Source organism: Bidens hawaiensis, unplaced genomic scaffold (assembly GCF_021521415.1).
Source record: "Bidens hawaiensis isolate Kalapana, Puna unplaced genomic scaffold, B.hawaiensis_p1.1 tig00021554_1, whole genome shotgun sequence".
Classification (NCBI taxonomy): domain Eukaryota; kingdom Viridiplantae; phylum Streptophyta; class Magnoliopsida; order Asterales; family Asteraceae; genus Bidens; species Bidens hawaiensis.
In genome coordinates this window covers 238,254-310,342 of record NW_027493358.1, presented here as the reverse complement: position 1 = coordinate 310,342, position 72,089 = coordinate 238,254, and the positions used below count along the sequence as shown (strand labels likewise).

The following is a 72,089-nucleotide window of genomic DNA, read 5'->3' as shown; positions in this document are numbered from 1 at the left end:
GATTTTTCGGGCGCGTGGCCGCGAAATTAATGGTACGCGTCCTTTCAACAGCTGTTGCCAGCTTGCTTTTTGCCACGTGTCATAGTTTCATTGCACCTTCGATTTCTCTCTCTTACGCATTAAATTCATCGCATTAATTGCGATTAGTATATAAAGGGGGAGAGGGTTCTTTGTAATCCACACTTTCACTTTTCTCTTCATCTTCAAAACGATTTCCGGCGAATACTCACCTTTTCAGGCAAGCATTCTCTTGAAATCGTTTTCTTCTTTCATATCTGCAAGATGTCGTCTCACGATCTTGAGTCTACATCCCAGGAGGCTGGGGTGTACGCCGATGACAAGAGTACTGCTGGCGAGTGCCAGTGTGCTCTGCCTGTCGATTTATATCAGTACATCGTCAGGAAGTTCATGCTCGAGTCTCTCGAGCCTGAGTTTCCTGAACCCCATCAGACGGTGTATGATGCCCCCAGAGGCAAGATCGGGGTATATGCTGCATTATTTGTCTATGGGAATCTTAGGTTCCCGTTGACAAAGTTTGTGTACCGTGTCCTGGAGAGGCACGGTGTGCACCTGACCGAGGTGCACCCGATGGCGATCGTGAAGATTCGCCACTTCGAGTGGGTGTGCCGGATTCTGGGCATTGAGCCCTTTGTCGACCGCCTGATGACCTTCTACACTTGGAGGTGCATCCAGGGGTGGTATACCCTGATAACCCGGATCAAGGGTTTGAAGATTAGCGCAACCGAGCGCAGTCTTCGCTCATGGAAGCGGGAGTTCTTCTTCATCTCCGCTCGCGCCATCCCCCTTGCCATGAAGTTCAAGAATGGGCAAGCACTTCCCAGCCTTCACGCCTCCAACTACCAGGAGGCGGAATGGTTCTCGAAGATATCCCGAGTCCAATATCCGGTTTACCGGTTTGCGGAGTCCGGGATGGTGATGCTCGGGATGAGCCGGGTGTGGAAGGATGCGGATGCGCGAAAGATCCCGATCGTCCTCGAATACGGTTTGAACTCTGTTCCTTACGGTATGCTCTGTTTCTTTTTGTTGATTTAGAATCTCTTCTAACTTCTTTCCTGTTTATTTCAGAGGGGAACGACTTGCAGTCGCTCCTGTATCCGCGGGAGGCTGACAGTCCCGCTCGGATGGGTACTCGCGCTCTAGACGAGAACGAGTTGCCCATCCTAGAACAAACGGCAGATCGGTTCGTGGAGGTCTACCCGCTAGGCCACGAGATCCTGAGCGCCAGGCGGCCAGGTAAGGCGCTATTCAACCCTCGACCCCTCAATGTTGAAACCTCTGCTGGAATTCTTCTAATCTTATGTTCTGATGAGGAATCCGCAGATGGTCCTCCGTTGGTGCGGAAGAAGAAGGCTGCCGGCGGGAAGGGGAAGGAGAAGGTGGCCTCCACTGCCGATCCGGTGCCTCGGTCTGACTCAGAGGCCGAGAGCGAGGAGGTGGCGGGGAACCCCGGTGGTGATAAGACCACCGCTCCGGAGGCTGCGACGACTGTCACCTCCGGAGAGCCCAGGATGACAATGGTGAGCGGCGTGAAGAGGCCGGCTCCATCGGGTTCATCCCCGCCTGTCCGCACTTTTAGGCTCAAGAAAACCCGTAAGTACAAACTTTATTTTTAACTTCATAGCTTTCCATCATTAATACTTATCTTCTTTGTGCAGGCGTGGATGTTGACGCATTCCAGGGTGGAGCGCAGAGGAGTACCCCTCCGCCCATGACGGTAGGCTTGGTCAGCCTACCTGAGGCGACGACCCAGGCGGCTGCGCCTGCGCCTGCTTCCGCTGGTTCAGTTGCTCATTCCGTTGAGCCGACTGTTCCAGCTGTGATGACATCACCGCCGGCTGTCAGTGCCATTTTTACCGCATCTTTCACTGAGCCGGCGGTTACTTTTGCTGCGGATTCCGCAGCGGCGACCGCGGCGGCTGTTACCATGCCTCCTCCGTCATCGGCAACGACGGTCGATCCTTCAGGTATGCATGGGGCTTATCGCCAACCTCTGCCTCCTTCCCATCTGCCTGACCTCTTGGATGGATTTCCCTTGGGTTCAGGTGATGGGTTTGGCGGCTATCGGCCTGTTGTTGACCCTACAGGTGCGTAGGGTTCTTTTGGCCCTTTTCATATTTTTATCATCTTTTCCTAACTGCTTTATGTTTTTTGCAGTGTCGGATTCCAATGAAGTGTATGTTCCACGATGGAACATCCGCCGAGGAACAACCCTTCGCACACCTGTGGAGTGCGTGGAGTGGGCTCATCACGCAGCTCCCAGTGGTGCGTTGGGGGAAGCCATGGCTAGCTACCAGGAGGGTAGGCTAACCAATGAGCTTCGGGTTCTCCTGGCCCGGATGCAGCCGCGCGTCGAGCTGCTTTGTCGTGAAAACGACAAGTTAAAAGCAGCTCGCATTAAAGAAGTAGCTCAGGCGCGGGCTGTCCGGGAGGAGAATAGGAGGCTCTCCGCGGCTGCTGCGGAGAAGGAGAAGGCGTTCAAGGCCCTTGAAGTTGAAGTTCAGGCCCGTCTCGAGGCCCGTTCCAAGGCTGCCCAAGCTGTTAACGAACAGCTTCGGCTGGCTAAGGAAACTGCTAGGAACGCAACTGAAAGGGCCACCAAGGCTGAAGCTGTTGCGGAGCCTCTACGCGTGGAGAATGAGGAGCTTAAAGCCAAATTAGAGGCTCTCCAGCAGGCTCATGATGCCTTGGCGATGGAAGACGCCAAAAAGCTCCAAGAGATCTTGGACCAGAGGGGGGTGCTTGACCACACTGAGCGGAAGCTAAAGGGCGTCGAAGAGGCTGCGGCTAAAGAAGTGTTGCTTGCCAACCTCAACAAAAGTGAAGCCGAACGCGCCCGTAACGAAGCTCAAGCTGCCCTCCAGGAGGCTCTGGTTGCCAAGGAATGGCTTCTTCGAGAAGCGTTATCTCAGGTATGCTTTTCATGTCTTTACGCTTTTCTTTGTAAATAGAAAAGGTTCTGATACTTGTATATTTTCTTTTTTGTAGGTTGTGCATCGAGTCTTCACGGAGACGTCTTATGACGATGCTATGAGCGCAGCCCTCAACGCTTCTCATGAGGATGGGGAAAAGGCCGGTTTCCTGCTTGGTCTAGGGTTCGTTGAGAAAGGCATCCCGCCTTCCAACTTCCCTTTATTTGATGTAGATACTGAAGCTGTATACGACCAAGCAGTGAATCAGTATGCCGCATTCCCGCATCCGGTGGTGGAGAAGGTAAACGAAGTTGCTGCTGCTGATGATGGGCTAGCTATCCTTAAAGCTTTCCTTGAACTGCCACGCTCTACTGATGGTGCTGGTCCAAGTGGAAGTGGCCCTGAAGCTTGATCCTGAAGATCCCTTCCCACTGCTAGGATAGATTTAGCTTGTATAGATTTATATTCTTGTAGGCGGGTAGTTACCCGGCCATTCTTGTAATGAATATTATGAAATATAAATCTTTGTGCGGGTAAGACCGCTACTTTCACTGGATTCCTTGCTTTATAAACGTTATGACTTGCATACTTTAGTTTAAATTAGCAATTTTCCAAGTGTTTAGAATAAGTTAACCTTTGAACGTGGTAGATAATAGGTTGAAGTTTTGCTTCCTCTTTCGTGATTGTGCGGGTAGGACCGTCACTTGCACTTAGTAGGATGGCTAAACTTTACCTACATCTGACCTGCGTGGAGGTTTTCCTCATCTTTTTTGAAATTTCTAAGTGTTTAGAATAAGTTAACCTTTGAACGTGGTAGATAATAGGTTGAAGTTTTGCTTCCTCTTTCGTGATTGTGCGGGTAGGACCGTCACTTGCACTTAGTAGGATGGCTAAACTTTACCTACATCTAACCTGCGTGTAGGTTTTCCTCATCCTTTTGTTAGAAATTCTATGTTTTGAATAAGTTAACCGTTCGACGCGCGGTTGTCAATAGGTTCGGTTTCCTCTCATGATTTGTGCGGTTAGGACCGGCACTTTCATTTAGTTGACCAAAGTTTACCTATGACTGACCTGCGTGAAGGTTTGCCGTTTTTTGGGTTTATGCGGGTTTTGCCGCCTTCCCCACGCAACGACTTTCCACGTAATTATGCGGTGAAAACCGGCATATCCGTGTTGAATAAATTAACCGTTCGACGCGCGGTTGTTAATAGGTTAGTGTTCAGTTTCCTCTTATCATGATTCATGCGGATAGACCGGCACTTTCATTTAGTGGGATGACTGAACTTTACCCTTCAACTGACCTGCGTGAAGGTTTGCCGTTTTTTGGGTTTATGCGGGTTTTGCCGCCTTCCCCACGCAACGACTTTCCACGTAATTATGCGGTGAAAACCGGCATATCCGTGTTGAATAAATTAACCGTTCGACGCGCGGTTGTTAATAGGTTAGTGTTCAGTTTCCTCTTATCATGATTCATGCGGATAGACCGGCACTTTCATTTAGTGGGATGACTGAACTTTACCCTTCAACTGACCTGCGTGAAGGTTTGCCGTTTTTTTGGGTTTATGCGGGTTTTGCCGCCTTCCCCACGCAACGACTTTCACACTTATGTATGCGGTGAAAACCGGCATCAGTGTTGAAAGTTCATAAAAGTATAAATGTGAAATCATCAGCGTCGATGTTCTAAGGAGAATCATTTCCATTAGAAGTGGCTCTGGGCCTTTTCTTTACAAATTTGGAATTGATTTACATGCAAACTGTGTAATTGAGCTCCCTTCCATGTTGTTGGGATGGGAGTGCCATCGAGCCGATATGCACCTGGTTCGGGATCTCGTTCTTTACGCAGCATGTAGTCTCCACATTGAAGCTACAATTTTATTCGTGTTTTCCCCAGCTGGGGTTCTACACGCATCAGCCTGCTCAGCGTTCATTGCGCCACTAGGTGCGCGAGCGTCCCATCTCTGACAAATGCTTCGACCATGTCCTTTACGTCTGTGCATTCTTCAGTGTTGTGGCCTTTTGTCCTGTGAAAGTCACAGTATTTGCTCCGATCAGCATTGGGACGATGTCGGATTATTGGAGCCTTTGGCCATGGGAGCTCCTCAGTGGCGAATATCTCGGTGACGCTTTTGGTGAGTGGCGTCCATCTGGAGTTCTGGTTCGACCGTACGTTATCCCTTCCGCCTAACCGATGTTGCAAGCCGGATGAGGTGTCAAAGTTTACCCTTGACTGCCAAATGCCTAGCTTCCGCTTTTTGTTTAATCGGGCGGTAAGGACGTTGTCTTCTCTTGTTTTCTGGGTGTAGAGGTTTGTGCTCTGTGGGAGATCTCTACCCAGTTGCCTCTCAGTTTCCGCAAAGCGTTTAGCTGCTGTCATGATGGCATCCCATGTGGATGGCATGCCATCTTTACCCGTTAAGGTGCGGATGAGCTCTGGGTCGTTCGCGCCCTGAATAAAAGCAGCGCGAACAAGATCTTCGCTAATGTTACCCAGACTTAGCTTCTTTGAGTTGAAGCGAGTGATGAAGTCTGGCAAAGATTCATCTTCCTCTCGAATGCATTTGAGGATTGTCCATTGCTCTTCGGTATACTTTCGTTGTTGGCTGAAGTGTTGGCTAAACTTCTGTTGGAAGTCTGCCCAGTCGTAGATGTGGTTGACCGGTAGACGATCGAACCACGCTCTAGCTGGCCCAACAAGCGTCATTTGGAACATGTAACACCACGTAGGTTCCGTCCAATTGCTGACGGTTGCCCCTGCTATGAATCTGTTCAAATGATCGTCTGGGTCAGATATACCATCATATGTGCCTATGTTGGACATTTGTTTGGCACTTTTTGGGGCAATTGCTTCCGCAATGTCCCTTGCAAATTTGGACGTTCCCGCATTTGCAACAGTTGGTCTAAATGTTTTGGAGAAGTCCCGTGGGCTTCCACCTGGGTTTTTTGGTTTGAAGGCTTCCCCAAAACGCCTTCTCGGTTGGAAGTCCGTTTCCTTACGCTTCCCTTTTGCCCTATGGCGAGGGTTCGCGTCGGTGTCGGATTCCTCTGAGTATTCGCACTCACTACTCATGTTGAGTTGAATGCTTCCAAATTCGTCAGCCTGTTGGACGGAACGCAAGCGTTCGTCCAACTCAGCTTGGAATTCCTTCTGACGTGCCTCCGCCCATGCCTTAACTTCGTCGAGTGTTTGGCGGGGGAGCCTTGTTCGTTGTCTCTCTAACTGGGTATCGGTGAATCCCAGTGAGCGATTATTTACTGCACTTGCCCCAGCTTGGGTAACTGGGGTAGTGTTCGTAAAATTTACTGCACTTGCCCCGGCTTGGGTAACCGGGGTAGTGTTTGTAAAAACTGTGTAGTCGCCGGTATTCCCCCCAGTAGCTGGGGTTGTGGTTACCGGAGTTTCTTTAACCATCTTTCCAGAAGTTTGAAAAAACTGAAAAGAAATGAAGTTCTAGCTTTTATGCACGGATGGCGCCAATGAAGCTTTTAGAAAGCAACAAAGAGCTTGGCTTCTTTATGACTATGAAGCATGGATGCCTTCTATAAAAGGATTACACCCTATTTGGTTATTGGCTTTTCGAATCGTTTCCTTTCGTTTGCTTCTAGCAGCTGCTGTTGCTGATGTTACCACTCACGGAACCGATTTGTTCTTTTATTATACTCAGTAAGTCTATTTTTTGTCATCTTTATTGATACTATGAGTGGCAATTTTGACCCGTTTTACAAAAAGAATTTACGGGTCAAATCAAAAGGTTTATATTTATATTAAAAGGAGAAACTGGGAAACATTTTATGCAAAGATTGGATATTATTGTAAAAATATTGTTTTTCTAACCATATTTAGTGTACTAATCAAGTATATTTTTGTTTTGAAAATGAACAAAACGAATTTACGGTTCAAATCAAAAGGTTCAGCTAAAAAGGAGAAAAGGTGAAGCATTTTATGCATATATTATATATAGTTGTAAATTTTTTTAATCGTATTTAGTGTATTAATAAAGTGTATATATTTTTATGAAAAATGAACAAAAAGAATTTACGGGTCCAACTCAACCCGACCCAAATTACGTCTTGGTTTCTACTTATTTACCAGTGCAATGAAGTCGCGACTTGTATATTTACCTGATATGTTGTTATAATCATATGCAGGTTGTTTATCTATCAAATATATATATTGCAGGATCATAGTTTCCCACCTATAACTAATAATTGTGGTTGTGTTAACCATTAGTGCTTGATTTTGGTATAGGTGGACTTTGTGTTTGGTTACTTTCTATTTCGCGGTATGTTCCTTTTATTACCCAAATCTTCATTTTCATTTGCATTGACTAGAGGTGGAAAATGGCAATATGTGTAAATTAAACAGGTCAGCCTGGGCCGATCTATGTACATTTTTTTAGCTTCTACTAACATGTGCTAAATAAGATGACAAAATAAAAATATTATTCATTTCAAAATTATCTTAACATTTACTAATAAAGCGCGCCCTTTAAGAGTCAGATGACTTTCAACCTGTTTGACGCGTTGAAGAATAAACAAACGCAAATCGACCCACTTAAGTAAACGGGTCAAAATTGCCACATATAGCATCGGCTTTGTGACTGAATTCACGTTGCATTATAGGACAAATGTTTTTTTTTTCTCAATGATTTTAATACATTTCTTATAATAAAATCTTGAAGCTCGTTTGCAGTTTGGATCGTTGCTCTCGGCTTACGGATGCTATAGACAACACAAGACATGTGATGTAGGCCTGGATCAAGAATATTATTTGCCTCTCACCAATGAGAACAATACAGCGAGCCAACAAGCGAAAAATCATTTCTTGCTAACAGCTGCATTTTGGGGCTATGTCTTCCAAATTATTTTCCAAGTAAGTTATTTTATTTGTGTGCTTACATATATCATGTTTAATATCTTCAAATTTGACATACTTATAAAAGGTCCTTAACTTTTACAAATTCCATTTTATGTTGATTATGATGTTTGTTGGATATAGATGACGGCTGGGGCGGTTATGTTGACAGATTCCGTTTATTGGATTGTGATCTTTCCGTTTTATACGATTGTAGGCTATGAATTGGGCTTTGTGAGTACCCGCACTTATCTTTTATTACTAGGGGTCGGTTTTGAGCTCACACCAGACCAAAGTAATGAGCTTGGGCCTAAACATTTTTGTTAATTAATGACTAATTGATTATTATACATTTAAGCTAAGATATATGGCATACGCTATTTATTAAGTTCTTAAAATTTACTTAAAATTCAAAATTAAAAATGAAAATTCATAAATTCGGTTTGGTTTGGTTCGGTTCGGTTTGGGTTTTTTTTGTTTAAATTACACGCAAAACTGAAACCGAACTGAAAATTTGGCTTTGGCAAAAACATATACCAAACCGTCGGTTTTTGTTTGCATTTGGTTACGGGTCGATTTTTTAAGTTTCATGCTCATTATTTGTTGAAGATTTTTCGGTTTCCTATATCATGTGAATTTTTTCTTTATATATTCGTTGATAGAGTTGGCAAATTGGGTTCAGATGGGTTGGATAACGAGGTATAGAACGGGTACTTTATATTGGTCAAAGACTCAAAATGGGCCAGGATGACCCGAAACAATTTTTGTGCAGAAATTTATTATTTCTAAAAATAAATGGTTTGCCAAATGTGATTACAAAGATTATTCCATTTTAACATTAATTTTTTTTTTGGATTAATAGTTTTTATGCACTAAAAATGCACTTCAACAACATTCGACCCGTTTGACCCATTTTCTTCTAAGCGTTTTATTTTATTATCCGTGTTTGACCCGTTAGAGATAAAATATAGTTTAATCGACCCAATCATTAGTAAACTGTTCGAAACTGTCACTTTTTAACTTATTTATTTTAGAGATTTTGAACGGTTTTCATACTTCTCTTTTTCTTGTGTGCCAGTTGACGGTTGTTGTACATTCTCTTAATCTGGTTTTGCTCCTTGGTGACACATCGTTAAATAGCTTGGTAACTTTTCTTATTTGAAAGTCATTATTTATTTATTTTTTTAAAAATTTCTGTTTTGTTTTGTAATCTTTTATATGTTTGGAAATCCCGTTTCAGCGCTTCCCTTGGTTCCGCATTTCATACTTTTTTTTATTTACTGCTTTCTATGTGCTCTTTGAGTGGATTCTTCATGCCTTTGTTGCAACTTGGTATGCTATTTTCACCTTTTCTTTATTCACATTTTAAGCATACGTGTGCGCACACACACATATATATGTATGGTTAACTTTTCAATAACTTCTATATATTGTAGGTGGCCATACCCGTTTCTTGACTTATCTGTAGAATACGCTCCACTATGGTACGTATTTTCAAACATCTAAGCATCAGTACAATGTTAAAAGAATGTTGTGGGGGCCGTCCAAGTTTTCTTTATATCAAATAAACGCGACTCGGTTGAATGGTTAACCGGGTTGAACTGGTCAAAGGGTGTTTAAAGCATATTCAAGTGTTGACCTCTATATAGTCAAAATTTGGGGGATCGTTATATTAGTAACAGATTTTGTGGTCATTTTTAATATATTATTTATAGTCCAAAGGGGATTGTTGGGTCAAACCCGACCCTGCTCATTTTGACATGACAATATAATAACCCGTTTTAGCCTATTTATACGAAACCGGGTCAATTTTAGTAATATATTATTTTTTGATTAAAATCTTCTAAATCAGACAAAAAAAAGGTTTGACACATCAACATAATCCAACTCGTTTCAACCTGCCCTAAAATTCCCCTTTAACTCAAACTTGTCTTGACCCGTTACCCAACTTGCCACCTATTTTCTCCTAAAGTTAAAAATCTAATCTCCCTTTCTGGTTAATCTAATGCGGTTTTGTTGTCTCTGTCTGTAAAACATTATGCAGGTACTTGGTTGTTGCAGTATTGCATGTTCCATGCTACACCTTGTTTATGTTGATTGTGAAATTTAAGTATCACATTTTGGCGCGATGGTTTCCTCAATTGTCGAGATGACATTGTTTTGTTTGTACCTCATTCTATTATTCTATTTATTTGAATCATATAGAACTATTAAAGAAAGCAGTTGCCTAAATCCTCATGGGGATTATAGTTTTCATAAATTTAATTTCAAATAAAGTTGAGCTTAGTGCTTGCTTCTTATGCAAGGCGTTAGTTATCTATATCTGTTTAGAACTTGTAAAATGATAAAGATGGTTCAATAATAAAATACATATGCGTAACTATATTTTTCAAAAACTGATAAAAGGTTTAACTATTTGGTTCGTTGTATATATATAGCCGGTTCTAACTCATTGACCGGACAGTCAAACCGCATTACTTGCTTTAGTTTGGATGGCTATTTCGGCTTCAACAGTTTTGTGTTTTTACATATCTATCTAAATATGTAATTAGTAAGCCTAAATATACTTATATTTAGACACTTCTACCTTTAAATTGTTTTTCATAATTACGAATGTGTATAAACATGGAAATCTTAACAAGAATTTTCACAGTTGTTTTGAGTTTTAACAAAATTTTAGAGCAAAACCAAAAGGGGTGAGTATGTTACTCTTAAATACTCTATTGATTTTTAAACGAGTTTATCACATGAAAATCTTCGTTACATAATAATATGCAAGTAGGTAAATTCAAAGGGAAGAGAAGGAAAAATATAGTGATTCATGTTAATGTTAATTAGGGGTGTTCTTTGGGTTTGTTTTCGGTTTTCGGGTTTTTAGGGTCGGATTTTTTGGGTTTCAAAGTTTTAACTCTTGACTCGAAACCCAACCCAAATCTCTCACGGGTTTTTCGGGTTCAGGTAATTCAGGTTCGGGTTTTTTCGGGTTGGGTTAACCGGGTTTCGAGTATCCTAGAAAAAAAACACAAACCCAATTTAAAAAAAAAAAAAAACTACAATGCTAAAGTTAAAACAACATATTATTCTTTCCTTACAACACAAATAATCAAATAAAAAATACCTAACTTGATAAAACAATTCAATAGAAGAGTAAACCTAACTCGAACCATAATCGTATTCAATCAGCGTGATTTTGTTGTTCGATTACGGTTGTTATTAGTAATAAACGGAAAACATAAATTAATAATAAGCAATCCATAATAGTGAGAATGACAACAGTCGATTAGACTCAGATTTTGATAACTTTAATGGCTGAGACTTAACCTATTATACATAAAAATATATTTAATTTCAAAACTAGAAGTTTATTCGCGTTTTTCGGGTTGACCCAAATCTTATAAATCAAACCCGAGAACCAACCCGAATTACTTCGATTCGGGTTCGGGTTTTTCGAGTCGGGTTAGTTCGGGTTCGGGTACGGGTTTTTTCGGGTTGGGTTTCGGGTAAAGGTGACAGTCCTAATGTTAATTGTTAATAAATCCACTTTATATCCCCTTCTCTGTCTTTCATAGATACTTTGCTTCCACTAAAATCTTCTCTTTAATTCCTAGGGATCACTATTACAAACGTCAGTAGTGTCACCCGTTCAACTGCTTACTAAACCGTTAGTAAGCACTCCTTTAGACGTCTTAATAGAAAGGCAGTGTTCGTATTTTTTCCTCACTAATTTGGGTCGTGATCATCCTTACAACTCTATTATGCTCTTAGTATGCTTATGTGTCACTTTATATGAGTAAACGAATAAGATTCTACAATAAAGTTTTATCAAACACACCTTATCATGATCTTTTGCTCTCTTGACAAAATTGGGTTAAAATGGAACAGGAATTTCCCAACGGGCTAACGAAATTTTGACAGAGCATCCCTTATTTTCGTCTGTTTTCTTGTAGTGTGCCTAAATCATAAAAATACTGCACACAACCAACAAACATCCAAAGCATAATAATACTGAAAATTATTATTATTATTATTATTATTATTATTAAAAAAACTGCACACAACCAACAAACATCCAAAGTATAATAATACTGAAAATTATTATTATTATTATTATTATTATTATTATTATTATTATTTTACTTTTAAACTAATCTATTTACAATACCTAGTTTAATCAGGGTCTTGGTCAGACCCTACTTCCAATATGTTCATCGGTTCTAGTGGAGGATTAGTACCTCCGAGACGGTCTTGAATGGTCCATCGATATATGGTTTTAATCGATGTCCATTAACTTTGAACTTGTGACCGTCAAAATTTGAGATCTCGACTGTCCCATATTTAAAAACTGATTCAACTATATGTGGGCCAGTCCAACGAGATTTCAACTTTCCTGGGAAAAGACGTAAACGTTTGTTATATAACAGTACACGATCGTCAACTTGAAATTTTTTGTTTCCTTTTAAATGTACGTCGTGTTATATAACAGTCACAAATAATACCCGAAAACGATTATGCATTTTTGCGTGACTTAATGTAGGGATGGAAATGGGTCGGGTTTGGGTCGAGTTTAGGTATTCCCAAACCCATACCCGGTTATGAAAGTCCATCCCAAACATGTCCCAAACCCATCGGGTTTTAATTGGGTAATTACCCGTTAGGTTTCGGGTTTTCCCATCGGGTTTCGGGTTTCCAATCGGGTTTTGTCAAAAGACCCGTTGGGTGTACTCGGCCTAAAACTCATCGGGTTTCTATCGGTTTTTGACAAAATATAACTAATCGATCACAAATAATGATTACCATAAAAATAAAATGTCTCAAATAATTGTTATAAACAAGTTTCAACTTATGATATATTTAAAATATAGAGTATAATATATGTAAACATAAAAAAGTTATGTTGGGTTTGTCGGGCATATAATCGGGTAAATGGGTTAATGTTATCGGGTAATCGGGTATATTACAAATCCCAAACCCGTCCCAAGCCCACGAAAATTTTCAAAATTAATCCCAAACCTGTCCCAGACCCTAATGGGTCGGGTATTACTCGTCCCAATTATGTCAGGTTTCGGGTTTTCTCGTCAGGTTCGGGTTTCATTGCGATCCCTAAGTTAATGTAATAAAATTAAAAAATTGGTTGTAAATTGTAACAAGCATTTATTTAGTGGACTAGAACAGAGGTGACAACAATGTTTATACTTAAAATAAACGGTTGGATATTTCCACTATTATTATTTATATATTTATTTAGCGCTCATCTTCTTGAGTGGCGCTAGCTAACCCTCCACTGTGTCCTGTCCTCCGCCGACCCAGTATCCAATTCAACTTATTAATTTCCATTATTCACATACATACATACATTCATACCATCAGGTAGCCGTATATTCCATCTCTGATAACCTAATTGTTGCATGCATGTACTAGTTATTATCATCATTAGACTGAATTCGATTGTATGCTTCCAGCTTTCCTAATTATATGCCACTAGTGCCTTGTTGTAACGCATCCAATATCTCATTCTCATTTTCATTTAGGTTAAGGATATATGATTTATTGTGAATGCGTACCTGTACTGGAGTTTTCATGGGTTCACTTCACCAGCCTAAGGAATCCAATTTCCCTCCCAAAGTCAGTCGCCAGGTCAATATTGGATCATTTAAACCTTTAAAAGTTGAAGCTACTGCAAAATCATCCACCCCCTTCTCTACCACTAACAATCCCTGAAGGAGGTAATTATATTCATGTGTATGTTTATAATATTCACAAAAAACAATGGATGTTTTAATCTTTTATACTTTCACATCTCGGGCTGTCATGGAAGCAGTCGGTTCATGCCTCACTAACAAGTATTCTGAAGGACTTCCTGGAAAAAGGTCAACGTTGTCATTCCAGTTTATTACTTTTCTTGATCTAATACTCTTACTAACTTGCTATACCTTTTGCAGATATTATGGTGGAAACGAGCACATTGATGAACTGGAAACACTTTGTCAAAAGAGAGCATTGGCTGCATTTCACTTGGATGAAAATAAGTGGGATGTGAATGTTCAACCATTATCGGGTTCCCCTGCTAATTTTGAGGTTTATACGGCGGTTCTTAAACCGCATGACCGCATAATGGTGAGTTGTATGTTAAATCCTGTTTTGAGCAATCCAAATTGTGTATGATATGTTTAGGCTTGTAAATGAACTAAATGAACACGTACAAAGAACGGATCTTGTTTATTATCTTTTGTTTAACTAAAGTCGAACACAACCAACCGAGCGAATGGATTTTTCTTGTTCTTGTTCATTCATAAAGAAAATGAACGTGTTTGTTAATGTTTTGGTTCATTAACGCCTAACAATATAACAGTATAAACATATGGTTCACGAAGATAAACGAATGCACATGACTGAGCTTACGTGAACAAACATAACTGAGCTAAAACCAATTAAGAGTAACATGAACACCAATGTGTTGGGCCTAAAAGAATATGAAGTCAAACAAACGTAAAGTAACATAAATGAACGAACATTCACAAACATAAATGAACAAACATGACATGTGTTCATGTTTGTTCGTTTAACTAACTTAACAAAAACTTTCGTTCATGTTTCTCCACTTATTAAGAAACGGGATGTAAACGAACTCCCTGCCTAGTGATTCATTAAATGTCATGTCCGTTTACAGGCCTAGATAGATTGCATCAAGCCATCAATGTATGTACATTATATTAACTTTGTTTAATTCAGGGACTTGACTTACCTCATGGAGGACACTTGTCACATGGATTCATGACTCCCAAACGAAGGGTTTCAGGAACATCCATATATTTTGAATCTATACCTTATCGTCTTGATGAATCAACAGGTACAATGGTTAATATTTGTTTTAATAATATATGTACATTTGTGTTATAACAGTATATACCCCTGACATCTATATAGGCCTCGTTGATTATGACATGCTTGAGAAAACCGCTACATTATTCAGACCAAAACTTATAATAGCCGGAGCTAGTGCTTATCCCCGTGATTTTGATTATCCTCGTATGAGAAAGGTATACCTTTACAAGTAAATTGACCAAAATGTCTAACAAAATTTCATATGCTTAAATAAACCAACTAACTGCTGATGAGATCTGATAGCTGATGCTGTTGGTGCTATATTGATGATGGATATGGCTCATATTAGTGGACGTGTGGCTGCTTCTGTTGTTGGCAATCCTTTTGAATATTGTGATATTGTGACAACTACAACACACAAGGTATTGTGTGAGTTGATTAAAACTGTGGTTTTATTTATAGAATGGATTCAAATGCATAAACCACCAAAATTAGGCTTGTAAACAAACTAGACGAACACGAACGGAGCCTGTTCATGTTTGTCTATCCAACTTTAGCCGAATAAATGATTGGACACGAACAATTAGACAAACGGGGTTTTCATGTTCGTTACAAATGAACATGCTCGGTGTTTGTTTATGCTCGTTTGTTAACAGTACAAATGAACAGTTCACGAACGAACATAACTGAACATTGATGAGCGAACGTAACTTAGCTAGAAACAGTTAGAAGTAACGCGAAGAACATTGCTTTGGGCCTAAAAGGTTATTAAAACTAGACTAAGTTGTAATGGGCCAAGAAGTTTTAAATGAAGATATTAATGTATGCAAATAAAAGAACTAAACACACGCAAAGTAAACTAATGAACATAAATGAACGTAAACGAGCAAACATAAATGAATTTACAAGACGAACATAAACAAACATAAATGAACAAATGAGATATGTGTTCATGTTTGTTTGTTTATTAAATTAACGGACCTCCCGTTGAGCGCTTCACAAACTTTCATTGAACGGTCGGTCCGTTCATAGGCCTACCCAAAATCACTTTATTATTATTGTAAGAATATAGTGTTTGCAATCATATGTTGAGACATAAATTACTTATGGTTGTTAAAAAACGGGTCAAAAGTGTTTCTGGGACGCCAACACGACTTTTTTTGACCACTGAAAAGCGTTTGCTTTGACCTTATGCATTTTGATTGACTGACTCGTTATCGACCCACTTGAACCGCCCATTTTGTAACCTCTATGTAGCATATTGTTATCGTTTTATTACAACTATATCTACAATTTGACTTCTGTTTGCAGTCTCAGAGGACCAAGAGGGGGCATGATATTCTTCAAAAAAATCCCGTTTTGGGAATCGACTTAGAATCTGCCATTAATAATGCTGTTTTCCCAGGTTTACAGGTTAGTTTCTAAATTACTTTTTTGTGATCTCTTGTTAACCTTATTTGTATGTTATTTAAAAAAAAAATTACTTTAATAGGGTGGTCCACATAACCATACAATTGGAGGACTTGCAGTTTGCTTGAAGCATGCTCAGTCTCCCAAATTCAAAGCTTACCAGAACCAGGTATTTTGCATTTCATTTTGTTAGCAGGACTTTGACTTTTGTTGACTGGTTTAACCTGCGATTCTTGCAGGTTGTCTCTAACTGTCGTGCTCTTGCTAAACGATTAATGGAGCTAGGATACACATTGGTTTCTGGAGGGAGTGATAACCACTTGGTTCTTGTGGATCTCAGACCATTGGTAAACTTTCTTTTATCTCAAACAGGTCAAATAGTTTTGACTAAAAAATTGAGCTGAACTGGCCAAACAGGTTAGAAGTCGCCTTAAGGGTAGAATAGTAATCTAACCTGAAGGACCATTTATGAAAGCAAACTAGGTGGTTAGCGACTAAATCTGTAATTTTTTAAATCACAAGGACGATATCTGTAATTTGGCTCAAGCCACAGGAGCCATCTGTGTAATTAATTAGCGACTAAATCTGTAAATTTTAAACCACAAGGACGATATCCATAATTTGGGCCAAACCACAAGGACCATCCATGTAATATACTATTTTATATCTTATTTCTTTAAAAGTAAATTACACAGATGGTCCCTGTGGCTTGAACCAAATTACGGATTTTGACTCTAAGTTACGGATTTAGTCTACCAACTTTTTCCCTTTCATCTCTGATCCAAAAAGCTATCTGGGTTAGTTTTATCGGTTAGCTTGGTGACATTTTAGTCATTTCACGAGTTAAAAAAGAACTGATGGGACCTCATCTTCACAGCTCCCGCCAGTTTTTGTTTTTTAATTTGTTAGATATGAAATGACTAAGATGCCCCTAAGCTAACTGATAAAGTTAATCCAGCTAACTTTTTGGACCAGCTGTGAAGAGAAAAAAGATGGTGGGAGACTTTTATCAGTTAGATATGAAATGACTAAGATGCCCCTAAGCTAACAAATCTGTAACTTTTAAAGTTCAGGGATGAAATCCGTAATTTGGCCCAAAGCACAGGCATGATCCCTGAAATTACTCTTTACTTTAGTTAAGGTTGCTGCCATTAATTTGATCTGTTCTTTAAATATAGGGTCTTGATGGTGCTAGGGTTGAGAAAATCCTTGATCTAGCTTCAATAACCTTAAACAAGAATTCAGTACCAGGTACACTTCAAGTGATCAAGTCTTTGATTTCAACTAGAAAAACCGAGCCACTAAATCTAAATATTCATACGTGACAGGTGACAAAAGCGCACTTGTGCCAGGTGGCATACGTATCGGCTCGCCAGCTATGACAACTCGTGGGTTCACCGAACAGGAATTCATTTATATTGCTGAGTTTATTCACGAAGGGGTGCAGCTGACACGTGAGGTCAAACAAGCGGTCTCTGGGTCGAAGCTTCAAGATTTCATGAAGTATGTAGCTTCAGATTTCAGCTTCTTCACAGATAAAGTTTCTGATCTGAGAAAAAGAGTCGAGGCGTTGACAACCCAGTTTCCAATCCCGGGTTTGTGAAAAGGATGAATTTTTAAGATAAAAGTGATAGTGTGAAGTAAGTCTACATCACTTGTTGGATGGATGTTGGGTTTTGTTGAGATTGTTTTGATCGACGATTTTGTAACTTAAATGGTATCAAGATCATGAAGTTTTAACCTCCAAGAGAAGAGGCAAAATGTATGGGTTGAGTACCATGTTAATGGGTCAGACCCTTTGTTTATCTATCTACCTTTTTATAAGTTATTATATATGCATGCGTTTGCATGAGTTGCAGAATTCTATAGACTTTTGAGTCATGAGAATTGAACTCAAATAAACATATTTATAGGTAAATGGAGGTGAAATTGTCTTGCACGTGTGAGTGAGTGGGCATGGTCATCATGGTCTATACTTTTATCATTGTTATTTATAATCTTTTGGTCAAGAAGGGTTTTCAATTGAGTTGGATCATTGTTATAATTATGGCACCATCTATCTTTTGGGGTATTGTTTCTTAAAATCCTAGCTCTTGTAGTATATAATGGGCTACAACACCATTACATTTACACCCATAAAAATGAACAATTAAAGAAATACTATTCAAATGAAATGAATTATCTGTAGCCGGTATAATATAATGTTTTGTTATTATGAGTTGAATATATATATGACAAGGGAGGGTGCTCCAAAGGAAAGACAAGTGTTATGTGGTTTGGATTTTACCATGAGGTTCAGGTGTGTGTGTGTGTGTGTGTGTGTGTGAGACATACAAGCTTCTGATATGAGCTGTTTGGGATGATACGTGTCGGAAGAATTGACGGGCTTCTTGTTGTAAATCCAAGTATAGATGAGGTAGTAATCTCTCTCTCGACACGCTCGAATGCTCGATCACCTCTTGCATATACCCCTGTTTTCTTCACTTTCTGATCGGTTAAATTAAGTGATTATGTTTTAAAGGCTTTGTTTCAAGATGCGTTTTGTCCAAAAAGGTTAATAGATTAAATAACTTAACATATAAGAACAAACATAACTGAGTGAACATCAATCAAAATTAAACGTGAAGTTCAAATCATCAGCTCTAAAAGGTGAATAGATTAAGTTGTGGTAGGTTTAAAATTTTTTAACTGAATGTATAAGCGAGCGTAAACGGATATAAACGAGCGTAAATGAACGAACATAAATTGTATTCATGTTTGTTCATTTAACTAAATTTACAAAAGATTTTGTTCGTTTATTAAATAAGCAAACTTCTTCTTGCCGAACAGTTCACAAACGATTCCCTGAGCTTTTGGTTCATTTACATGCCTAGTGGATTTATATAAAGGGTTTGAATTTCTAAAAAATTAATTTTATCAGGTTGTACGCGGAAGGATAATTAACCAAAGGTTTAGGCTTGACGGAAGGCGTCTTGATGAGGTTAGACCTTTGTACTGTGAAGCTGGTAATTTGCATGGATCGGACCTCTTTTCACGAGGTGATACTCAGGTAGATATTATTATTATTATTATTATTATTATTGTTGTTGTTGTTGTTGTTATCATTATCATTAGTTAAGATACAACATTGTATGGTTGTGACTTTAAGGTTTTATGCACTGTTACTCTTGGGGCACCTGGAGATGCTCAACGATTGGATTCTATGGTGGGCCCACCAACTTAACGGTTTATGCCGCATTATAGTTTTCCGCCTTATTGTATTAATGAAGTCGGGAAACGAGCGAGTTTGAACCAGGCGTGAAGTTGGGCATGGTGAGTAGAGCTTTTTATTGTTTATATATTTATTTTATTTTGATTTTTTAAGCATATTTTTTCTTTATAGATTTATTCAAATTACATCTTTCTTGCTGTAATGCCTCCCGAAGTTAATTTTCCGTATAAATTCTCAAGTCATGGGCTCCGACGGGTAAACATCAATGGCAACTGTTTATAGAGGTTTCTTGACGTGCTATTATAGTCCAGTCTTTGCTATTTTATATATAATGTCATATTGTTTTGTTGTATATAAGTAGATTCTTTTTTTCTTTATTGATGCAGGGAGTATGGCTTTAATGGATGCTGGCATCCCATTACGAGACCATATCGTTACTGAGGTTGACTGGCAATGTTAGACCAATATCGTATACTAACTCATATTTTGGTAAGCACTTATTTATGAATATGATATATATCCTTTATTGTTGACTAAGAATTATGCTACATACTTTTATTCTATTTATATATATATTTAAGTCGGAAAACACGTCAAATTACTTGGATGGTCCTTGTGGTTTGCCCACATGGATCATCCAAGCTTGCAATTTGGGCAAACCACATGGATCATCCACCAGCTTACCCTTGACGTCTTGATAACAACATATTACTCTGTTTAGGGTCTAGAAGATCATTCAATTCGGGGATATGGATTTTAAAATAGCAGGAACTTACAGCAATTCAGTTGGACATAAAACCTGCTGGAATTCCTCTTGATATTATTTGTTAGTCACTAGAACCTGCATATAAAGGTCGACTCCAAATACTTGAACATATGGAGCAAGAAATAAACGCAGCACGTACTCGGGAAGGAAGAAATTCTCCTCGATTAGGTATGATTCTCATTCTCGTATTTTATCCTTAATTATTATTAATTGTCATGTCAACTTATAATATCTTATGTTGCAGTTACTTTAAAATATAGCAATCATGATCTTTGTCGCTTGATTGGACCACTTGGTGCTTTCAAGACGAAAATTGAACAACAGACAGCTTGACCATACTTATTAGTTGTATTTTAATTAGGCGTATAAAGTATAAACGAACATGAAAGGAGCATGTTTGTGTCCGTCCATATAACTTTAACCCAACAAATGATTGCACAGGAACAACAATTAAACGAACGGGGTTTTCTTGTTCGTGTTCATTCGTTAAGGAAATGAGTGTGTTTGTGTGTGTATATTCTCGCTTGTTAATAGTACAAACAAACGGATAACTGAACATAGATGAACGAATATAATAAGTGAATATCAATTAAAAGTAAACATTGACAATAATATGCTGTGCCCACAAATTATTTAAACCGGACTAAATTGTAATTGATATTTGTAAAACTAGACTAATTTTATAATTTGTAATGGGCCTAGTTCGTTTAGCATATTAATGAACGAACAAAACATATATGAACACGGACACACTCATTTTCTTAATGAATGAACACGAACAAGAAAAATTGTTCGTTTTAAGGGTTCTTGTTTGTTTGGTTGGTTGGTTAAATTAAACAAACGAACACGAACACGAACATGCTCCGTTCGTCTTCGTTTGGTTTGTTTACAAGCCTATATAGATAAATGAACTTCAACAAATGTAACCAAATGAACATAAATGAATGTAGACAAGCAAAGATAACCTAAGATTAATGAACAGCTGTAAATGCACTTTGGCGAACATTAATTAACAAACGGGACATGTGTTCATGTTCGTTCATTTATTAAATAAACAAACTTTCCGTTGAACGTTCAATGAAAGTTCCATTTGTTTACAAGCCTAATTTAGGTAAAATAAATACTTACAGTGGTGGAGTATTACAAATTTCTTAGTTATCTTGTTTTTTCTTTCTTTGTGTAGATTTACTAAGATTTACTAGGTGCTCGAATGTCCGTGAATGATGGAACACTAACTATAATCGCTAAGAATCAATCCAAGTATCCCTTTTGATGAGCATTTTCAGGTATCCAGAATGAATCTCAGATGTGATTTCAGTCGGTCAGCAACTATATATCTTTAATGTGTATTAACATAAAGGCTACTCTACCTCAAAAGACCAAAAAGTCTATACAAGCTCGGAAGATGAAGAAAAAACACAAATGAACATGAAATCATGAATCAGAAGTTGAGGCTTCTGTTGATGCAAAAAAAGTCAAACTTGCCTGCAAAGATTCTTCAAGTGCGCGCTGGTTCTTGATTTGGGTGGTGGAATAAAAGGAATGTACCGGTTTACTTCTAAGTTCTAATTGTTTTGGGCTTTGGCTCAGTTATGTTTGTTTATCTATGTTCAGTTGTGTTTTTTCATTTATGTTTGTGAACCGTTCGTTTATACCTTTAACGTACGGGCATAAACGAGCACACCCATTTTCTTAACGATCAAACACAAACAAGAAAATTCGTTTGTGTAACGATCGTTTGTTCGGTTTAGGAAAAATGAATGAACACGAACATGCTCCATTCATGTTCATTTGGGTTTGACTAGATATCAGTAACATGTTAACCTAATTCAGAATTTTATAATAATTAGTGGAGAAAGTGAGTTTGAAGTAGGAAATGAGGTAGAGGCACAATGTACAAGATTTACATGCATGGGCATTCATGTAATGTCTATCATACAAGATGATTAGTGACAGATACTGAGGAGTGTGGTTATATTGCTCCATGAGGTTGGTGGGCTCGTTTATTTAAGGTGGGCCTGGGAGGATTCATTCATCGGATGGTTACGGGCTCGTACGTACAATTTTGCCAAAATGGTGGATTATACTAGTTCTTTTTCTATCGTTAAAGAGTTATGTTGGTTTATTATGTGTAAATGGATGTTTCGGGGTCATAGGGGTCAAGAGGTCTACATAAATATTGACAAGTAGATTGATGGGTTAGGTACTGGACTGTATGAATTTATGTAGGTAAATAATGGAGACCATTGCTGCTTTTACTTAATACAAATTGTAGCAATTGGTTATGTACAGTTGATATTTTTTGAGTCAATGAGTGATCCATATGTAGTAAGTAGTGTTTGGTGCAAGTTCTGATTGTCTTGTATTCTTGTTGGGTGCAGTCCAACACCGACGTCAATCGGTAAGCATTTTGATAATTTGATATTAACTCACTAGAATCACATCTCAAGCTTGAAGAATCTTGTTTTGTTTGCCAGTTGATAACATTAAAGGTTCTATTATGCATCTAAGCTTAATTAATTAAAGTTAAAAAACACACCAAGTTATCAACTTTTAAGTCTCCACAACAAACTATAGACTATGATTTGTGACTTTAAATCGTGTATGCTATTTACATGACTACATGGAGCAACAAAATAGTTTATATTAAATATTATATTAACCTGCTCTTATTCAATGTTTTCTTAAGCTCCATGCAATTCTCTAGGTTTTAAGACTAAAAATTTGTCATCGGTGTAACTTATAGTTTAGTCGACCTAAAACAATATACGGGTAAAACCGTAACTATAAATTACATTATGACATTACCCATTGTAATGGTTTTCTTTATATAAAAATAGTGATGGACTCAGTTTAACAGTTGAAGATATGAAACCTGCCAGCCAATCTATTTATCAATTAAATCATTAATTTACATTAAAAAAATGGTTATAAAAGTATAAATCAAACAAAACCCTACATACCAAAAACTCTAATTATCCTCAAAAAGTAGCAACATATGGTACCTGAGTTGTTCTAAAACACCACAAATCTCATTCCCACTTCCATCCTGAGAGTAAAACACATGCAACTCATCTCTCACTTCTATCCAACTACACCCTCCACTTTTCTTCAACCCTCTTTCCTTCATCACTTTCCTGGTTTTCAAAACTTCCCGCCATTTTCCCGCTGAGGCGTAGACGTTCGACAGCAGTACATACCCGCCCGTCTTCCGCCCCGCCAGCTCCTGGATCGTCGCAGCAGTTCTTTCCGCTATCTCATCCTCACCAAACGTTTTACACCCGCTCAAAAGCGCAGCCCATGCGTTGACTTCTGGTTCACACGGCATTGACTTTATCAGATCCTCGGCTTCACTCACCCGCCCTGATCGCGATAGCATGTCAACCACACACGTGTAATGCCTCTCGTTCGGTTTTATGTTGTAAAATGTTTCCATTAAGTTGAAATAGTGAAGACCCTTGTCCACAAGCCCACAATGAGAACACGCAAACAAGATTGCTAAGAGAATGAGCGAGTTCGGTTTAATACTTGTCGTTTTCTCCATTTCTTGAAAACGCTCGAGACTTTCTTCTGCAAACCCGTTTTCCGCTAGCCCTTGAATCATGGCGGTCCAAGAAACCTCGCTTTTTTCAGTCATTTTGTTGAAAACACGTCTAGAGTTGTCGATATCACCTGATTTTGCATACATGTCAATAAGTGAAGTGCCTATAAAAACATCATGTTGAAACCCAAGCTTGAATGTCTTTCCATGAATATCTTTCCCCTTATTTAAAGACGTTAGGTTTGCACACGCACATAAAACAGTTGAAAAAGTAGATACATCGGGTGTTTGACCCGAAAGTAGCATGCCATTAAAGACTTCAAAAACGTTATCGTATTGCTCGGCTTGTAAGTAACCCGAAACCATTGAGTTCCACGAGCCAATACTTTTAATGGGTATTTGATCAAATAATTTTTTCGCCTCTTCCTGTAGCCCATTTGAGCTATACGCGCTAATCATTGAGTTCCAACATACTACATTCTTGTTTTGGACCGTGTCAAACACTAAACGCCCGTCTTTCGGGCTTCCACGCGACCCGTATAAGTCAATAAGCGAGCTGCTAACGAAAACATCATTCACCATTCCTACTTTAATCACATGGGCATGAATGGTTTTACCAGGTTGTACAGATTGAAGGTTTGCTAACGCGTTAACTACACTAGAAAGACAAGACGAGTTCGGCTTGATCCCGGTGTCAATCATTTGAGAAAACAGTTGTATAGCTTCTTTGGAACAACCTTTTTGGGTGTACCATGAAATCATAGCACTCCAAGAAACTTCATTTCTTTCAGGCATTTCATCAAACACCTTACGCGCTGCTTCTAAATCACCCGTTTCAACATACAAATCCAGAATCGCGGTCCAAGAAATCACGTCTCGCGTCCCCATTCGTTCAAATATTCTTCTCGCAACCTCCATCTTCCCCAATCTCAAACTAAACGTAATCAAAGAATTACAAACCGAAACATTATCTTCAAACCCGAGCTTAACCGCTAAACTTAAAACACTCATCCCGAATTCAAACTCCCTCATTTCAGCACAAGCTCTTACGACGGACACAAACGTAACATGATTAGGATAAACCCCATGACTCAACATCCCCAGGAACATCTCCATCGCTTTCAAATGCATTCGATTCGACAGCAACCCGCTAATCGCAGCCGTCCAAGATATGACATTCTGAAAAGGGTTTCTTTGAAACAACCACATGGAGTCATCCACCCTGCCATGCTTCAAATAGCCAGAAATCAAGGCAGTCCAAGACACCTCATTTCGTTGGGGCATTTCGTCGAACAGCTTGCGTGCTTGATCAAGATTCCCATACTCGACACTGGCTGAGATCAAACAGTTGTGAACAATCATGTCAAAGGTGTTGTAGTCTTTAAGCAGTTGATGGGCTTCTGCTGGTTTTCTGAAATGCAGATACATGATGAGTAATTTGAGTGAGATGTGTCTGTGTGAAGAAATGCGGAGCTTGTGTAAGTGGGCGTGGGTGAGTTGAAGCGATGATTGGTGCAGTGTTTCAGAACGGAGACGCTGGATTCGATTAAATGAAGGAAGCTGCTTTTTACTGGGTTTCTGATGATCGAAACACTTTTATTCATACTGCCCATTTTGTTATAGCTTCAATTATCAATTTATCACAACAGCATTAGCTGAGCTGAGCTGAGGTGGGGTGTGAATTTACTCAATAACACGTAACATTTTGGTATGCGTCGTCATGTTCAACTTTATGCATTTGGGTTTGACTCATCATGACCTGTTTAGTATCTCTACTAGCCTGGAGAAACTAAACGGGTCGGGTTTGAAAATAGTATCTAGATTCACGCAGTGACGGCCCAACAATGTTGAAGGCCTAAAGCAAAGTAAAAAACATGAGTCTTTTTGCATTGTTTTTCTTTGGCTACCAGTTTCGATATATTAAATTTCATTGTGAGTTATGTTTGAAACCTTTGATACATAAATGTCTTAACGTATGATCGCGTAAGTAACAAAAAAAGAATACCCATTTTGTATACAGTTGTTAGACAAAAAACTAGACATAGAGCATAAAAAAATAAAAATGAAATGCATAAATAGGGCATTGAAAAATAGATCTTCACTAGAAAAAATTAATTTATGGCCATTTTTAGATCGGTATTCAACGGGAGATCTACAAAACAAATTAATAAGAATATGCCTAAGAATTAAAACATGTTAGTTTCTTTTACCTAAATGTTCTTTATAAACACTCATTGCATCAAACTTCATGAAAAGTGACATATTCTTCTATTTGAGAACTCAAATTTCTATCAGAATCATCAAGAGGATTCTATTAGAATCAGATGGCATGTCCCTCTCTAAGCAGAAGGATATGCAATTGTAATTAAAAAAAAGTCAACCAGCTACAGGGACTCAAACACGGATCAACATGCTGGCAACACAGCAACTCAACGAACAGACTACACCAACGAAGTGCAACAAGAAATAGGGAACAAATAATATATATTCCAAATACAATTTTTTTTAAATGGAGGCCCAAAAAATTTGGGGGCTTAAAGCCCTAACTTTTGTCCTTAAGCCTATTGGGTCGGCCCTGGATTCACGTGTGTGGGGGTTGGAAATCAGCCCAAGAACACCTCTTTGTTTATTAAACCATGTATAATGGATGGAGTTTCTCTGTAGACATTGTGTGACATGTGACACCACGTCACAAAGAGGTTTTTTTTGGCTAAAATAAGTGTACTGGATTAAGCCTAATGAAGCCCTATCAATCATTACATAATCTTTATTTTTTTTTTCTTTTTTATTTTAAATAATCCAAATAACATTTTATTAAATAAAATAAAAAAACTACATTAAAATTAAAACAAATACTTCAAATTAAAAATAAATATTACTCGTTGAGGTTATATCTTTTTAATAATTTTATCCCTTTATTTCCAATAGCTTCCTGGCAAGTCCGGTAAGGTGTTCGATAGGCTCCTTTAAAAAAACGAGATCGTTGTCCATTTGCATGTCGTTCAGTATATCGGCGAACACCTTGTTAGAGTTCGAATTTTTTTTCGACACCTGAAAACATTGACTCCCAAGGTTGTTTAAATTGGCGAGTTGGCAATTCATTTCTTGGAATTCTTCTTTAACTTGCTCACTTGAAGCAGCCGCCGACGACGACCCCGCCCCTTTCCTCGACTTCTTCTACCGCCTGGTCGGTACAACGTTCCACTTAGGGTGATAACGAAGAATATTTCAACAATTCATATACATAAAGTTCCCCCAATCATTTTGGTACTTAACGCCGTCACAATAAATTAAGCATCAAAGGCAGGCACCACTACCTCACGATTTATGAAGCCGGCTGTAAACCCCTTGAAAGAGCTGGAATTTATTGTTTATATCGGACCATTTTCCTGATATAGAATCGGTTGTTCGGTAGTCGTCCCCTTTGCCCATTTCCTTGAGAAATAGTTCCCGAACTTTTTCCCAAAAAATTCATAATGTTTGATAGTTGCTACAAAAAAAAATAGAAAGCATATTAGTAACCTTTAATATTTTGAAGATACATAAAAAAATTTATTAAACAACGCTTACAACACTCTGAGATCTTCCAAGACCATGCACCATGCACGTGAAAGGTTCAAATACTCCTCAGGGGTTCATAGTTGAGTTGTTTTTTATTCCACGAGACCCGATCGAGTCTTTCTTTTTGTGTGACCGTCCTCGTCTGGGTTTGCTCCAACTGGCTTTTTAGATTTGCTCAAACCGAGTTATGTGTCCAGCTCGTCTTGAAGCACCAGTTGGAGTTGTGTCTCCGGCACCGTCTCCTCTAGTGTCAGTGAGATGTTAGGTGGGAAGCTTGGTTGAGTGGTGGGTTAAAACCAACGGGTGCTAGGTTGGCGAGCATTGCATATTACATGTATGACAACATGTTATGGTCGAAGTTCATACAGGCCTGGAAGGTGGGGGATGGTTGACTCTCTTGGGTGAAGTTTGATTGAGTCGGTCGTGTGGTGTTTGGGCGTTGGTTGGTTGCAAATTGGCCAAAACCGAACCTTAAAGGGTTGAACGAATGGTAGGTAGAGATTGAAATGATTTTTTTGTTTTGATTTTGATAAAAAAAAGAATGAGAAGATGTGTTTAAGAAAATGGTATGTTATATATATATATATATATATATATATATATATATATATATATATATATATATATACACTAGTCAGTTGCCCGCGCGATGCAGCGGTGTATGCGCAAACGCAACCGGTGTTAGTACGTTTGTAGCCTCGCAATGGTATGTGCGTAACCCAAAGGTGATATTCATTTAACGTGGCTTCGGACGTGTAACCAGTGCCCGTAAGCGCGCCACAAAATGCCTATATGCGAGCAACCTGGTATGTATAAACAATGTCATCCAGGTAACTGATGCTTGAACGCGCGTAACTGGTGGCGACAAGCAAGAAGCAAAGATTAAATGTACAATAATTTCAAAACCCAATCCGTTCTGACGGACCTATTCCGACCCAAAAACGTTTTGACATGAACCCTTTCGATCTAAACTCATCTCGACATGAACTAAATTAACACTTTTTGTATCAACCTGTTCCAACCCTAACATGTTCCAACACCATTAGCCGAACCTGCTCGACCCGTTGTCGGTAATAACTAATCACGTAACATGTTAGTTTTTTAAAAATTAATAAACTATAGCAATACTATACTCAAATTAAAGAGAACATTATGCTCGTTTTTATGGTGAATTTTTATAGCAATACTATCATCCAAGGTTTGCCATCAGCTCACATTCCTCTGTCTTTGTCTTCAACAAGCTTCCCTTTCTGCGGCTTTAACAACTCGAACTTTTTCTCTTTTATACTTTCTTTCCACACGATCTTTCCAATAATCCTAGCCATATTATCATCACTCCTGTTTATCAACCCCAACCTGGCTAAATCCTTCACCTCACACTCCAGCAAGGTATTCAATGATCTCAACAACCTTTTGAAGTACTGAACTCCGTCAAAACGTTTAATCACAAATAGCCTCAACTGCTCATCATACAACCAGCATATAATCCCCTTCTTCGATTTAGCATACCCTTTGATATTATAACTCTTCTTAAACATAGTTGGAACCGCTGGTTTCTTTGTCTTTACGAACCATTGAGTGTAGCCTTCTTTTCATCTCGGATGCTCTTCCCATTCAGTCTCATCGCTTCCCATATCTTGACCCACATTTGACTTATCAACTTCTGGAATTTCATGATCAACATTATCCTCCACAATCTCTCCCTCTTCAATCTCATTGTCAATCAAAATCTCAGCTCCTATTTTCTCAATCTCTTCAACCGGTAACACATCGTCGTCACCCACAGTATCATCATCCAACATCTCCTCATCATCCACTACCACCACATCATCACCCCCTGATCCACCTGTTGCACCAGCTGACTCCCCCTGAGATGTGGAAGTCCCAAGAGTTTGTTCAGTTATTGGCAACTCACCACCTGCACCTCTCGATGCATTGGGATCATCGTCTCTATCGTTACTCTTCTTCGTCCTCAACTCATCGCCCTTGCAGCTCGTCTCCCCCTGAGATGCTAAGAATTGTTTTAAAGTATCAAAAAGTTTACCGTGCTCAAACAGGAGAGACGACTGAATCTGATTTTCTGCAACAAGGCGCTGAATAGCGTGAGTCTGGATCAGGTTGATTCTTGATTGTTCTGCCACGACCCTTTCAAGAGCTGCTATCCTGTCTGAGTCAGATAAAGTTGCATCAAAATCAAATCTCATATGAGAAATGTCTTGAGCATACGGTGGAGGGATTCCCAAGGTAGCCGGAACATCAGAAACAGACTGAAAAGTAACCGCAGGTGGTATTGTAACAGATAACCCTGCAGTGGCAACCAGTGTCGACTCAACGAATCTTGCAACAACCTCCGATGGAGTAAGTGTAGGAGGTGGCAAGGAAACAATTTCTGGAGCCGAAAGCTGAAAGGTAGTGGGTGGAATGCCAAAGGAAGATGATGTAGATATCACGGGAACATCCGAGGTGATCGGTCCTGTCACAGTCATCGATGCAGTGATCATAGTCTGTAACATCCCGAAATTTCTAAGTAATATTTAATATATTATTTTGACGGGTGAAATAAACGAGTTAGTGGAACAGCATAAAATGAAGACTTAGTAGGATAATTAGATGGGTTTGGATATGGACCAAAAGGAAATATGGGCCTTCGGTCCATGGGCTTGAGGGAGTATAAATACCCCCTTAAACCCCAATCCTTTCCATTCCATCCATTTATCCATCCAAATCTCTACACACCCAAAACACACACGACCCGAACCAAGATCCAAAGGCGAGGACCCGAGCTCGTTGGTGCTAGATCGTCGTGACGAACCAAAGCAACAAGACCAGCTCGAGTTCGTAGTTCGACTCATTTACGGTACGTTTATATCGAGAACTTGTTCGTTTAGGTTTGGATTAGTATATAAATGATAGATCTGTGTTTTTATGGTAAAAACGAATCCAACAAAGCTAAACTTACTGAAAATGGTTATGATTTGATGGGTTAATCGATTGATAAAAAGAACCCGTAACCTATATGCCTAAATCGCACCCTTTAAACATCGATGTTAGGTCGATTTGATGGTTGGGGTTTTTAGGCGCTGGTCAGACGATTCCGTGGATACCTAAATCGAGTTATTTGGTTAAGAAACGAAGATGATTAAGGGATTTAAGCACGAACAGTAGCTGCAGCCGACAACTTCGCCTGCAAGCTAAGTTCGCCTGATGAACTTCGCCTGTAAAGCTAAGTTCGCCTGATGGCAACTTCGCCTAAAGCTAAGTTCGCCTGATGGCAACTTCGCCTAAAGCTAAGTTCGCCTGATGACAACTTCGCCTAAAGCTAAGTTCGCCTGATGGCAACTTCGCCTAAAGCTAAGTTCGCCTGATGACAACTTCGCCTAAAGCTAAGTTCGCCTGATGACAACTTCGCCTAAAGCGAAGTTCGCCTGATGACAACTTCGCCTAAAGCCAAGTTCGCCTGATGACAACTTCGCCTAAAGCCAAGTTCGCCTAATGTTTAACTTCGCCTAAAGTCAAGTTCGATTAGAAAATAGATTAAAAACGATAAGTAAAAGTAAGCTAATACTAGGCCACCAGATTAGATCAGGCGAGTATTGATACGTGTAACTTATACAGTCAGCCGAGCTCAGTTAAAGAAGGGATTTACAACTATCGGAGGAAGAAGCAGAGTTCAGGTGAGTTTCTAGCCCCATTCCTTATTATGTTTTCGGGGCTGTGTGCATACTCGATGTGTTGTTAATACATTTATCCTAAGTGATAAGTGTATGCCATATGTGATATATGTGATGGATATGAATGATTGCTTGTCGGTACGCGAACGATCTTCGGATATTGCACGTATCGACAAGGAGTATGATTGTTAAATGAATGATGTGAAGAACGCCTAGGGTACTCTTATGTTACGATGTGATTATTGTATATGCAAAGTAAGTGTATGCAGGTACATGAAGGGTGAATGAGTTCTACGTCTGACATAGTAAGTTAGGATGGCAAATCCCTCTAACTTCCGTTGGACTTAGACTTGGCATGTAATGGCATAGTTAAGGACTGTGGGCCTTATACGTGTTATAGATGATAGATGAGAACGTAGTTAAGGACTGTGGGCCTTATACGTGTTATAGATGATAGATGAGAACGTAGTTAAAGACTGTGGACCTTATACGTACTTTAGATAGGGGTCAACATAGGAAAGGACTGCGGACCTTATACGTGCTGTAATTGTTTTGTGGTAGCATAGGGGAGGATTGTGGACCTCGTACGAGCTATGAGATAGGTTGCAACATAGGGAAGGACGGCAGACCTTTTACGTGTTGTTAAGGTAGGATGGTATAGGGAAGGATTGTGGACCTTGCACGTACCATAAATGGTGAGCATAGGTAAGGACTGCGGACCTTTTACGTGTTCACGACCTTGAGTATAGGTATAGACGGTGGACTATGAACATACTCTCGGTGTACTAAGGTAAGTGATAGTATGTATGTATCTATGTATGATAGAAAGGTAATTGGTTAAGTATGGATACGTATCTTCGGATATGTAAGTATGTATGATATGTGTATGTATTGTATGTCGACTGATTAACTAGAACTCACTCAGCGTAGATGACTTTTAGTATGCACGCAGGTGAGTAGAATGAGGCAGTTCGCTTGAGGGGACACGTGGCATTGAATAAGAGGCTGGCATCGGAAGACTCAAGACGTGTTATGTTTTAATTACTTAGTTTTTGAAAGATAAGTTGTTTGTTTAAGACAAGTTTTGGATTGTTATGAAATGTTTTATGAAAGTTTTTATGTTCCGCGAATGTTTTTATTAACTCTGATGATTAGAGCTATGTTGATGAGTAAATCCAACGTCCAAATGTGAGGCACCAGTAACGGGGCCTTACAATAAAAAAGTTTGTTAATTTTGGTCCCATGATATTAAATTGGATCGATAAACAATAATATGAACACACAATAATATGGAAACGATTTCTTTATTAATTTTGAATGTGTTTTTGTGATGATTACAATCAACCGCGGAGGGGTATTTATACCCTCCGGTGACGGTTATTACCGGAGACGGTTATTCTGACGGTTATTCCGTCAAGGATATGATGTTTACAATCTTTACACAAATTATCACCTAATTACAATTTTGGCACTAACTATACTAACGGTATTTTTCTAACAGAGTTAACGAAACTCTAATAAACTTAACGGGATCGATGATTAACTAACAATCACCCCCTGAATCTCGATCTTGTATTGCGAGGTCCTTGACACCTAGTAGTTCGCGCATCTCCATGAACTTGATTCTTGGTAATGCCTTCGTTAGTATAGCTGCATTCTGTTCCTCTCCACTAATGTGCTCCACTTTGATTTGTTGCTTCTCCACACTTCTCGTATGAAGTGGTATTTTGTACTTATATGTTCGATTTGTCCGTGAAATACTGGATTTTTCATCAATGCTATTGCTGACATGTTATCTACAAACAGTGTCACTTTCTCTTGCTTCCAACTAGTCAAGTCTTCTAACAGTCCTTGTAACCATAAGGCTTGACATGCAACTGAGGCGGCTGCCATGAATTCAGCTTCACAAGATGATTAAGCAACTGTAGATTGTTTCTGAGTATTCCATGCAATCGGAGCATCACAAAAATAAAATACAGTTTCAGTTGTGCTACTATAACCCTTTAATACTTTTCTGCCTCCTTTCTTGTACTGAATTCCATACTCGATTGTACCTCTTACATATCGTAGTAAGTGTTTCACGGCTTTCATGTGAGCTACTTTTGGCGAGTGCATAAACCGACTTGCATATCCTACTGCAAAGTTGATGTCTGGTCTTGTATGAGTTAGATACCTTAGACATCCTATCAGCTTTCGGTATTCCGTTGCATTTGCTTCAGCTCCTTCTTCATTCTTTGATAATTTTAGACCTGCTTCCATCGGGTATCGCGTAGGATTACATTCTAACATCCCAGCGTCCTTTAATAGCTTCTTTGCATAACCAATTGCTTTAATGTCACCCCTTCTTCATTTTGTAGTACTTCGATCCCTAGATAGTACTTTAGTTCTCCAAGATCACTCATTTCAAATGATTTCTTCATTTACTGCTTGAATTTTGAGATATTTTCTTTATCGTTTCCTGTTACGATTAAGTCATCAACATAGACGCCTACTATTAACTTTCTTTTTCCCTTTTCACGGGCATACACCGCTGCTTCCCTTTGACATTTATTGAAACCAAGGTCCTTTAAACTATTATATAATTTAATATTCCAAGCTTGTGGTGCTTGACGTAGTCCATATAATGCTTTTATTAGCTTGTAGACCTTGTTTTCAGCTCCTGGTTTCACGAAACCTTCAGGTTGTTCTGCATATACTTCTTCGTTTAATTCACCATGCAAGAATGCTGTCTTGACGTCGTAGTGATGAATAGTCCATCCTTCATGTGCAGCTAGTGCGAGTAATAGACGAACGGTTTTGATTCTAGCTACTGGTACGAATACGTCTTCATAGTCAATACAATATCTTTGTACGTATCCTTTTGCGACAAAGCTTGCTTTATATTTTGTTACTTCATTTTTCGCATCTTTCTTCAGCTTAAATACCCATTTCAAACCAATGGGCTCTTGTCCAGTAGGTAGGTTGGTCAGTGTCCATGTTTTATTCTTTTCTATCGAATCTAACTCGTCTTTCATTGCCCTTTCCCATGCATTATTTCCAGTTGTTTCTTTGTAATTAATTGGTTCTTCGTGTATTAATAGGAGTTCATTTCCATACATGTCAACTCCCTGAATTGCAAATCTCCATGCTCGTCCATGGCTGGAGCTCTTTCATATATTTTGGCCAAATTACATAGACCTTGAATTGGTGTTTCATCTACGTTAGGGTTTATCTCTTCACTTTCAGTGTTGCCATTTACTGATTCATTTTGTGAAAACACAGGAGATTCATCTTGACCTGGACTAGATGAGTTAGAGTATGTTGAGGGTGTATTTTGCCCTATTGACTGTGATCCTTGGCTTGGTGGGGGTACATGGGGTTTCTGGTTCATCGGGATCTTCCCCATAGGTCTCATCTTGATTATCATTGGTTGTGGTTAATTCTACTTCAACCACAAAGTCTACTCATTCGGGTCCTTCATCGGCGTTTGTGAGATGATTCTTCCAATTCCATGCCTTGTTCTCTTCAAATTCCACATCGCGGCTCACCATTACTTTATTTGTATTTGGGTTATATAACCAATATGCTTTACTTCCTGGTTCGATACCCAAATAAATGTTTCTTTCATTTTGATCATCAAGTTTCCTTAAATTTACTGCAGGAATCTTTGCGTGAGCCACACAGCCGAACACTCTCAAGTGTTTCAAATTCGGCTTTCGCCCTGACATTACTTCATATGGTGTTATGTTTTCGAGGGCCTTTGTTGGTGTGCGATTTAGTACATACACCGCATGTCTCACTCATTCACCCCAAAAGTTTTGTGGGGCATTCATACCTTTTAGTAGGCACCGTGTAGTTCCGATTACGGTTCTGTACTTGCGTTCTACCACTCCCTTCTATTGTGGAGTGTAAGGGGCTGCGATTTGTTGTAGTATACCATTTCTTTCACAAAATGTCTTGAACTCTTTCGAGGTAAACTCTCCTCCTCTGTTAGTTCTTAAGGTCTTAATCTTATGACATGTTTCAACTTCAACTACTTCTTTGAACTTAACGAAAAAGTTCAATGCTTCATCCTGAGACTTTATTATATATGCCCACATATATCAAGAGTAATCACCCACCAATAAAAACACATATTTGTTACCGGATTGTGTTGTTGGTGAGATTGGGCCACATAGGTCGCCGTAGACTAATTCGAGCGGTCGCTTTGCTCGAAATTGTGTTTGAGCTGGAAATGAGTGTCGTGTTTGTTTTCCAGCCAGACATATATCACATACTTGTGGCTGATGGGTAAAATCTGGCACACCCTTGGCCATATTTTTCTTAACAATCATTTTAACGAACTCGAATCCAATGTGTCTGAGTCTTGCATGCCACAACATTGACGTCTCGTTTGCTTTTGTAAGAAAACACATTGATTTTCCCATATCAAGCTTTACTTTGTAGAGATGATTTTGTGATCTTTCCACCTTCATCAGGAGATCGCCAGAGCCATCATATATCCACAAAAACTCATTCTTTATCCGTATATCACACCCATTTTCAGTAGCTTGTCCTAAACTCAAAATATTATTTCGAAGATCAGGTATGTAATATACGTCGGTGATCATCTTTTCTTCACCATTATTGCAATTTACTCGTATTGAGCCTTTCCTTCTTATCTTCACATGCGAACCGTCTCCGAATTTTACTTCTCCATTGATGTCTTCATTTAATTCAGAGAAATGAGATTTAATCCCTGTCATATGGTTGCTTGCTCTGTTGTCAAAGTACCATATATCTTTATTACTTAGCTCGGCTTTGGATTTTCTTGATGTTATCTTTTCTTCATTGAGGAAAATTGCATCTTCCTGTTTGGAGCTACAGCTATCTAACAAGAGAGTTTTTATTACTTTTTCGGTTTGAACAATATTGGCTTCTTCTTTATTCTTGGACTTTTGACACACAGATGCGTAATGGCCAAGTTCATTACATTGGTAACACTTTATTTGACTTTTGTCTTTATACTTTGATTGGTCCTTTCGATCATTTGACGATGATCCTTGACCTCCACGGTCTTGTCTGAATGGCTTTCCATGCCCACGGCTCTTTCCACGTATCAATTAACTATCACTACTCTTATCGGGTTTCTAGTTTAATTAGAACCCTCAATGAACGGAGTTCCGGGGGAAGCAACCCTGGTAGCGGGTATTTAGGGGCGACAGCCCCTAGAAGGGTCCAAGGGGCAGAGCCCCTGGCTGGGTTCGAGCTGCCAGGTCAGCTTGGAAAAAATTTATTTTCATTAACTGTCTTAACACATTTTCCATTAGGATTTTTAATTATTATTTTATTTGCTAATTCAAAAAGTTCGAGGGCTTCCTTGTAATTAATCCATTTTATTATAAGTTCAAGGGCCTTTCTGTCATTCTTTCAAACTTCTAATTCGTCCCAGTCCCTTAACGAATGGGGTTCATAGTCAATTAACCCATTCGTTACTTCATAACGAACTGACTATTATAACGAATCAGCCTTCATGATGAATTTGCTACTATAACGAATTGGACCTTATAACGAATTGGACTTTATAACGAATTGGTCCTTATAATGAATGGCCCGTTTATAACGAATGGACCTTCTAATGAATGAGGGTTCATTCGTCATTCCCCCATAACAAATTGCTTAATGAACGAAGCTAATTCGTTATTCTTCCTTAACGAATTACTTGCTAGTTCGTTATTTCCCCGCTAACGAATTAGGGTTAGGTCAGAATGTCAGAATATTCTCTAACATCCTCGTACACTTTTCTTGCGCCATCATCGCCGAAAAACCGGGTTCTCGCCGAAAAAGGGAGATCTCAGTCATTTTTCCACCGTTTTCACTGTTTTTCGTCTCGTTTGATCCAAATCTGAGCTAGGGTGACCCTTATGCTCATCTTTTGATCGGTTTATACCCGATTCCATCCGGATCTCGTGACTTTAACGGTTTAAGGTGTCGGCTCTTCGTTTCATGATTAGATCTAGAAGGTTTGGGTCCATACAATATCATACTATCATTACCTTGGGTCAGAAATCAATTATTCTTCTTGGTTTCGGTTTAGAGAAAGAGAGAAATATGAGAGAGAGCTTAAGTGTGTGTTTTGGATGGTTTATGAAATGGGTGAAATGAATGGATTAATGGGTGATTATGGTTTATATATTATGGGTCATGGGCTTGAGCCCATGGTCTATCTTCCTTCATATTCCAAATCCATTATCCCTATCTATTTAGTTACATCTCTACTAATCCAAGTAAAATTTCCTACCGTAAATAGATAATATATTTACTATTATATTTCTAGAAATTTCGGGATGTTACACAACATCACCTGAACAACCTTCTACACAACCGTCCATTCTTAACCCTATTCCTCAACCTTAGTCGGTAGCCCCACGTTCAAGGCCTGCCAACCTTCGGCCCAATCCTACCCCTACCCAACGTTATTCTCCTTCTTCATTTCATACTTCTCTTCACTTCTCTCTTTTCGAGCCTTCTTCCTTTACCATCGCCAACAGGTATCCAGAATGGCGTAATGCCATAACGGAAGAGCTTACCGCGCTTGCTAAAAACGGTACATGGTCTGTTGTTCCTCCTGTCAAAAACTCTAACATTATTGATTCAAAGTGGGTCTACAGGTTGAAAAAGGATCAAGATGGAAAGGTTACCCGGTTTAAAGCTCGCCTTGTCGCAAAAGGATATCGTCATCAACCTGGAATAGATTATCAAGAGACTTTCAGTCCGGTAATTAAAGCAACTACCATCCGGGTACTTCTCTCTTTGGCGGTTAGCAACCAATGGCCTCTGAGATAACTAGATGTCCAAAATGCTTTTTTGCACGGTGATTTACACGAGACCGTATACATGTGTCAACCGCCTGGCTTCGTTGACAAAGACAAGCCCAATCATGTGTGTCTACTCCATAAATCTTTGTACGGGCTCAAGCAGGCACCGCGCGCTTGGTTTACTCGGCTTTAAAATACACTTCAGTCTATCGGTTTCACTGGGTCTAAAACCGATCCATCATTATTCATTCTGAAGACCAAGGGAGTTCTTGTGTATGTGCTTGTTTATGTTGATAATATCATTGTAACAGGCAACAATGTCAACGCCATCAATGATGTCATCGGTAAGCTTAGCTCCACCTTTGCGGTTAAGGACTTAGGGGACTTGAATTATTTTTTTGGCATTGAAATCGTTCCGAATGGCAAAAGTATTATCTTGTCTCAACGCAAGTACATCTTTGAGCTAATCACTAAGGCAGGTTTAGCAGATTGTAAATCAGTCCCCTCACCAATGAGTAGTTAGCACGTTTTATCTCTCGGTGACAGCGCTCTGATGACCGATGCCACTAAATATCGTCAAACCGTCGGTGCTCTTCAGTACGTGACCCTCTCATGACCGGACATTACTTATGTTGTCAATAAAGTGAGTCAATATATGCATGCCCCTACAGAAAATCATTGGTTGGTAGTCAAATGTATTCTTCATTATCTCAAAGGCACCTCACATTTTGGTCTCTTAATTCGTCATGACTCCGCATTCACTCTTCATGCCTTCACCGATTCTCAGTGGCCTAACTCGCTCAAGGCATATTCGGATGCGGACTGGACTGGTTTTCTGGATGACCGCCGATCCACGAGGGGGATTTGCAATCTATTTTGGACCGAATCTGATCTCTTGGAACGCTCGAAAACAACGAACTGTTTCCCGGTCCTCAAATGAATCTGAATACAAGGCTCTTGCTGACACTGTTGCTAAACTAACGTGGCTTGAAGCTCTTCTCAATGAACTCGGGATTGTCACAAAATCAGTACCCACGCTTTGGTGTGATAATCTCGGAGCCACATATCTTTCTGCTAATCCGGTGTTTCATGCTCGAACGAAACATGTGGAGGTCAATTTTAATTTTTTTCGTGAAAAGGTAGCTAAAGGCAAGTTGAAAGTTCAGTTCATATCGAAAATAGATCAGATTGCTGACGTGTTTACGAAACCACTACCATCTCAACGTTTTCTAGTTTTGAGGTCCAAGTTGCAGGTCGTTCCCCGTCCTCAACTTGCGGGGGAATGTTTTAGACAATATAATATTAACCCTAGTATTCTAGGTGGTATCAAACTGTAACTTTAGGTTTTATATATATATATATATATATATATATATATTGTCTGATACTCCTATTGTATTCATTCAGAAATAATATTTTCACAAAAATACAAGGTTTGATTATTTACAAAAAAATAATAATGGTTCTTAAACTGTGTTTATCTGTATTCTTTCTGACCTTAAAACTCACTTTTCATAAATCGAGTTTGATGAGTGGATCATTCGGAGGTTGCCAATATGGTTGGATGTAAAAGTGAGAAGAAGATTCCTTTTATTTATCTAGTTGGAGCCAAGATGAATTCTCTTAAGGGGTGGGATCTAGTTTTTGAATCGCCTTACTAAATGGAAAGCTAATTTGTTATCCATTGGTACCCATTTACGATTAATAAGCATCTTGAGGTTATGAGAGCAAGACTTTTTTGGGAAATAAATGGGGTTGGTTTTAGCTGATAAATCTAAAGGGGGATTGGGAATAGGATGTTTGTCGAGTCTTCTATACAAGCGACGGTGGAGGACTGTCTTGAACCCAGCTTCTTTATGGGTTTGAGTCATAAATATATTTTCGGGGAAAGACTCGATATCTTTGGGGTGGTGAATAGCTTTAATTACAAAGACAATAGGGAAACAATTTGCGCTAACATTAGTTGTGTAGTTAACAAATTACATGATAAGGATGTTGTTCCGCGGTCTCGATGAGAAAAAAAGTCGTTAATGGGAAAAATACTTTTTTTGGAAAGAGAGATGGTTAGATGATACATCTCTTTGTGATAGATTTTTTCTAAGTTATTCTGTTTAGAAAAACATAAGGAGGCTTTAATTATTGATCGAATACACAACTTAGGTTTCATTTGGGATTGGAGACATGTACTTATGGGAGGGGCGGAGGCATAGATGAGTTATATGGGGTTTTTGGAGTATTCTAGGTTACTAACTCAGAAGACAAATGGGAATGGGTATGTGATTGCAGAGATGAGTTTTCGGTAATGGAGTGAGGAAAGTTATTACAGGTCCTTTTACCGGATGCTACTCAACCTACTAGATGGAACTTGATGATGCCTAAAAAGGTGAATATTCATGTGTGGAGGCGTTTTCTAGATCGACTTCCAACGAGATTAAATTTAAGCAAGAGAGGTATTGATAACCCATCTATTTTGTGTCCGTTATGCTCCTTGGTGATTGAGACTGTAGACCATATTTTTGGCGTCTGCAATGTCGTTAATCGTGTTTGGTGTCGAATTGAGAGATGGCTCATTTCTAGATTCAAAAAGCCCACAATCCATTTTAAATCGGTTGGATTTGAATCATTTCTTGAGAACAAAGAAGAAGTTGATCGAAACTATCATCTTTTCGGCTTGGTGGAGTATTTGGAAAAGGCGTAACAAAGGCATTTTTGGGAGTTGTGGCAGGAACAATGATTTTCTTCTTGATTCCATGATTTCCACGTCTGTTTTGTAGTGTTCTAGTCGTAATAGTAAATGTAAGTTTGATTGGACAGAGTGGTTGAAAAATCACATTCTCTTCATGTAATTGAATGTTTTCCTCAGGGTTAGTGTTTTGCTAACCATAAAGATTTTGTTTTTTATATACAAGTCTTTCAAAAAATGTATATAAACCGAACCGAATTTCTATATTTATATGTTTATATTTTTTATGTTAAATAATTTATAAATATTTAATAAATATGTAACTAAAATACTTTTTCCTCTAAATGTACAATATTCAGATTTATGATTGAAAATGCAAAGTAGACTTTATTTAGTCAACGTATGTTTCAAAGTCAACTAGATCAGTAGTTAAATAATAAAGGAAACTGAACTGCAACGTTGGCTATATTTTGTCACAGTAGAATGCATATAAGAAAAGGCCTACTGACTTGACTGAATCTTTAAATGCTTTTGTAATTTTGGTGTTTGGTTGTTTGCTTTGTTTTGGCTAGGTTTTTAGTTATATATTATTTGGTACATAATTTGTTGTGCAATCTGTTGGCTTTGCGTTTTCATTATGCCATCTTACTCTTATCATAACTTATGTTGTTATTTCTTTATTACAGCATGTCAGCATCAACACATAAAAGGTCACCGCCAGTTAGTCCAACTCAGCCGTACAGAGCCCTTAAGCGACTCCAAGTTATCTACAGTTTCGAGGAAAACTCATCCGCCAAAAGACCCACTGGTGATAACCTGAATGCCCTCATGATCGAACTGGAGATAAAAAAAATCTCAATCTTTCTTTATACCTAAGACCCAACCACAATCAAGACTTGACTTCCTCTCTTTACAATCGATGCCGGAGACCCAAAGATCATGTTATATTCTAGCAAAGGAATAATAAAAGTGTCTGCGCGTTGCGGCTGGGCTTAACAGGAATTTGGTCGTTAGCACGTGGTCCGGTTTGTTATGGCACCATCGTTTCTTATAGTAAATTGTCTATTTGGTATAGTTTATGATACGAAAAAAAAACAAAATATATTTAGCAATATTTGGGGAAAAGATAATTTAACGGGCACATAGAATTAACTTGATCTCAATTATGACAAAACTAAAGTACAATCAAAGTATCTTATCTATGTGACCTGCACCTTTGAATTTGGCCCTCCAAATTTTGTTGCAATGTTGAGTAAGTTGGTTTTTTTGACACACGTCTTATGGAAAACCTTTTTTGTAACTAAACAATAAACATTGTGTATCACATAAAGAATTCGATTTATACATGTTACAACTTGTCATCAATAACAATCTCAAGGGCATTTTGGAATATGGAGTTAAGGGTATTAGCAATTTGGTGTATAAAAGAGCACGTGATTGCGATTGTTAATTTTGAGACTGATTCTGTGTTAAACATAGTGCTATTGCAAAGGTTTGTAATAGCAATGTTACACTACTGAGCAACAAACAATTTGATTTAAGTTATGTACAGTTTGTAAAGTTACCATTTTAATGCATACTTTAACGTTATTCTATTAACAAAGAAATTGCACTAAAACAAAAACAATTAATAAAAAACAAACAGCAATCCTTGTTTAGGTTACAGTCCTATTTCCACTCAACCATCTTTAAAAAGAGAAATCTTTAATTATTTTAGAAGATCATACAAATGAAATAACTTATTTATCAATCTTTAAAATGAATTTAAACTATTTAACAAGGGTTATTATCGTAACTATTTAACCTGCATCCCTGCCTTTGTAACAAAACCGGAATCGTCAACCAAACTTGTACATATCCAAATAACACTATTTTCCTTTTCTTCATAAACTCCAATGAGTTTTGTAAACATGGAGGCGCTGGTATGTCCTTAAAATAACTGGCTCCGTCTCGTGAAACAATTACAAAAAACGGTTACTTTATCTCAAGTCATGGTCGCGAATTGACGGGTCAAACCCAAAGATGGTGTGTGTATTCAAGGATTGACATGAACTCGACTAAGAGTGTGTAGAAAAACCTAAAAAACCTGATAAAGCATAACACATCTGTTAATTGAGGGGGGGGGGGTAAACAAATCGAACTGGCTAACTGTGAGTTTAGTATTTGACTCGGTTATCGGTTCTACAAATCAGTTTCCCGTTTGATTCTCATTTTAATTAGAAATCCCAACCGTTTAACCCAAAAAAGATTATAAAAATCTCTTCTTTTTTATGCCTGGTAACTTTAATATCCTAGTTACATATCATTGTTAGTTTATAAAAAACTGTTTAAAGTATTCCACTTTTTTAACCCGAACAGTTTTAAGTAATTACAAAAAACACATTTATTAAAACATATGGGTTGATCGGGTCAACCTATGAACCACCAAGTTGACACCAATCACAACCCGCTTACATAAATTTGTGGGGTCACCAAAACTCGTTTAGTCTAAACCCACCCAAACAGTTGAGCCCATTTAGTCTAAACCCACCCAAACAGTTGAGTCCATGTTTGATTCGCACCATGTAAGACAATCAGTTAAACAGTTTCCAGAAATTACCCTGAGCGTTTGGATTTCTTCTCTTGATTTTTTGTCATCGTTTTCTTCCTTGGAGTATGAATTGAAATTTTCTTGCAGCAAAAAAATAGTACAGTTTAATTAGTTTGTTATAATTTAATAAAGAAACATGCAAAAGTTGGGAAATTGAATACTTCTAATCAGATGCAAGCAATTTGAGAATGTCATCTGAAAGTATTCCTTATTTTTACAGTGTTTCACCTTCGTTAAGTCGTCCCACTTATTTATTTATATATTGGGCCGTTTATCTTCCGAACTCGTATATTTTTCCATCATCCACGTCAGCTTGCATTGTCTTCTCGATCCATGGCTGCAAATAATTAGTTTAAATTAAAAAGAGAGATCGTAATTCATTAATTACATCATTCTTAAGCTATACCCAAACTGCAACTCTAACCCGAATTTTTCAAAAATTCCTAAACGACTATGAAAACGTCTTGTTCATGCATAATGTTCGGGGACGTTAACGTTCTTTTGTTTAGAGACATTCGTTTACCTTCGCAAATTTACGCTTCGCCGGGGGGGGATGTGTTAAACTAATTTACAAATAAACTAATGCGCCAACTCACAATAACAACTTGCAATGATAATTAACTATGTTTTCTTAATTAATGAGTAAATTTGAACATTCGTAACATGCCGGCTTAGAAGAAAAACGAAATGAAACAATCGAACATAGTAAATTTAAGACCCAATCATATATCACTAACCAATCGAACCAAAAAATTACAAAACCATAACATGATAACAAACCATAATTCTATAAGAATCTTCAATTAACAAAGTAACAAATCCAAGAAGTCCAATACCTGTAATCGAAGAAGCCATAGCCCAGGATTGATATCAGAAGACCAGAACTCAGTTTAATACTCTAATTCAACCAGAGTAGAGTATAATTAATCCAACCAGAGTATGATTAATAAATCAGCGCCAACACAATCTAAAATCAGATTGAAACCAAGAATTAGAGCATGAGAAATCAAAATGGCAAATCGAAAACTAATCAACCTTTTATGTTCTGGTGACACAAATGAAGGCCAATTGGACAAAAACTATATGATTTAAACTACAAAATAGACATGATAGAGACAAATGCAGCATCCAAATTCTTCAACTATTGCCTTAAAACGATTAAAAGTAACAATCTTCATTTCCAATTAAATGACATCCAAAATCAATTACATAAACCTAATCCAGAAATGTAACATAACATCTTAAATTGTAAATGGTATAATCATCATTTATCAGTTCATTAAACTTCACTTCTAAGCTATATACTTAATTACTCCATCCACACAAATGTGCACTTAGTTTAGTTTTCATGAAATTAAAATATTGTAAACTGTAAAAACCGCCCTTGATATGCATAACCTCTGTAGCGTAGATTGACAACCATAAGTATTTCCTCATCAGTAAGAGCATGACGAAAGTGACAACGGTGACCATAAGGGCAGACATCACCAGCAAGAACCATACGAGAATACGACAGACCTCGGATTTGTAGCGCGGGTGCCCAATCACAAGACACAGCTCACTTATTCCATGTGCAAAGTGACAGTTATCTCCATAAGGACAGGTTCCAGTCTCCTGCCACTTGTTACACAGCTCGGTTTTCGACATTCCCGGGTTGTAGACATCAAACTCCAATCTTTCTGCAGCTCTCTTCTCCCCAAGCACATGCACAAGTTGCTGTTGAAATCATAATTATAACAACTTGCTTTATTAGGTAAGGTTAGAAAAAAAATGAATAAAGGATTCTTCCATTTTAAGCAACATACATGAATTTAATTGTAAACTGTAAAGTCAAATGTGCAGAATATAAATGTATATAATCCACATGAATTTTGTGATGGATTCTGGTTTAAAAGTGTAGTCATTGTGTTTATGAAATTGACTCATGAAAAGTCAAAATTACTTAACAAAATTGACTAATGAAATATGATTCTATGAGTGAATAATGGAAATCAGATCTAAATTAATCATATAAATGGCTGTAAGAATCCCGACTAACAACTTAGCGATTGACCTAACGGAGTGTTGATGAGTCTGTCGTTGAGGCAGAATTGACTTCAAGTATCCTTTGTAACGAATCGAAATGCTTTTAGGCATCAAAACTCTCTCGCTATTGTGCCTCAGGAACTGATTCGGTTCAATCACACTCGGAAGTGACACACTACTCTCCGAAAACGACGCTCCAATGCCAAGCCGACTAAACTCTCCAATCAAATTCGAACAACTAAAATAGTTCTGCTGCTGCTGTTGCCTTCGAGAACAGACTCAACCGCTGCACCAAATCCGTATTCGCAACACGGAGAGCCTCATTTTCCTGCCGAAGCACATCAACCTCTTTCACACAATCCTGTAAACTCGCGAGACACATAGTGTAGCTGTTTTTATATAATATGATTTTAGTAATCGTATTTCACATACTAATAACTTTTTTGAAAGAAACCTCTGGTTTAACTTTTTTTTTAACAAACGCATCTATCTTGTGCCTCAGGAACTGATTCGGTTCAATCACACTCGGAAGCGACACACTACTCTCCGAAAACGACGCTCCAATGCCAAGCCGACTAAACTCTCCAATCAAATTCGAACAACTAAAATAGTTCTGCTGCTGCTGTTGCCTTCGAGAACAGACTCAACCGCTGCACCAAATCCGTATTCGCAACATGGAGAGCCTCATTCTCCTGCCGAAGCACATCAACCTCTTTCACACAATCCTGTAAACTCGCGAGACACATAGTGTAGCTGTTTTTATATAATATGATTTTAGTAATCGTATTTCACATACTAATAACTTTTTTGAAAGAAACCTCTGGTTTGATTTTTTTTTTAACAAACGCATCTATCTTTTTTCCATGACATGAACCTAACAAGAAAGTTAATGTGTTAGGGTTGGGTTTAAACGGGTCAACTCATAAGTAACCCATAAACTCGTATATTTATTTGACACAACTCATAAGTAACCCATAAACCCGTATATTAAGAAAAAATTGAGTCTTTGGCAGATTCCAATTGATATGCTTTATTATATGATCACCATACTCAAGTACGCCCAGGGAAAAATGGATGTTGTGTAAGCTATCAGAAATCCAAACTTCATATGATCTCCATCATCATGCATTCCCTTTCAAAGATCCAAATTTACTTCTTTTCCATCTTGTAGGCCTGAGTTACCCCTATATGATATTTCATTATCTACAAACTTAACAACTACAAATAATAATAATAATAATAGAGTGTTTGCTAAGACATATATTAAAATACATAAACTAATATCAAATCATACTAAAGAGATAGAGTTGATCATAATAAAGTTATATATATTCTGAATTCAATGTAGTATAATTGAAGAATTATCACTGTTTAAGTCAATTCAGAAGGCAGACGTAAAAAATTTAAATGCAATAAGTAGTGGCCCGATATTTGAAAACAATGACTACAGACAAATCAAAATTAAGAGAAAATAACTTTACATCTGTAAACATAGAAACAAAAACAAGAGTTAATTCTGGCATCTTTAAACTTTATTAAGCAATGCAAACACTGTAATGATTATATACTTAATAACTGGACTGTAAAAATAACATATAGAACAAACAAATAAATAGAAAGTAACTAATATATATAGGCCAGATCACTTCCTAATGCTAGACTATGGTGTCAAATTTGCATGAGAATAGCACTTTTACATCTTTGGTGTTATAACAACCAGCTTCCTTTTACAATTCTGTTCAATAACTACAATGGTTCATACAAATTGGTCACTTATTCCTGAATTGCTAAAGTTCGTTATGTATGCAAGTTTAATCCCCAATGATGTTAGTGAAGGGAGCCTTTTGTTATAATTTTTTTCCCAAAAATCGGTCAATGCATAATAGGAGTATGTCTTTAGATCTGAACTCATAATCTAATTGTAAAGGTCTACAGCCCACTTGATTTTATGCTTTAATTCTTGATCATTACCTTTGGAGGGATTTGGTAGTGTAACTATGGAACTTGTTTTATAGAAGTAAGTGAAATATAATGGCATGTACACCCTTAACATATGGGATGTTGGGGAACAAAAGACTATAAGGTCTTATTGGAGAAACTACTTTTGAGCAAACTGATGGACAAACTTAAACATTTAAATGCAATAAGAAGTGACCCAATATTAGAAAACACAAATGGGTCTTACTTAAACATATGTGAATCTAGAAAGTAAATGAAATCTAAAATCAGAATTAGACATCCGAACAAGAGAATAACAACTATGCTTACTGTCAACATGGATAAAAGATTTTACCGAGTGATGATGTTGTTCACCACCGTGCATATTCACATAGTACCATTATCAGCGGATGACCAAGATGGATATCATATTCGTTTGTCGCCATTGTCATCATCACCCATGCTCACCTAAACTGAAAATCACCGTCGAATCTTATTGTTAGATATAAAATTAGGGCAAATGGTTTAACTTGAAGGAAATATAACAAATATAAATTAACAAAATTAGGATTCAAAAAAATTAAAGAAAATGGAATGTAACCAGGCGAGATAATGCTCGCTGTTCAAAGGCTCTGTGAAAGCACTGACATCCCTCATTACACCATGTTAATGCCAAATACAATTAGTACATAGTCTAACCTAACTAATGTTAGCAGGAGATCGATTAGAATTGATAGTGTTTTAGGGCTTCTAATAGATTTTATATATAGTAGTAATCATTGAGAAGAATCATACCTAATCGTTAAAATTGGAGGAACGACCATAAGTCGCAGTGGGCATGGAGGAGCGACTTGACTGAATGTGTTGAAACAGAGCGGTGGCTGAATTTAACAGAGACACGAATTAATGATGTAAGTGCTAAAAATCATGATAGTGCAAACATAAAACAAAAAGTTTGTAACATAGATAATAGAAATAGAAATTGAAATGTGATCTGCCATAGGTATCTTCTATTAGGTCAATTAAAAACAAATCAAACTCGACCAACAAAATTTCAATCAATTATAGGTCAAGAAAAATTGAACCCAACAAGAACATAAACATTTTGGTGAATACCTACAACAAATTGCGAAATCGATGAAACAACGAGCGGTGGCCTTGTAAACCAAATTCGGCAAGATTGGAAGGCTGAATTCGTGGAAATCAAGAGGGAAGAGGAGTGGGAGACTCACAGATTTGGCGATGAATGATGGGGTGAGGGTCGTATATGAATGGAGCATTCATATACGAAATGGACGATTTAATGGACGATTTAATGCTGGTAACGGTTCAATTGCTTGAATTCGCCGGAATCTAGTCGGAGACTTAATGGACCATTCAATTTTACGGCGTCTCGCCAGGGGAGATGAAAATGTGCCTATACGTGTTATAATATAATATAGATTAGTTACTAGTTGACAAAGTTATATATATTTAAATTCACTATTTTCGGCCAACATTTTCTTCGCCCTAAAAGTTTCAAGATCAGATGGCGAAAACCGAAAAAACCAAAACCAAAATGTAAAACCGAAACCGAACAACTTCAAAAATCTCAAAACCGAAATTTTGGGTTTTTGTTTTGTTTTAGCTCAAAACCAACTCAAACCGATCTGTGCATTCCCTTACTGTAGGCGGTGACAACTAGGATTACAGGAGTATAAAATTACTTTTAAAGTTACTTTTGAAAATTTTCACTGAAACCCAAAACATATGGGACGGTTGAGTATGAAATTACTTTCGAATTTTTCATCGATTTGATTTGAGACGGATATGGGGTTTGGTGATATATCCGTTTACTCGATAATATATAATTATTTACATGGCTCTGGTAGAGGGGCGTATAGGCGATGATATAAGCAGTGGTGACACTGGTGGAGGGGCGGTGGTACGGGCGATGGAACAAGTTGTGGCGGTGGCCTGGGTTACCGCTGGTAGAGGGGCGATGAGATGCGATGGTATAAGTAGTAGTGGTGGTGTGGGTTACATTGACTAAGTGAGTTAACAAAGTTGCTGATTTAAACACACAATTGAGGAGGAGTTGCCGATTTAAAAACACAACTGACAAGGAGTTACCGATTTAAACACACAATTAATTGACAAGAAACGCATAATTAACAATGAGTTACTTATTTAAACAGATAATTAATTAATTGACAACAAGTAAGAAACCTCATTAACCTCAATAACGTTAACGGAAGTAAGAAACCTCAATAACGTTACGTTAACAAAATAATAACCTCAATGACGTTACGTTCATTGTTTTCAGACCCGACCCGGACGTCGACCCAGACGCCTTACCGGGTCAAAGGTCGAACCGACCTGAGAGGGCAGACCGGTATTTGACCGGGATGACGTCATAACTAATTTATTAAATATATAATTGCATATATATATATATATATTCATATATATATATATATAATTAATATAAAAAATAATGTTAATCAAAAATAAAATAATAATAATAATAACAAACTTTAATGTTTATCTATATTTTATAGATTGTCTTTTAAATATGTATGATTTTTGTTTCATCAATATAAAAAGATCAATATAGATATCAATAAAACTTTCAATATATGTTTTATAGATTGTCTTTTAAATATGTATGATTTATGTTTTATCAATATAAAGATCAATATAGATATCAATAAAACTTTCAATATAGATATCAATAAAACTTGGTTGATTGACTAATGGGTAATTATGAAAGCTTTTATCACTAAAATAACCCAAATAATGGGTAATTATGAAAGCTTTTATCACCAAAATAACCCAAGTTCGAATCCCGGCACCAAAATAACCCAAGTTCCTAATGAAAAATGGGTTTAACCAAAATAACCCAAGTTCCTAATAGGTTCCTAATGAAAAATGGGTTTAACCAAAATAACCCAAGTTCCAAATAGGTTCACCTGCCGGGTCAACCGGCCTAACCTGTCAGGGACAACCGCTCAACCGCCGCCTCAACCGTAAAACCGGCAGCTTCACCTGCCGGGTCAACCGCGGCCTAACCGGTCACCGGCCACGCTCAGCCGCAATACCGGTGGGGGTTTCCGCAATACCGGTGGGGGTTTCCGCGGCCTAACCGGTCACCGGCCACGCTCAGCCGCAATACCGGTGGGGGTTTCAATAACGAAATTTCAGATTAACGTAACCGATTTAAACTTAATTGACATGAGAAACTAAAAAAAATTTTAAACGAACGCCACTTATTTTTTTTTGTTTTTGAATTAAAAAAAGATTGCACATATTTTATTTTGAATTAAAGTTGCATAATTGACCATTGGCATTTTACTTTTCGATTTTGGCATGTAAAGATAAATAATGAAAGTTGTTTTTCATTCTGAATAGACGGGACCCATTTATAGTTACATACTAGTAGCAATTAATTTGAGTTGAAAAGAGTTCACCAACATCAAATGAAAATTGAGCTTTTATTTATAACATTGGAATGAGTAAAAACTTAAAAACAGAGACACATAAAACATAACGACGACATTACATACGACGACTTGATGAACAAAGGTACAAACACACATCAACACAAAGCTTAAGACATCATTATTCAACTCCCACCCTCTTTCAACTCCAAATACTCTTTCAAGTCCTATCCTTCTTCCCACCGCCAACCTGAACATTAACACCCACACCCGCCTGACCATGTGCCTGCCCGTGCTCTCCGATTTCATGACCCGCGCTCTGCATCTTCTTCCCGAACTCCTTGGTCTTCTGGCCGGCGTAATCACCCACATCCTGTATCGCCTCGGGCACCGACCCAGCGCTCTGCCTGACCATGTTGAACAGGTACGACAACGAGCTTAGACCCGTCAACCCGAACGTCCCGGACGTCAGAAAACCCGCAACGGCTAGCCCGATTGTGAGGACAGCCGGGACGATGATCGGGCTGAATATTATGAAAAGCGGAGTGGCGACGGCCAGCCCGATGAGCGTCCCGATGAAGGTGAGACCGGCTAAGCCCAGCAAGATCCCTCCCACGGGGAGCAAGCCCACTATGGCGAGTGTCTTGCTGGTTGACTGTTGTTGGTGCTGGGTGTTGTAGTACCCACCAGTGGTGAGATGAGGACGATCGTAAGCGACACCAGTAGCCATTGTTGTTGATTGTGATATTGATCTGCGATTGAGGTGGTGGGAATGAGGTTAATAAAGAGGTGGAGACGATGTGTAAGGATGACACGTGTGGGATGACGTGGTTATAAGGTTTTGCATGAACTACAAGTTTCACTGTCGTTTACTTCTAGAGTGTTTCCGAAAGATTGCCATTCGGTGCTTTCGATTTAACTATTCAATCTATTTCTTTTAGTTTTCTTCATGTAAATAAGAATGTGTAGCTAATAATTACATGACGATAGTCTAGATGATAATTAAATGCATATATTTAATGACCAAATGAAAACAAAATGTATGCTAGCTACGTTTTTACGGGGACCGTTGCGACCGGGTTGTATTTGCTAAGTCTTATTATCTCTCGTGTTACAAAATAAATACAGCTTATCATCAAATTACATGAAATCGGCTGGTGTCGGTTAGCTTCTCTATGGTATTGACATTAAACTCAAAAATTATTTTAGTAAACGCCTATACCGACATAGCTAATAATACAAAAGAATAACATATTTGAAACATGTTTATTCGATTAGTATAACACAGATATAGCAGCAGCGAGTGACACAATTAAAATAGAATGGCGTGGCACGTGTTGGTACCATTACATGGCCTAGTATAAGGGCTTTGCGGCACCGATTACAATAATTATCAATATAGGTAGAATGCTCGGCGCATTGCGTTGGGCTGATAGTATTGGAAAAAAAACATGTTTTGCGGTGGCAAACCAACAAGAATGTTGCAAGAATCAACGGTGTTGGTGCTAAATAAAAAACAAACGGTTTTAACTAAAAATATTATTTTTAATAAAAAAAAGACAAAAATAATATTTAAAAAATGGTCTTACCAGATATCGCTAGGTAAACTAACGAGGTCATTGCGAAACCAAAGTTTCAGTATCCTATCATATCATATCTTAGTTCCTACTCTACTAATAAAAGGAAATGTGAAGGCTTAGGTGTCAAGCTTATATTTACTCATACTCTAATTTGATTTTTTTCCTAATTTATAATCTCTTATGTCATTCATTTTTGTTATCCACAAGTCATGGATTAAAAGCATTTTGTCAATCTATCTATACTATATATAATACACCAAACAAGGGCAAATTAAAACATCTATTTTTAAGTAATTTACAACACTTAAAGCATAAGGTACATGTGTTAGTAAGGGTAAACATGTCTTTTAAACACAATCCATTCAACTTACAAGTTTGGTCCCTCATCTTTAACCATATTATGTTCTTAATTTAACTTGTAAATTAATTTTCCACCCATGATTTTTAAACGACTATAGCCTTTTCATACGTTAATATTTTTATAAACAAATTGCAAAATAAAAACGAGCATTTTGTTCTCTTTAATTTGGATATGATATTGTTGTAATTTTTTTTCATTTTAAATAAATTAATATGTTACGTAAGGGTGTTCAGTGTCGGTTTTGATGGTTTTTAAGGTAAACTTGTGAGTCCAACCATTAATACTGATTTTTTGTCGTCCAAAACCAAATCCAACCATTGAAAGTTGAAACCGAATCGTTACTAACGGTCTGGTTCCAGTTTGGTTTCATAGTGTAAACTTTAATAATAAATTTAGTTTAAAATAATTAATAATTTAAATGTACCATCAATTTTAACTAAAAACCAACATAATATGATACTTAAGATGATCATAAATAAAAAATGATAATTTTAGCAACATAAATGGTAAATATTAATGGAAGATCTAAGATGTGAAATAATAACAACAAAGATTACAAAAGGAATCATATTGCAATTAGGTTAATTTACAGTCTTTTCTGGTTTTATATGGCCGGCTGCCGATATAAACTGCGAACCAACCGTTTAATATGTTTTAAAAATTTTGAAACCGACCAACAAACCGAAAGTAAAAAAGAAAAGAAAAGAGAAGTCAAACCAATGACCGATTTAAACGATTTCACGGTTTTAACCGAACCATAAACACTTATATTTGTACGTGATTAACAGGTTTAAACAACCGCTGCATCGCGCAGGCACCCATCTAGTTATATATAATATATGAGATATGAGCAAATTAAGACACCTCATTTTTAACTAATTTACAACTTTTAATGCATAAGGTATACCTTATATAGCATGTAATTATAAAATATGTGTTGAAATAGTTACAGCATTGCCCCTCAACTTTAAGTAACTTTTGTAAATTTAAAAAATAGTTACTATTTTTGACATTTATCTTTACCTATACATTAATTTTAATTTTAATTATAAATAACTTCCCATCAACGATTTTCCAACGGCTTTAACTTTTACATACGTTAATATTTTTTTATAAAAAACTACACTATTAAAATGAGCATTTTATTATCTTTAATTTGGGTATAGTATTGCTATAATTTTTCAAATAAAAAAAATTAACATATTACGTATGGGTGTTCACAGTTCGGTTTTAATGGTTTCTAAGTTATACCCTGAGCCAAACCGTTGGTTCGATATTTATTATTGAAAACCGAAATTGAACCGTAGAAACTTTAAACTGAATAGTTACTAATGGTTTTGGTTTCACACATTGAGCTTCAATAATAAGTTTAGCGTTTGGTCGGGTTCTATATGACCAAGTTTCTGTATAAACCATGAACAAAAGTTTTGCTAACCAAAATTGATGATTGTTTCAAACGTTTTCAAGGTTTCAAACGAACTTTGAACATCCACAATTGTTACATGATTACTATGATTTTTGTTCCTCGCCGCATCGCGCGACCCCCACTACCAAACGGGGAAACCAAACTGGTGAACCGTCTCACAATTTCAAACGGAATAATAAACATCCATAAATTTGTTACATGATTATCAAAGTACGTGTTTCCCGCTGCATCCCGCGGGCACTTTTCTAGTTGGATTATAAACATATTATAAAGATATTTTCTCAAATTTATAAATTTGAGATTTTAAACTTCTTATTGTTTGTATAGTATATTTTATTTATTTTCTTACCTTTAATTTTGTTTCGTTGTTTCAAATAACAGATTTTATTTACTTTTATCATTTAACAAATATCGTGTAATACATATATAAAAAACTAGTTAATCTTATAAAGTAATACAATAATAGTAATATATCGTAATAATAATGCTCTTGATATTTTAGACAACGATTCAAAACCTTGCCTTTTTAAAAATTGATTCTCTTTTAGGCTATGTGTAGTGGAGGGGACTTATGCCATGTGACAATCAGCAAAGTGTGTGTTTTTATTTTTAGGGTGTAATGGTGTTGTAGCCTTATATATATATAGACAGATACACACACACACACACACACACACACACACATATATATATATCACACACAAGTATAAAATGAATTTTTTTCTCAAACCCTCGTAGGCGAAAATAAACAATCGCCCCCTTATTGCGCACGGGAGGGGGGGTGTTCTCCAAAATTGTCACCCTCGTCGCCCTAAATGCACCGGTCAATTATGCAAGGTCATCTCGTTCTACCCTAAAATACTCACAAGTCACAAAATTACCGGCAACATGATGTGGGTGTGGATAGATATGAAAAGTTGTTAGTTTTCCAAAAGATTTGTTTCATACATAGTTGAGTTTTAAATTTATAAAAATGATTTTTATCTAAACTAAATCACACACAAATAGGCATTGTACCTACTGTATATGTAACATAGTATGGGTATGAACCAAGTATCGATCCACATACATACTTGTTTGATTTTTACTACTAAATCGTTGTATTCAATTTAACAAGAAATGAATATCATAGTAGTTTTGGTTTGACAAGTACATTTTTAAAAGAACTATAAAAGCATAAATTTAAAACACTTTTTTTGGATTTTTTTAAACTTTTATAGAGATGATCAAGGATAAAAGTGTATCATCTTGGTCAAAACTCCTCTTAACTTGGTTTATCAATTAATTAGTAAACATGTGATATAAGCTTGCTATGATACTTAAATGTGAGAATAACACCTTATTTCTAAATCATGTTATTTTTTGATAATTAAAGAAAGCGATATGCATAACTTCATGATCTCCACTAAAACATCATTTTATGTAAACAATTGGTTTATATTAATTATTTATGAGGTAACTTACTTTAAAGATAAGACAATCCTTAAATTACTAAGTTAATTGTCCTTGATATTTTAATAAAAACATTTGTATTATACTTAAAATACCAATTAAGATTGTTTAAGTTGTAAAAAGGATCAACCTTGAATTACAAGTATTAACCCACATAACTCTTGGAAAATTATAAAAATTCATGTAATAACCATCCCAGAGTTGTTTATAATAGTTTGTGTTGCACACTCACTTGACAAGTATTTAACCGATTTTAGTGGATTAACATCAACAATCCGTTTTCACAACATTGTCAACATTTCCATTTTAAGATGATCACTTACTACTAATACTTCATTTGGTCTATGTTCATATTAGGGTTTATGTTATTTAACCAAGCACTTACAAGAATGTAGTTCTTCTTTGTTTTTGTGTTTTAGAGATTTGAAGAAAGATTTGAGTGAGCTAGAGAGACAATCTCAATGAAGAATATATTGAAAAATACAAGTGTGGGATGGAGCAGCTGATCCATTTTGTTTGGTCTATTTTTTCCGCTTACGTTCGTGTGTGAGAGAAGGATATACTATTTGATGAGCACGTTTGTAGTTAGAGGGCATTCATGGAAAGAAGACTTTGGCATCAAATTTCATGCGCATATTACCAGCTAAGTCTTTTCCATTATCTAGCTTATTAACTTTTTATTTTTGTTTTTAATTTTTAGGTTTTTAGTTTTTTGTAGTGCGACTTTATTGTATTTTAATTTTTATTTTAAGTCATCCTTATCCTTGCATTGATGGACAATGCAAAATTTAAGTGTGGGCATATGATATTTGACTCGTAGTTTGTATTAATAACTTAAAAAAAAGTTTTGAAAAATGTCCATTGAATATAGTTTTTTACATTAAAATGGAAGATGATGATAATTATCAGAAATTGGTTTTTCAAACTACTATTAATATGAGATAATATAAAAGAAAACGCACTTAACTTGGGATGTACCGGTAGGCTCAGCCTTGAAAACGAAAGGGCAATTTGATAAATGGGTAACAAATAGATATAATCTTTAGTGGGTAAAGCGTTTTGCCCATGGAAAATAAGTAATGAAAGTTCAGACCATACTCAAGCCTCAATTTTTGATATGAATGTGAAAATATTATGAACTTTTAAAATTTAAATAAGTTATCATATGATGCTTGGATTAGTTTAACGTTAGATTATGCCAAGTAGCCGGTGAAATAAATATTAAATCGTTTAGTTTTAGTGTTTTACACTTTATTGGCGTATGGTTTTATAAACTTAAATCTTGTATTGATGGGATGCCTCGGGTCTGAAGACTATGGGTCTGTATGCGGTTTATTATCTGGGTATTCACAATTCCTAAGTAGATTTGTGAATATTAAAAAGCTAAAAAAGAGCAAACCCACAGTTATCTACCAAACATAAGTCATTAAACTTTATCATTACGTACTTAAAGTACAAATACACTATTGACTTGATCATCCACTCTGTTAGCCATGTAGGGTCCCCTTGCCTGCATCTCATTACCATTAAGAAACGGATCACAATGGACACATCACATGTAAACCCTACAGATGAATTCGTGTCATACTCAAATATGGTGAAGGGTTCAGGGTATTGCTTGATAACGGGGGTATGTCATGTTGCGGGGAACACTAGCTAATTAATTAATTATATCTTAATCGCATCTAATGGTTGCTTTGGTAGACTTTGATGCTTAAATTTAGGTGGATAAATAATACCCTTAATCGTCTTAATTATTCGTGAAAAAAGAGCAACACAAAATTTTAAATCTGTTAACTTTGAGCTTTAAGTCAAGTTGGGGTGGCCTGGTCCGGTAAAAACTGAAAATAAACGGGTCTTAACTGTGTAAACCAGTGAGTTATATAAATAGAAAGTTTTTGGATCTTATTTGTTCAAGTAATGATCAAGACATGGGTTTAAGTGGACAACAATATCGGTGATCGTAGTTTTTGTTTTTTTTCTGAACTTTAAAATAACCTATATGTCAATGATGGTCGCGCGACACCTAGACAGCTAAATTCCAGAAAGTTCCACTTTTGTTATGTTTTAGGCCTAGTTTCACTATATAAACACCCTTAGCCTTAACCTGAAAAATACCTTTCAGCCACCACACAAATTTGGAGTTTCTTGGAGCTTATATTCGAGTTAGTTGGCAGCTTTGAAGGCAAGAAATCACCCGGTGAAGAGTTTTACGTTCAAGATAGAAGATTACGGGTTTTATCGCCTTTAATATTTCGTTTCTATTATCTTCACCATGATTTCTTATATTATTGTTTTGTTTGATTTTAGGATGTTAGGATAAACATTATAGACTGCCTAGGCTTATGATGAACCTTTGTTAATGTTTTATTTTGATTGGGATTTGCTTTCGTTATGGTTTTATGAATCAGTAAACAGTTTGATTTTAATTAATTGATGCATACATGTGCTTGGTTTTGTTTGATGAGTTTTAATTATTTCACATTATCCTTGGTGATTGTCTGTCATATAATAGGATTTTGTTAGGTCATCTACTGTGTGTTTTTGACTAGTTTGTGATTGAATCCGAATAAAATCATAGGAATTATACAATTAGTCAAACAAATAAAAGTGTGCTGCTAACCTAAGAAGCTGTAAGGTGATAGGTTATTGTTAGATGTTTGTTGATTAGGATTGCTAGATTTAGTTCTTCGTAAGGAGTTCGTCTAGGTTTGATTGATTAACATTGTCTAGTGAGTCAACTGAGTTTATTAAACTACCTTTGATTTCCGCCCTGTAAGCTATGATTTCATTATAAAGGTACTCGTTCATAATTAATTAAATAACCGGTAAGGAAGTTTAATTTATAAACTGGTGTGTCTTAAAAATTATTAGAAACCCATAAGTGTCTTCTTGAGAAGGGTCAGTGGTCTTGCTCGGGTTTTCTTTGAAGTGTCTATTTTATTATTCCAGTTACATAACAAGTATTTACCAATTATTTGATAACTGCAACTTAGGTGAATCAGACAAGTTAATTTGTTTTGTGTTTTAGTATTTGTCTTTCTTAAATTAGTTTATTTTATTAGTTTAATAGTAGTAATTAAAAACCCCCTTTAAATAAATATAAAAATAAATAGTCGTGTCAGTTAGTTGAGTCTAATTAGCTAAATTACGTAATTAAAAGAGTCTCGTAGGTTCTATATTCGGACTTACTTAGCTTTACTAGAGTCGATAAGTTCACTTGCCGGTCTGTAGTTTAGTCGAATCTTAAAGAGTCTAGAGTATCACTTAGTGTCTAGATTAACGCAATTTACTTAATAATTATTTGACTATTTTTATCATGTCAAGTTTTTGGCGCCGTTGCCAGGGACTCTTGGCGATTGCGTTATTAGCTTCGATTAGACTTACTTGCTATGCACGTGCTATTTGCTTTCTTTATTTTGTTTGAGTCATATAAGTCTTATTTAAGTTTTAGTTTATTTTGTTTGATTTTAAGTATTCGAGTCTACTCATTTGGTCTCTTGCGTTTTTCAGGTATATGCCGCATCTTTGTTTGCAAGGACCACTACTGGATAATCTTGGACCTTCTCTGTTGAAGTCTGAGGCTTGTTCATCATCAGAAAACAACCGTCAGAGTCTGGTTCTACACCGTAATCATCACCGCAAAGTTCGCCACCGTTAAGTCAGAGAAGCTTACCATATATTCAAATGGCTAACAACAACAGAACTGTTTCCGAGCAAGCTTTCGATGGTTTCACTGGAAACCATTTGTCCATCATCATTCCCAAGATCGAAAATCTAAACTCATGGCAAATTCCATCTTACGTCGTGAACGCTCTCACCAAAGCTAACAAATTTCATGGGCGTGAAGACGAAGATGACCCAACACACATTAACCGGTTCAGCCGTGTTCTTAAGACTTTCAATTTACAAGGTGCTATATTCTTACATCTATCTCCTTTTTTCACTTCCAGGACGGGCATATCTTTGGCTTGACACGCAACTACCCGACACATTCACTACATGGGAGGCACTTCGTTTAGCAGAAGCACCACCTGTATAGGATCAATGCACGGAGGTTTGTTGCCTTCGTCGTCTGACGTTATTTACATCTTAGTTGTCTAGTGTTTTGCCACAGAGGCGGATTCATGTACATCTCAACAACCGTTACGGGATTTGAAACCAAACCCGGTGGAGCTGCAACCTGTTCTTTGCAGCGTTCGTGCCAACGGATTCGCAACCCAACCCAATGTAAAGTTCTATTATTTTTTCTTTTCTTTTAGATTATAGGGTGAAGTTGCAAAATTCTATCTTCTTTTTCATTATCAATGATAAATTTGAATTTTTGAATGCTACATACGTCTTACCATAATTTTTTCTTACATACTTCTTACATTTTGATTTGCATAATTCAGGAAAACCGTCAACCATGGATTTAAACTATAATTTAGGTTTTGTAATTTTGATTTGTTAGCTAGATTTGAACTAGAATTTTGGAAAACTATCAAGTTTTATGTTAATTTTAAGTACCTAAAGTATATAAAAAGATAAATGACACATAGACATTTGCAAAATTTTATATTCCAGTTGTTTGCAATTTTCAAGACGTTTTACACGATGATATCTCCGGTCTTCCACCCATTCGCCCGGTCGAGTTTCAAATCGACCTTATGTCCGGGGAAACTCCTGTAGCAAAGGCTCCGTATCGATTAGCACATTCGGAAATGCAAGAGTTACCAAATCAACTTCAAGAAATCTCTGATAAGGATTTCATCCGTCCGAGTTTCTCTCCTTGGGGCGCACCCGTTCATTTTGTAAAGAAGAAAGATGGCTCCTTCCATATGTGCATTGACTACCACAAGCTTAACAAAATCACCATCAAGAACCGTTACCCATTGGATCGATGACTTCTTTGACCAACTCTAAGGCATGACTTGTTTCTCAAAGATCGACATTCGTTCCGGATATCATCAATTACGTGTTCGTGAAGATAACATTCCCAAATTAGCATTCTGAACTCGTTATGAACATTAAGAATTTATGCTCATGCACTTCGGGTTAACCAATGCACCTGCAGTATTCATGGACCTCATGAATCGGGTCAACCAGTTCTTTGGTCACATCGTTAATGATACGGGTATTCATGGTGATCCCGCCAAAATTGAGGTCGTTAAAGATTGGACCCCCCCCACAAAAGTTGAATTATTCCTTGGTTTCGCCAGGTACTCTTGGCGTTTCATTCTAATATTTTCAAAGATCGTGTTGCACATAACCGAGTTATGTGGGGACCAAAACCGAAAGAAGCTTTTCAAACCCTATATTCTTTGCAATGCTCCAATTCTAACTCTTGGGGAAAAAAAACAAAGACTTTGTGGTATTTTGCAACGCTACACCAAGGTCTCGGTTATGTCATTATGCAACGAGGTCAAGTTATCACTTATGCCTCAAGGCAACTCAAGGTTCACAAGAAACATTATACAACTCATGATCTTGAACTTGGCGTCGTCGTCTTCGCCTTGAAAATATGGAGACACTACATTTACGGTATGATGTGTGTGGTTTTTATCGATCACAAAAAGCCTTTAAAACATTTTTAACTAAACAGACCTCAACATGAGACAATGACGATGGACCGAATTACTTAACAATCACCATTGCGAGATTTGTTATCATCATGGTAAAGCGAATGTTGTGGCTGATGCATTTAGTCATAAAGTTGGTGTCAAGTCTATTTTGTGGCTTAACGTCATCGTTTAAACCAACCTTCAGTGACGTATCTTCTTTGCTTAGCGCATCTCCGTTAAAGAAGACAACATGTTTGATGAAATGTCAAGTGGTGCCGAATTTCAACTCGTAACCAACCCCAATTGCTTGATTTATTTCCTTAACTGTTTGTGGGTTCCTCCTCTCGATAACCTCCGCACTATCATTCTTGACGAGGCACATAAGTCGCGTTACTTCGTACACCCCGGAGCGAACAAAATGTAGACCTCTGATCCGTCTATTGGTGGCCCTATATGAAAACGGACATTGCCCTCTACGTTGCAAGATGTCTTACATGTCTAAAGGTTGAAGCTGAACATGAAAAACCGTTTGGCTTTCTCTAACAACCTTCAATTCCCGTTTGGAAATAGGAATACATTGCTATGGATTTTATCACCAAGCTACCGACCACTCAAAAGAAAAATCATAGTATTTGAGCAATCATCGTGTAAGGCCCCGTTACCGGTAGCCCTACATTTGGTGTTGGATTTACTCATAAACACAGTTCTTAATATCAAAGTTAATTAAAACATTCGCGGAACATTAAAACTTCAACCATAATATGTTACATAACCTTCAAATCTTGTCTTATAAAACATTCATAGTCAATTAAAACAAAACATAGTCTTTAAAACATCACAACATTTCTTCGAGATGCCAACATCTTCGATTCCATGCCATGTGTCTTCAATCACGCGAGCTGCCTCAACCTATTTGCCTGCGTGCATACTAAAAGTCAGCTACGCTGAGTGAGTTCTAGTTAATCACATAACTTACTTTACATACACATATACGTGCCCGTAGGTATGCATTACATACTTAACCTGTCCATCAGTCCTTTATATACATTCATAACTAACCTTACATTATAAAGAGCATTCGCCCTACATACCTCGGATATTATTAGGGTCCGGTCACCCTTCATCCTCAGATATTATTGGGTCTGGTCACCCTTCATCCTCGGGTATTATTAGGGTCCGGTACCCTTTCTTCCATACCTTCATAACATACTTTCTATATACATAATCGTAAGTTTTGCACATACATACATCATTCATTCTTCATCTTACAACATACATATAACATCAACCATTTCCTGGCAGTACATGCAATTCTGAAGATCGTTCATGTATCGACAAGAAATCATTCATACATTTCACATAATACATATATGACATACACTTATCACTTAGGATAAGTGTATTAACTAATCACATCGAGTATGCACACAGCCCCGAAAACATAACAAGGAATGGGGCTAGAAACTCACCTGAAGTCGGTTACGTTCACCGTTTATAGTTATTCCTTTCTTGAGCTGTGCACGACTGACTGTTTAACAATTACACGTATCAATGAACTATCACTCTCTATATCGCGTTTCTAGTTTATTCATATCCCACAACGAACGGGGGTCCGGGGGCAGCGCCCCTGGCAGAGGGGTCTAGGGGCCGCAACCCCTAGCAGGGTCCAAGGGGCAGAGTTGCCAGGTCAGCTTGGAAAAATTTTATTTCCATTAACTGTCGTAACACATTTTCCATTAGGATTTTAAACCATTACTTAATTCGCTAACTCAAAAGTTCAAGGGCTTAATTGTAATTAATTCATTCTTTTTCTAAGTCCAGGGACTGTTCTGTCATTCTCTCAAAGTTCTAACTTGTTATTCAGTCCTTAACGAATGGGAGTTCTTAGCGAATTAACTATTATAACGAATCAGGCTTTGTAACGAATCAAGCATTATAACGAACTGGTCCTTATGACGAATTGGACCCTTTCACGAACTGGTCCATATAGCGAATTGGACCTCAACGAACTGATCCTTATACGAACTAGACCTTAACGAATTGGTCTAGTTCGTCGTTCCTTTCCTTAACGAATCAAGGCTAATTCGTCAGATTTCCGGTAACGAACTAGGGTTAGGTCAGAGAATGTCAGAAACATTCTCTGACATTCCCTTCCTCATACACGCCGCCTTTTTGGTGCCGGCTTTCCAGCGTCGCCGCCGGAAAGCCACCGGAAAACCGCGAACACGCCAGAAAAAGGAGTTTTAACTCGTTTTTCATCGTTTTTCGTCCCGTTCGATCCAGATCTGAGCTAGGGTGACCCCTAAGCTCATCATAGGTTTGGTTTATACCCGATTCCACTCGGATCTCGTGACTTAAACGGTTTAACGGTGTCGGCTCGTCGTTTCGTGACTATATCTAACGGGTTAAGCTCATACAATATTAAACCATCATTACCTCGGGTCGGTAATCGGTTTCCTTCTTGGTCTCGGCTTAGGCAAGGAGAGAACTAGAGAGAGATCTTAAGTGTGTGTTTTGGTGGTGTATGGAATATGTGAGAAATGAAAGATTAAATGGGTAATTAAGGCTTATATAATTATGCATCATGGGCTTAAGCCCATGGTCTTTCCTTCTTTCCCTTATAACCCAAGTCCATAACCCATATCCATTTAACACAACACTAGCCCGACTCATAATAACTCGTATTTTCATTTATTAACCGAAACTAGAAAATGGGATGTTACAAGTATTCCCTCCTTAAAGAGGTTTCGGGGACTATTACATAAATTAATTCGGATAAAACTTGCGCATCTCTTCTTCAACTTCCCAAGTAGCATCTGAACCCTTGCGATGCTTCCATATCACTTTCACTAAAGGTATAACCTTGTGACGAAGTTGCTTCTCCTTGCGGTCAACTATCTCGATTGGTTATTCAATATAGTTCAACTGTTCATCAACCTCAATGTCCATTAATGGCACATGAGATGTGTCATCAGCTAGGCATTTCCTTAGGTGAGAAACATGGAAGGGTGAATGAATTCCTTCTAACTCTTCCGGCAAAATCAAGCTTATAAGCCACTTCACCCACACGACCTATAATCTTAAATGGTCCAATGTACCTCGGACTCAACTTCCCCCCTCTTTCTAAAACGGATAATTCCTTTCCAAGGCGAGACCTTGAGCATCACATTGTCACCAACGTTAAACTCAATCGGTCGTCGCCGCTTATCAGTATACGACTTCTATCTGTCTTGAGCAGCTTTCATTCTTGCCTTGATCTGATCGAACTTCAAAGAGGTTTCTTGCACAACTTCTAGGCTTCCCATCTCTTTCTGACCAATCTCTCCCCAACACAATGGGGTCCTACATCGTCTACCATAAAGCATCTCAAACGGTGGCATACCAATACTTGAATGGTAGCTGTTGTTATAGGAGAACTCTGCTAGATGTAGATGATCATCCCAACTTCCTCCAAAGTCTAAAACACAAGCACGTAGCATATCCTCAAGAGTTTGGATCGTCCTTTCAGACTGTCCATCGGTTTGAGGATGATACGCCATACTGATGTTCAATCTCGTCCCCATAGCTTCATGGAACTTCTTCCAAAACTTCGAAGTGAATCGAGTATCCCTATCAGACACGATCGATAATGGCACTCCATGCTTGGCCACAACCTCTTTTATGAACAAATTTGCTAACGTTTCTGACGAGATGGCCTCTCGTATGGGCAGAAAGTGAGCACTTTTGGTCAAATGGTCCACTATCACCCAGATGGTATCATGATGCTTAGCTGTACGAGGTAGCTAAGTTATGAAATCCATGGTGATGTGTTCCCATTTCCATTCTGGTATCTTTAGAGGCTGAATCTTTCCATAAGGTCTCTGGTGCTCTGCCTTGACTTGCAAACAAGTTAGGCATTTACTGACATAATCTACTACATCATTCTTCATGCCTGGCCACCAGTAATCTCTTTTCAAATCTTGGTACATCTTCGTAGTTCCTGGATGAATCGAATATCTTGATTTATGAGCTTCATCTAAGATTCGACCTCTGAGATCTCCATGGCGTGGTATCCACATACGGTCAAACATAGTCTTAACCCCATGAGTGTTTTCCATAAACTCGTCTTCCTGACCGAAAATCCTTTCTTTCTTCACTAGCCCTTCATCTACCAACACTTTAGACTGTACTTTGATGATTTCGTCAAACAGACTTGAATTCATAATCAACTGGTATGACTTCACTGTTGCAATGACTTCCTCGTTCTTACGACTTATCGCGTTGGCGACTACATTAGCTTTACTAGGATAGTACTTAATGTCGCAGTCGTAATCCTTAATCAACTCCAACCATCTCCTCTGTCTCATGTTCAGCTCTTTCTGTTCGAAGAAGTACTTTAAAATTTTATGATCCCTATAAATAGTACACTTAGTACCATACAGGTAATGCCTCCATATCTTTAAGGCATGCACTACTGCTGCTAGCTCTATATCATGCGTCGGATAAGTACTCTCATGGACTTTCAACAGTCTAGAAGCGTAAGCTATCACCTTTCCTCGTTGCATCAACACGCAACCTAACCCACAATGCGAAGCATCAGTACAAACAACCAAGTCCTCGTCACCATAGTGTAAAGAAAGGATTGGAGCTTGCGTGAGTCTCTTCTTTAACTCCTGAAAAGCTTCTTCTTGAAACTTACCCCAACTGAATACTATCGACTTTCGGGTCATACCGGTCAACGGTGCGGCTATATTGGAGAAACCTTCGATGAATCTCCTATCGTAGCCAGCCAACCCTAGGAAGCTTCATATATCATTCGGATTCTGTGGAGTCTTCCAATTCGTTATTGCCTCAATCTTAGCTGGGTCCACGGTAATCCCTTCAGGATTAATTACGTGACCTAGAAATTGCACTTCTCGCAACCAGAACGCGCATTTCGAAAACTTAGCATACAACTTCTCTCTCTTCAGAGTCTCCAATACCTATTTTAGATGCTCAGCATGATTAGACTCGCTCTTTGAATAAATCAATATATCGTCGATGAAGACAATAACTGACTTATCCAACATTGGCCGACACACCCTATTCATCATGTCCATAAATGCTGCAGGAGCATTTGTTAGACCGAATGACATCATGAGGAACTCGTAGTGTCCATACCGCACTCGGAACGCTGTCTTCGGGATGTCTGCCTCCTTCACCTTCAACTGATGATAGCCTGATCTAAGATCTATTCATGAGAACCAACTTGAACCTTGCAGTTGGTCGAACAGATCATCAATCCTTGGCAAATGATAGCTATTCTTTACCGTAAGCTTATTCAACTCGCGGTAGTCTATGCACATTTTCATGCTTCCATCCTTCTTCTTCTTCACGAATAACACTGGTGCGCCCCACGGGGAAACACTTGGTCTAATAAAACCCTTGTCGAGGAGTTCTTGCAGTTGGGACATCAGTTCTTTCATCTTGGATGGTGCTAGGCGGTAAGGCGCTTTCCCGACGGGCTGGGCTCCTGGTACTAAATCTATCTGAAATTCTATCTCTCGCTCCGGTGGCAACCCCGGAAGATCCTCAGGGAATACTTCTGGGTAGTCGCGCACAATAGGAACATCTTTCATTTCTTTCGTTTCGGCCGTAGCATTGACAACATACGCCAGGTAGGCACCGCACCCTCACCTTAACAATCCCTCGGCTTTTATCATCGAAATGACATTAAGCCCGGAACTTTCCTTATCACCATAAACCGTCACCGCACTACCATCCAAGGATTTTAACCTTATTATCCTACTCTTACACACTATCTGAGCTTCATACTCAGACAACCAATCCATTCCGAAAACTACATCGAACCCTCCGAAGGTCATAACATACAAAGTAACAGGGAACTCATATCCCTCTAATTCTATCTTACAGTCCTTAACCATTTTCATTATTTTAACCAAAGCGTCACTAGCGGTTTCTACTATAAAGGTTTCAGAAACTCGGCAACATTTCATCTTATTAGTAAATTTACTAAATGGTGTAGCTACGAAACTCTTATTCGCACCCGAATCAAATAATACTGAAGCAGAAATACCGTTTACTAAAAACATACCAGTCACAACATCCGGGATCTGTTTGGCCTGTTCCTGGGTCAGCATGTAGGCTCTAGTCCTTGGCCTAGTTTGATCGGCATCTCTCTTCCCACTACATCCAGCTCCACCATCAGTACACTCTCTTGCCATATGACCCGTCTTACCACACTTGTAGTATGCGGGTTTTACATCACATTCGTTAGCATAGTGCCCCACCTTCCCACACTTATAACAGGCATTTGTTCCAAGCCTACACTCCCCGCCATGAGCCTTTCCACACTTGTGACACACATCCGAACCAGTACCCCACTTGCACTCACCACCGTGCACCTTTCCACATGTCTTGCATGTCCTTCTCTCCCACACCTTCTACTTCTTGTCCTTAGGGTTCCACTACTGAGTACCGGGTCGTTTAACAGGAGCGACCCACTTCTTGTCTTTCTTCTCTTCCCCCATCACAACATCGTCCGCTACCAGATCCTCATAAGCCATCTCTGCGAGTTCGACAACAGAGTCTAAAGTAGCAGGTTTATTCGCCCTGACTAGCATGCGAACTTTCTATGGCAATCCCCTCACGTAGCACTTGATTCTCTTCGCCTCGGTGTTTACCATATCGGGCACCAATCTACACATTCGGTTGAACTCGGTGGTGTACTCACGATGTGTCATCGTCCCAGCTTTCAAGTTTAGGAACTTCATCTCCGCCCTCTCAACCTCGGAGTCAGCACAAAATTTCTTCCTAACCAGTTCTTTCATATCCTCCCACCTCATAGCCTTGATTTCCTCTCAACTCCTTCTTTGCTCAATCGTTTCCCACCAATACATCGCCTAATCTTCAAACGATTGGGTGGCATAACCGACAACTTGATCGGGACGACACTCGCTAATGCGGATAATTTTATCCATGGCGGTTATCCATTGAAGGGTAGCGATTGCATCCCCCAAGCCAGTCAGCTTCGGCGGGTCACAACCCTTGAAGGACTTATAGTTGCACCCACCTCGGGCCCTCTTTCTATCATCAGCCTTCACACACCTCACCACGCTCGAAGCCTCCCTTTCTCCTTCATCATCTTTCCTACCATCTCCTTCCGCCCTTTCAGCAGTTCTTTCACGGTCTCCAGCAGACCTCTCCGGATTCATGTTCTTTACAGCAGTGGCTACAGCTTGTATAATAGCTGCTTGGATTAAGGGATCGAGTTGGACCCTTTCATTGTTTTCAGGGTTTCTCCTATCTACGCTTCCTTCAGCTTCGGTGTTGGAAGCTGTTTCTACCGAAGGTCGTTGGACACGACGAGGCCTGCCACGACGTCCAGTGCGGCCTCCTGCTCCAACAACTGCCCTAGATCCAGCCATCGTATTCTGGAAAGGAAAACACAAACGTCATCACTCAAGGAACTATTTAGTACAAGGATAGTAAGGCTAACGGGTAATAACAGTGGCCAGCTGTGATTAGCTGATCACGTTACTTTACGTGTCCTATACACTTCCTCTTATGAGTCTATTTGTGCTGGTTCTACTCTAACAATTAACCAATCGAACAATCAATTAACCCTATCCCTAACATTCACATATTCTTTCTTTAGCAATTAAGCTAACATTTACATACATATTTAATCATACACTTTACCGTTACTGAGCTTGCTTGAGTGACACATGGCTATCTCGAACTGGCATCTTCTTTCATTTCTTTCTCAAATCCCATTCTCTGTTCGAGTCTAAGCATGTAGGATGCTTAAATCTCTCGAACTTTGCTCTGATACCAACTTTTAAGGCCCCGTTACCGGTAGCCCTACATTTGGTGTTGGATTTACTCATAAACACAGTTCTTAATATCAGAGTTAATTAAAACATTTGCGGAACATTAAAACTTCAACCATAATATGTTACATAACCTTCAAATCTTTTCTTATAAAACATTCATAGTCAATTAAAACAAAACATAGTCTTTAAAACATCACAACATTTCTTCGAGATGCCAGCATATTCGATTCCATGCCATGTGTCTTCAATCACGCGAGCTGCCTCAACCTATTTGCCTGCGTGCATACTAAAAGTCAGCTACGCTGAGTGAGTTCTAGTTAATCACATAACTTACTTTACATACACATATACGTGCCCGTAGGTATGCATTACATACTTAACTTGTCCATCAGTCCTTTATATACATTCATAACTAACCTTACATTATAAAGAGCATTCGCCCTACATACCTCGGATATTATTAGGGTCCGGTCACCCTTCATCCTCAGATATTATTAGGGTCCGGTCAGCCTTCATCCTCGGATATTATTAGGGCCCGGTCACCCTTCATCCTCGGGTATTATTTGGGTCAGGCTATCATTTGGAGAGATTTATCTTGAGACATGCAAAGACAACTATGTATCTCCACATAAAGATTAGCATATTCATTATGTTTATATCACCTTAGATTTTACATCATCATGGGAAAGCAACCATACATGTTAATGACTATACTAAGGTCCTTTTAGCCTATTAAATCCATATGATTGGCTAAGTAGTCAATGTACTATCATTTCCCATTTAAACACAGTTTAATATTCAATCGACCCAATATCTCTTCATTGGCAGGTAAATGGCTATCCTGTTTGACCAAAAGTGGTCAACAGGACCAAACATACATGTGAATATATGTCCATTCAAAGTCAGAGCTATTGACATAGTTTAAATGAAGGAATAAGAAACAAGTCATAATTGCCCCAAATGCATTCAGTTTTCAGGTCAATGGCTATCCTTTGAATATGTAGAGATTTAAGGACCAAACATACACAAGTGCATGTCCTTTTAACTGGGCAAATGGCATAGTTTTAAGCAAAAACAACTACTTGAGACTTTTCTTAAAAAAAATCCTTCTTTTAAGCTTCTTTTAAAGCTTGAACTGAATAATCTTACCATATCTCCGTACCATTAATCAACTTGCTCATGTTTTGACCAGAATAAAGTATTTATGCAAAATTCATTAGAAAACTTCATTTTATCCCTTAATTTTGACATAAGACTCATTTTGACACAAACAGTTGTCAAACATACACAAATCTTAATCACACATAATATTATCAAGATAAGTAGACAATACTAATATTCAAGGTCTATCCTATCTAAATAACATCAGAAGATCAGATAAAAGCATATATTCAAGCAATTAAGCAATGATGTCAGATAAGCTTACATTAACAAGCAATTCATACCAATAACACTCATCCTAACATCACAAATGCACATCAACTGATAAACATGCAAACATATTAATCAAATCAATCATGTAAAACTTTGTACACATAATCAGTTAAAGCACACAACAGCTAACATATCAAGCAACATAATCAAGCATATTCACTATACATTCAATATGTGTAACCTCTAACAAAATAATCATTTAGCACATAGAGGTACACAACTAGGCACATATCCTTAATCAGATCTCATCAGAGTTGATCATTCCTAGGGCTTTCAGAAGAAAGTTGAACCTGGTTCTATCAAGTGGTTTGGTGAATAGGTCAACCAAATTATCACTTGTATCAACTCTTTGCATTTCAATCAAACCTTTTTCACTGAAATCTCTTATGAAGTGATGTCTGATTTCAATGTGCTTAGTTTTAGAATGTTGAACTGGATTCTTAACAGTAAAATATGCAGCAGTATTGTCAATAAGAATAGGGGTGTTCAGAAAATTCAAACCATAGTCCAGCATCTGATTTTGAATCCATAGAACTTGTGCACAGCAGGCAGATACAGCAATGTATTCATCTTCTGCAGTGGAGATTGAGACAGTAGTCAGCTTCTTACATTGCCATGACACTAGCCTTTCACCCAAAAATTGACATCCTCCTAAGGTTGACTTTCTGCTCATGTTACAACCATCATAATCACTGTCTGTGTAGGCAATCAGATCAAAAGATTTATTCTTTGGATACCAAATTCCCAAGTCTGGTCTTCCCTTTAAATATCTAAAAATTCTCTTCATAGCATTCATATGGGAGACTTTTGGATTGGATTGGAATCTTGCACACACACATACAGCAAACATGATATCTGGTCTTGTTGCAGTAAGGTACACCAGGGACCCAATTTTAGCTCTATATTCATGTTCATCTACAGGCTCCCCCTTTTCATCAGCAATCATCTTTTTTTTATTGTCCATTGGAGTTGAAGCAGTTTTGTATTCATAACAATTGAACTTGTTCAAAATGTCCTGCACATATTTGGTCTGGTAAATGAAGATCCCTTCAGCTTTCTGTTGAACTTGCAGTTCAAGAAAGAAGTTCATTTCTCCCATAGAGCTCATGCTGTATTTGGACTTCATTACCCCTTCAAACTCCATGCACATTTGTTCATTTGTAGATCCAAAGATGATGTCATCCACATACACTTGTAACAGAAGCAAGTCTGATCCCTTTCTTTTGTAGAAGAGTGTCTTGTCAATGGCTCCTCTTTTAAAACCATTTTCAAGAAGATGATTTGACAGCTCATCATACCAAGCTCTAGAAGCTTGATGCAATCCATATAGGGCTTTGTTCAACTTATACACCCTATTTGGATACAAAGGATCCTCAAAACCTGGAGGTTGAGCTACATACACCTCTTCATCAATCTGGAACACCTTAATGTTATTTGTGGCAGCATATGCAAGAAAGATCCTGATAGCTTCACGTCTTGCAACAGGTGCAAAGACTTCCTCAAAGTCTATTCCTTTTTCTTGAAGACATCCCAGTGCCACAAGTCTAGCTTTATTCTTAATCACCAAACCCCTTTCATCCCTTTTGTTTCTAAAAACCCTTTTAGTTCCAATTGCAAATCTGTCTATTGGCCTATCAACAAGATCCCACACATGTAGGTCTCTGAACTGTGCTAGTTCCTCCTGCATTGCATCCACCCAACTATTGTCTTTTAGTGCTTAAGCAATGTTCTTTGGCTCTATTTAGGATAGAAAGCATGAGTAAAGAAATATGTTTGCAATTTCATAATGACTTCTTGTGACTCTTTCATGCAAATCTCCAATGATGTTTTCAGAAGGATGATTCTTTTCTACATAAGGAGTTTGAACAATCATATCTGTAGACACATTTGTGTCAAGATTTGTTTCATTGAGATCTGGTTCTTCAATGATCAAATCAGTTTCTGCATCATGAAATTCTGGTGCTTCTTCATTATGTTGTCCTGAAGTAGATGCACCATTGTTTTCTAAATTCAGTCTTTGAAACAGGTCTTGAAACCTTGCAGTAGATGCAGTTTCTTCTTCATTTGCTTGGTTGCTTGTGTTTCCCTCATTCTGAAGTTGATCATCCTGTACTTCTTGAATGTCTTGATTAATCACAGCATGATCATGTTCAGGACTGTGATTGTTTTCTTGATTATTTCCTTGATCTTGCTCAACAGTATCATTTGAGGAATTCTTTACAAAAGTATATTCCTTTTCTTTTCTAGCAACCTTTTTCCACATCTCTTCTAAGTCCAGTGGTTT

The 72,089-nt window shown here is 38.0% G+C and overlaps 2 protein-coding genes and 3 pseudogenes across 2 annotated transcripts; 2 read left to right on the top strand and 3 right to left on the bottom strand.

Moving 5' to 3' along the window:
- Window positions 1-6,425: 6,425 nt before the first annotated feature.
- LOC143563873 (uncharacterized) lies at window positions 6,426-10,158 on the top strand. The gene is made up of 8 exons (XM_077051311.1): window positions 6,426-6,591; window positions 7,177-7,210; window positions 7,621-7,800; window positions 7,927-8,016; window positions 8,861-8,926; window positions 9,023-9,114; window positions 9,219-9,266; window positions 9,827-10,158. Exons 1-8 carry the CDS (start codon window positions 6,461-6,463, stop codon window positions 9,933-9,935), a joined length of 750 nt encoding a protein of 249 aa, XP_076907426.1. The 5' UTR covers window positions 6,426-6,460; the 3' UTR covers window positions 9,936-10,158.
- A 3,177-nt stretch (window positions 10,159-13,335) lies between these two features.
- Window positions 13,336-17,617, top strand: LOC143563872 (serine hydroxymethyltransferase 3, chloroplastic-like; annotated as a pseudogene).
- A 5,310-nt stretch (window positions 17,618-22,927) lies between these two features.
- On the bottom strand, window positions 22,928-25,145 carry LOC143563871 (pentatricopeptide repeat-containing protein At2g22070-like; annotated as a pseudogene).
- Window positions 25,146-44,167: 19,022 nt separating this feature from the next.
- Window positions 44,168-46,002, bottom strand: LOC143563870 (zinc finger CCCH domain-containing protein 39-like; annotated as a pseudogene).
- Window positions 46,003-50,415: 4,413 nt separating this feature from the next.
- LOC143563869 (oleosin-like) lies at window positions 50,416-50,925 on the bottom strand. The gene has a single exon (XM_077051310.1). It carries the CDS (start codon window positions 50,923-50,925, stop codon window positions 50,416-50,418), a length of 510 nt encoding a protein of 169 aa, XP_076907425.1.
- Window positions 50,926-72,089: the final 21,164 nt, after the last annotated feature.

Bases quoted from the DNA above. Each gene is read 5' to 3' on its own strand.
- LOC143563873 (XM_077051311.1), top strand. From the start codon at position 6,461: ATGCCTTCTATAAAAGGATTACACCCTATTTGGTTATTGGCTTTTCGA. The intron at 8,927-9,022 runs GTAACTTTTCTT...ATCCCGTTTCAG, and splicing joins ACACATCGTTAAATAGCTTG to CGCTTCCCTTGGTTCCGCAT. The intron at 9,115-9,218 runs GTATGCTATTTT...TATATATTGTAG, and splicing joins CATGCCTTTGTTGCAACTTG to GTGGCCATACCCGTTTCTTG.
- LOC143563869 (XM_077051310.1), bottom strand. From the start codon at position 50,925: ATGGCTACTGGTGTCGCTTACGATCGTCCTCATCTCACCACTGGTGGG.